Below are 72,089 nucleotides of genomic sequence, written 5' to 3'. Positions count from 1 at the left end.
ACCCTATACTACCATGATTTGTTTTTTTTTCTTCTTTTCTTTTATTTCTTTTTAATTTCATATATTATTTTTAAGATAATGAGTAAAATGCGGGAAAGAGTTTGGAGAAGACTTCCCTTTTGGAGTAGTTGCTGCAAAACTGTTTCTAGCCTTTGCGTAATTTCATTTTGGTTGCACCTGCTTCTTGCAAGGTTGCTTTTGGATTGCATCTATTTCCCTATTTTTTTCAAACAAAGAACAATTTGTCAGTTTGAAACGGTGGTTGGTTTTGTGGCCTTGATTGTTTCAGTCACTTGGTCTCGGTCCTTTTAGTTGCAACTGGTTGTTTCCTGAATATCGATTGCATTTCTAACCTCGGAGGACCTTTGGCTTTTCCGGACTTTTCCATGATGGTTAGTCACGTGGGACTTAACCTTTTCAACTTTTATTTTGCAATTGTGGGCATTTGACTTTGAATTTTCTCTTTCAATAGTTTTTGATTTTGAAACATCGGCCAACATGACTAGTTGGAGTCAACTTGATGCCCCTGCCGAGATTGGGTGCCTTTTCTTTAGCATATTGGCTTGTATCAAGTGAGAACCCTGTAAATCAGTCCTGCCTTCCCTTCTTTGTCTTAGTTTCGGAACAGAGTTAAACTGAAAAAGATTCAAAGAAAAGCAAATAATAGAATGAACAAATGAATTTAGACAAGAGGTATCCCTTTCGGGGAAAAGAAAGAAGGACTTATTTGGAGTGTATACAGACTTCAATGAACATGACATGCCTCTTGGACTAGATGCCTGATCTGTGTAAACCGTCCAACTCTCAGAAATTTATCACAACTCATGCTTTGAGACTGAGAAACTTTGCCCAGGACTGTGTCAATGCCAGTGACTGTGAGGATCCTCTTTTTGATCAGTGGCACCCTTTGCGGGTTTTCACCAGCTGGCCTCTCTCATTTCTCTTCTCACCATCGCCTTATAGTGCTCTTTGTGAGTTTTCACTAACAAGACTCTCTCATTTTCGAATTTCTCTACTTACCATCGCCTTATGGTGCACGTGAGGTTTTCACCAATAAAACTCTCATTTTATTTCTATCATTTTGTTGTATCAGATCCGAGTAACTGTATCCTCCCATTTTGAATCTCTTTGTCGATTGATCGGAAGGACTTGAAAAGGATTTGGGTAAAAAAGATTTGGATTGAATTACAACTTTGGAACCTTTCAGACAAAACCATTGCCAAACCAATATAACATCTGTCCTAGTTTCACTTTTGGGGGAATTTGGATTTTTGTTTTGGTGTGACTGAACCCGAGAGAGAGGCTGCCTACGTATCCTTTCGGAATCAAGTCGAACGTAGTTCAAGGACGAGAACTTTCTTTTTTGATTCTCTTTTGTTTTGATTTTCTTTTCTGTTTTGGTTTCTTCTCTTTCTTTTTCCTTTCCTTTTTCTTTTTTTTTTTCATTTTTCATTTCATTTTCTTTGTCTTTTCTTCCTTTTTTTTATATTTCTTTTTTTCTTCTCTTTTCAATTTTTTTTTCATTTTTTATTCATTTTATTTTTCAATAATGACTTCCGAGTTCCAATGAGGGTAATCAAAGAATGGGAGCCGGCTCAAAAGGGTTTGCAAAGGGTTAAATGTTTGGATAGTGAGAAGAAAAGCCTTCTTCATCCCAACCAGAGAACATTAATGCTATATAAAGGATCCAACATAGTACCTTTTGACTGCACCTGCGTTGATAGTTGTTTCAGCGATATTTTTTTCGATGTGTCCCAAGTACAACGCTCTCTTTTGGCAGTACTCAAATGCAATGTATGGACCTTTCCAATCTGAAGCCAATTTTCCTTTAGATGTTTCCACTATATTGCCGCAACACGGAAAGTTCCAGCATAATATACTAGAGATTGGTGCACCTATGTATGAACTTCCAGCATATTATGCTGGAACTCCAGCACACGGAAAGTTCTAGCATAATATACTACTCCAGTATATTATGCTAGAATATTTTCCGGATTTTGAACAGTGTTATCGTTCAGATTTATCTTTACATGAAAAATGGCTAAATTTCGATTACTTTTGAAATTTAACTTTATTTCCTTAAATCTATCTTCATTGCATTTTGATTCTTGATTCATTATTTCGAAGTTTGACAGTGTTTTAGGATCAGGGCATGAAGTCCGCAAGCATGCCATGTTATTGAAATCTGCATTTAACAGAACTGAAAAAAGAATAAGAGAAGTGACAAAATTAAGAAAAGATACATTCCTAGACAATGAAATATTAATTTCATTTGATTTTGTTCTTCTTCTTTTTTTTTGATTTCGATTGATTGTTTTTTTATTTCTTTTGAATTTTAAAGATAGATGGGTTTACACAGAAAAGTAAGACAATAAAGTAAAATATCCGAATCACACCCTGAGATAATCCGGATGAAGAAAGGATAGCAAGACTGGCTACTGAGACTCCCGTCTGATAGGGAACTTTCAGGCTTGACGACCATTTTTGGCTTTTCCTCTGTCTCGGCAAGGGCTATAAGGGCCTTCAATGCCGTATCAAATTCCTCATCCCTCTAATTTCTGTTCATCAAACCCTCCGAACCACTCTGAACGGCCTGTGATATGGCCTTAAAGGCAGCATGACTCAAAATTTGGCCCGTTTTAAACTATTTTCGACCATCTCCCCAATTTTGATAGTCTCGGAGAATGGATTACCCATAGCAGACATCATGTTCTGGAAGTAGTTCGCCTCTTGGGCCTGTAGGAAGACCGTAACCATTTATGTTTCGTCCATTGGAGGCTTTCCCCTGGCGGCTTGCTCACGCCATATGACAACATATTCATAAAAATATTCTGCGATTTTCATTGTCAATCTGGACACAGAGTTCTCTTTTTGGATTTTTCACTCTTGCTTTTTTTTTTTTTTTTTTTTTGCTCTTTGTTTTTTTTTTTCACTCAGTTTATTTGATGTCAATGATCGAATCCGATGGAGATTGCATACGTATCATGATCGCCGCATGAATCAGATCTTGCGTAGTTCGGGAAGATAAGAAATAAAATATAAAAACTAACTCTTTTTTTTTTTTACTGATATACAAATAATCCGACAAAATCTCATAGCAACGAAAATATTTTTAATTTATCTTTCTTTCCATTTTGATTTTTTATTTTTTTATTTTATTTTTGGAAATTGGTGAAAGAAAGACTTCCAAATAAGAAATAAAATATTTTTAGATTTTGATTTTTTTTTTGAATTTTGGGAGAAAGACTTATAAAAGAAAAGGTAGAAAATATTTTTTTTGATTTTGATTTGATTTGTTTTCTTTTTTCAAATGAAAGACTTCTACAAAGAAAAATATTTTTGGGTTTAAAGTTTTTTTTTTTTAATTTGTTTGGATTTTTCTAAGAAAAGACTTCTAAAGAATGAATTAAAGGAATATTTGTTTTGGATTTTTAAAAATTGGGACCGGAACAGTTGAGGTTTGCCTACGTATCTCACATCCGGTGAGAATCAGACCCGCGTAGTTCGTTCAGTTTTGACGGAACACAAGAAGAAGCATGACTTTTGAAAATATTGGCTTATTTTCTCTCTTTTTTTTTCAAACTTTCGGCAGAGTTTCGAAATTTTTCAAATACCTACCTTTCACTCTTGTTTTTTTTTTAAAATTTTCTTTCCCTATTCTAGAAACCGGTCAACATGCAAAACGAAACAAATATATGCACAAGTAGCATGTAAAAATGCATCAGGATGGTCTTTTATATTGAGTACACCTGTCCTAGACGGACACGACCCTTGTGTTGAGTCCCCAAATTCAAATGCACGTGATGCAAATAAATATTCCTACTAGGGATCCAACATGAGGCTATGTTATTCTAGGTTTAAATTCTGGGTGTGTTGTTCTAGACTTGGCTTACCCGAGCGGACAACTCGAGCCGGGGGAGCAACGTACCGGGAATACAGAAGTTTCACCGGCTTTGCAACTTGTCCGATCCTCGTTCTAAAATTAGGGGTATGACGCTTCTCAAAAGATTGAGATAACTTAGAGAGAAGAAGGGTGTCGTAACAATTTTATATACAATTTACGGCAATATCAAAGCGGTAAAAAGCGGCATTTAGCACATTAGGCTCAAACACATAAAAATCATATAATAAACAAAAGCCAAGTATAACAGTTATTCTAAGCTCGAATTCTAAACCCTGAACCAGAGATTCTGGGTTCTTGTCCCCAGCAGAGTCGCCAAAACTGTCACTCCTCATTTTTTCCGGGGGATAGGGGAGTTTTTCTAATTTAAGTGACATTATTCGAAATGAGATTATTTATTTAATTTTTTCAGAGTCGCCACTTGGAATAATTTATGATGTCCCAAGTCACCGGTTTATTTTAAATCCAAAATTGATGAAATTTGACTCTATTTATGGTCTGCGAACACAGAAGACCGGGAAAGGAATTCTGTTAACCCGGGAGAAGGTGCGAGGCACTTCCGGATTCCGTAATTTTAGCACGGTCGCTTAACAATTAATACTTGGCCTAATTATCTGATTCATTAAATGTTTAAAACCTATTATGCATTTTACCTTTTGATCACTTTTAATTATTTGTTTAGCCGCTTTTAGTATTTATGAAATTTATTTGAACAAGTTACGATGTCGTACACTTATCGTTTTAGTACACATTGCAAACCGCGCCACATAAAACGCACCCGCGATTTACAACATATTTATTTTTATCATTATTTGAAGTTATGGTCAAGTCGCGTGAAACGCACACTTGAATTGGGCTTTACATATCATGACTATGCCACGGGAACCGTACCCACAGTCACGATGATTTACAATTAATCGCGCCTAAAGCAAGTTACGATGTTCGAATATTATTTAATTACTAATTTTGAGATTATTGTAAGGTCATGAGGTATGAATATTGTTGTGGAGGAAATGAAGTAACTTAATTATGAAAAAATTGGCTAGCTTGTGTCTGTTTATTTATTTTTGGTCCTGGACAATAATTAGCCCATAAATACGCCGGAAAAGTCCAATTAAAGTCTTACACCAATCATGGCCCAACCTAATCTCTTATAATTTTACTGCTAATCAATATTTGAAACTAGACTAAATTTATGGTAGAAATAGATAGATACGGGCAAAAGCAATTTATCGATCAAAATGAAACTAAAGCATGCTAAAATGGAAAGTCATTGCTTCATTGAATAAACAAGAAAAGTAATAAATTACTACATATTCATCAATAAGATTAACCATATGAACTACCAAAAAAGGACAATAAATTAATCTCAATAAATACTCAACATGAGAACAAATTAATCTTAGCACACTCGGATGCAAACTCGACCATATCATACTCAAAGTTAAATTAAAACAGAGTGACCCAGAACATTAATGAAAAAAATAAAAAGAGAAGTGAACCTTTGTATTAATGATTATGGATTTAAATTACAACCACTCAATGATCAGATAACTCTCAACTGGACCCTTCGGACCGCGAAAAACTTGAGCGAAAAATCTCAACTTTTAACCTCAATCGACCTTGCAAAACCGACGATTTAGAGGCTATATTTGGAGCTTTTATTTTGGGTTAATGATGGTTCAAAAGTGGTCAAGGGTTGGTGGCTTTGGGGTGGTGAAACTGATGGCTTTGTTTCAAAAGAATGACATGAATAAAAATTTTCTTAGCGTAGAAGAAGCAAAAATATGTTTTCTCCAAATCCCTCCCCTCTCTTTTTTCTTCTTCTCTCCTCTTTTTTTCCTCACATTTCGCTTTATTTATAGAAAAAGTTTCGGAATTTTCAGATTATTATTATTTTTTTTAATTAAAAAAAATTTTCACTTCCCATTTTTCTTTTTAAAAAAAAAAAATAATTTTCCACTTTCCTTTACTTTTATTTTTTAATTTCTTACTTTTTTTACTTTTATTATAATTAAATTCCCACTTTTATACTTTTCTTTTTTTATTTCTCACTTATTTTACTTTTCTTTTTTTTATTTCCCACTTATTTTACTTTTTTTTTAAATTTTCAGCTACCCTTACTTTTATTTTTTTAATTTCAATTTTTTTTTACTTTTCATTTTTTTAAATTTTCACATTCTTTTACTTTTATTTTTTAAAAATTTTCACTTTCTTTTACTTTTTTATTAAATAATTTTCACCTACTTTTACTTTTACTTTTTAATTTTATATTTTTACTTTTCCTATTTTTTAATTCCCATCCAAAATTTTGGTTTAAAAAAAATTAATTTTTATTTATTTTCGTTTTTTAATTCATTTTATTTAAAAATAAAGATAAAAATAATAATAAAAATAATACTAATAGTAATAATTGACCTTTTAAATTATTATTAATTTTTACCCTATATATATAAGTGTAACAAAGCTAAAAATATATATATTAAAATTTTAAAAATATTTATATATATATAAGTGTAACAAAGCTAAAAAATATATATTGAATTTCTGAAGATATTTACATAGTAGAAGGTGATAAAAATTCAAATATAGTCAAAAATTAGGTGCTCACATGTATAGCCAATGCATAGCAAACAATGGTATTAGCAATATCAAGGCTATTAATGCATGCATTAGCATGAGTAAAGATAAAATTATCCTTAAAATCCTTTAAAGCTAAAGAATATGGAGGGCATTTTTGTAAACTACTATTTTTCTTAAAATTATGCATTGCATTTTAGTTTTTAATACACTACACCAAACAATGGATAAGAAATAATAACTGCATAACTAATGCTTGCATTACTAACCCATGCATTACTAATCCTTGCATTACTAATATATCTTATTCAGCACTATTCTTATACACTCTACCAAACGACCCCTAAGTGCATATTACATACTAATTTCTGAACACATATATTACATAGGTATCTCGTGTTAATAGACCCTTGCATTTGCAGAAATACAGGATAAGACTGCGTACAATAGACCATTGTGGTTCAGCCCTTCCCCGAACCCCGCAAATAGCGGAGCTTAGTGTACCAGATTGCTCTTTTTTATACATGACATAGGTGTCTCGTGTTAATAAGTACTCCTATTAACTTTTGTAATATCCAAAATTAACGGATATGGCACATTAATTTGTACATTAACTAATATCATAGGTCTTTTTAATTCGATCGCATATAACTTAGTGTTAAATAATGCCCATAGTAGCTAAGAATAAAACTAAAAAGGTAGGGAAAGTATTTTATTAGACACATTTCGAAATTTGACAATAAAAATCAGAGAATTAAAATTTGCTTTTGTGCAAATGTATGCGTCACCAATGACTGCATGGTTGATATAAAGTGGAGTAAATGTATGTACTTAAAATGAATCTTATTTAATTTTTTTTAAAAAAACTTCCTTTCTCTTTAAATAATAAATTAGTTAAAGAGTACTGAATGCTGGGTGACATCTAGAAACCTGCCTGTCGTGCTTCCCTTTACACTGACTTTTGACTAATGTTCATTAATTTTAAATAATCATGCCGGCAATTGGTTAGGATTGGAGAAAATCTCAAAATCCATATATGTGTATACTGTAAAATTGGTTCGTAATAAATGGTCGAATGATATCGTGCCACGTGAAATCGAAGACAGGTGAAAGGCGAAGTCAAGTAACTATTAGTACCGAAAATAACAAGTTGCAGTTAGTATCGAATAAACTCAGAAGGGAGCTTGGTCAACGAGAGCAGTTTGAATGTTTGTCATGAGACAGTATTCAATGAAGAATATTCTCTAACATTAAATGGGCAGCCATTGCAAAGAATATTTGCTTTCATGGCCTGCCGTTACATATTCACCAATGGCCCCTTTGCTGCAATATAAGAAGGGTTTGATCCTACGATCTTGTTTCCCTAGATATAGCTATAAATAGTAGGCTCAATAGCCATTGTAAGGACAAGAAATTCTGGGCAAAACTTATGTTGTATTCTACTTTCAATATGTTCTCGGAGCCAGACTTCTCATTTTCTTCGATCTTAATCGCTAAAGACTTATTTTTAATCTTGTTTATTTAACGTTTTTGGATCAAATCAGTTCGCTTGTCTATAAACCATATAACAAATTCAACAGTACCGTTTTACGGGTAAACAATGTGAATTATTATACTCTATGTTAGTCATAAAAACATATATAACGAGAGGGTTATATATGTTAATCTTAAATTGATAAATAGTTTCACTATTTTTCATATAAAACATATTAAACATAAATATACTAGAATTTTGCATAATATGAAATTAAGGATACAAAATTTTATCTGTATTAACGAGGGAATTCAAAAGAGAGATGGAATGAAAAGATCTTGAAGCCTTTTTAATATATATATATATATATATATATATATATATATATATATATATATATATATATATACACACCCTATTTACTGCATATTCTTTTTCACTATTGCATAAAGTACCTTTAGAAAACAAAAAATAAAGAAAAGAAGGAATATATCCCAATTGGGAGGATATTTCAAATCAAAGGTAAGTGTCTCCCACAGCTGTGGAAATGTGGACATTCTACCTAATTTCCAGTGATAAATGAAGAATAATAATTTTAAACCAGTTCATCCATTTTTCTAAATGAAAAAAAGAGAAACTGATAGGTTCGTTTCCCCCGTGTATCAACGATCCAATTTTGTAGTCTTCTTCTTTTATTGACTAGCTCTACACAGGTATCTTTTAACGTTCAAGAACATGAAAATACGGATTCAGAATTTAAATTTAAACAACTTCAACATTTGCGATCTTTAGCATGAGTATATAGTATTTCTAAAATTACGAGTCCAAAGTTTAACATTTTCTCATTTTTGGTGGTTTTCTACATACAGTCAAACGTCTCTATAATATTCTCGTCTACAACAATAAAATCATATATTATAATATAACATGAAATTTTGATTCCAAAAAAGAAATAATTAAGTCAAAAGAAATACATGTATATCTCTTCTTCTTTTTTGGGGGAAAAATATATAATTGTGAGAGTCTAATTTCTATTAATTCAATCTTGAGTATGAACTCCTAATTAAGTCTCCAAATTCATCGTTAACTTTATTTGAAGATATATAAAAGGGACCCTCCAAATATTCCAACCATCCGACCAATATAAGCTGTGATTACAATGCACACGCATGGGTACTAAGGTCCACAATCCCCTAACAGACAATACTATAAAAACACAAATTGGAATTCATTTTTTCTATCCTTTGACTATCCTTAAATTATTAATTGAACCTCTTCACATGACTATCACATATATCTATCATCCTTGTTTGGCCTTTTTCTTCTTGTCCTTTACTCACTTTCTTCTTCCAACTTTGCTTCTTTATGATAAAAGAATTGACGGTAGAGGCTGTAGGAATAGAAAAAGGGATAGGGTTGAACATGTCTAGGAAAGTTTACGCCATCAATTTCGCATATTTTTGTGTACTTCTATCAATTAAAAGTCTTATTCATCGAGATTACAATGTTTAGATTACAACCGAATAATTTTGAAATTAAACAAATTAATATACAAGTTAAAATGTTCAAAATGGGGACAGTTTAATAGCCAAGAGTTGATATTACAAGTATAAATTTAGACGGGGTGTAGTAGGATTGTTGTTATCGGGCGAAATACAACAATAGTTACTTTTAAATCCACTATTTAAAATATATTCACAATAGGAATTCAGGACTTAGTATCCTGAATTTTTGAGATACTAATTTGAAATTCAGGACTAAGTGTCCTGAATTTCTGAACTACTAATTTAAAATTCAAGATATAAGATTCGAATTTCGGGACACAATTTTTGAACTTTAGGACACGATGTCCTAAAATTTAAACTTTGAGGTTTAAACTCTAGGACGTCGTGTCCTGAAATTTGAGCAAAATTGACTAATCTTTAAATATATTGTAAACTTTGAATATATTTTAAATAACATACTTAAAAGTGGCTACCTGGTGTCATTTCCACGTTATTATCCCTCCACTCTTAACTAGTAGAAGTTTTAAATAGCGCTTTACCAATCTTAATGGGCCTACCGACGTAAGCCTGAATTAGTCGAGCCCAATTATGGAGGCATAATCACGGCCCATTTCTTTGCCATTCCAGCTGGTCACATGGGTGGATTACATCAGGTCATCCGGGTATCTAAAGCCCGACACCTCCGATAATAAGAAAAGGGTTTTTTTCGTTCCTATACAATATTTGAAACTTATTTACCATAACTGTCCTAATTTTGTATATTACCCGTCCTAAATAAGGATTACTTATAAATTATATACATTGCACCTTAAAAGGCTCCCAATCTATTATTAGTGCCTTCAATCAAGAAATTTAGTTATACCCTTTTCCTTTTTTCTCTCCCCTCTCTCCGGATTGAACTTATATTTAAAGAAACTGAATCTTATCCCAGAACTAAAAAGGGAGAAAAAAAGTGAAGAGTAAGTATAATAAAGAAATGTACGCCGTCTTTATTGCTCTGCCATTTGTTGTAATTTAAGTTTAGTTTTAGTTCTGATAACTTTTAGTATAACAAGAATAAAATACGTACCAATTAAGAACAACAATTGATCTCCCAATCATTGACAATATTATCGAGCCAAACACTATAGGTCACCACGTATCGATACACTAGAGAAAAAGATCATCTCATCAATGAGCAAGAACCAAGCACTGAAATTTTCGGACAACCAGGAGAAGGTAATGTCTCCAAAGCATGGGACGAAAAATCTACATCGAATGTTACAGCTGAACAAAATTTAGTATCTCCTCAGACTTCAGAGAAGATAAAATCAACTAAGAAAAGAATAATATATGGTACATCAACATATAAATTAAAAATAAATTTCGTACAAATTTAATACATATTTGAATATCTACAACAACATATATAGTAAAAATAAATTTCATACAACTAATTATATATTATACAACTTATCTACAACTTTCATACATTATTTCTACCCAGTTAAATACAACTACAATATCATACAACTTAAATATAATTTTTATACAAATTTTATATAATATATCTTTTGTATATATTTTGTATATATTTTATTTGTGGTGTGTGCTTCTTTCTCTCTAAAATTCCAATGTAAACGTACTCTCTTAATACAATTTTGATACATATCACCAACTTAATGTAAAAAGATTGTATTGATAACTTAAATACAAATTTTATACAACGATTCATACATTATACAACTATTTTTCAACTATCATACAACATTCAAATAAAAAAATATATATAACTACAACAGAATACAATTTACATACAACTTTACTACAATTTCGTAAGTATATTGTATGTCATGTGTTCTTCTTCTTCTTATTCGAATTTCAATCTGAAATTCAGCCAAAATCAAGTCTAATCTTCACCAAAATCCCTCAAAATTGAGATATAAACTCCAAACAATATTCTCAATTATTTGCAACAACGCCCAATCCAAATAAATAATAATTTTTGAAAATCCAACTTCGATTTTAAAACTTCAAAACTTTTTAATAGCTGTCATTGGTGGAGAGTCAAACATCTTCAAAATTTATTGATTGAATAATTTCAATTTGAACACCAATTGTGCAATATGAAAGGAAATTGCTAAGTTAAAACGATTGAAATCCATTGATGAATTCCATTAAAACTCTATACAACAAGAAAGCATAAAAAAATAGAGAACATCAAATGAAGAAATATTGAGGAGAAAAACAGAGAAGGGGAGTAGAGAGACAAAGAGAGAGAGACAGAGACATAGAGAGATGGAGAGTGGGCAAGTATAAAGGGATAAGGAAATAACTGATATTTCTTATTCAATTCCTAATATAAAGGGATAATCATTTAAAACTTATTTGTATATAATTGGTAAATTATATATGACTATGTAATTAAATTGAAACTAGAGTAGGGAGGGTAATAAGGTTTCAAATAGTGTAAGGGATCTTTACACAAATAGCCGTCCACATTCACCGTTTACTTTCTCTAATCATATACATAGATTATATATAGGTTATACATGATTATATACAAATAATACATAAGTTATATATATATTATACCTCTATCAGCTATTTTAGTTTAAGCAGTTGGGTACAAAGCCCAGTCCAGCTTTTTTGTAGGCCTAATGATTGTTCTGGCCCAGATTACAAAATATACAAGCACAATTGTCATATAGTAGTTATTTCCAACTACAATTTCAAACATCAGCATATGCCAATTTTCAATCCAAGGTACTATAATACCTCGTACTTGCTCAATAAATCAAACCTTGTATCACGACCCAAAATTCATCTAGTCGTGATGGCACCTAACCTAACCAGCTAGGTAAGTCAATTAACAACTATCCAATTTCAATGATATTTAATAAGACAATTAACTAAAAGAAAAATATATGAAACTCATACATTTCCCCAAGAATTTGTAGTACAAATCATGAGCTTCTAAGAATTGAGTTTACAAAGCTAGTATAAAGTAAATACATCATCTGTTTGAAAAGTACATAAACATAGTTTTATAAATCTAAGGCTACCATGAACAAGAGACAGCTACAACCGGGACGCAGGTACATCTTCAATCCAGCTCCCATCGAACACAGCAACATCAACAGCCAACATCTGCATGCAAGGTGCAGAAGTGTAGTATGAGTACAACCGACCCCATGTACTCAGTAAGTAATAAACCTAACCTAAGGTTGAAAGTAGTGACGAGCTAACACAAAGGTCGGGTCCAACACCAATATTCCACACCAGTTCATAACAACATAAAGCAAGTAATAAAAGAAGTAACTCAAAGAGTAAATGCTCAGATAAATTATGATTTCTGAAAATAGTTCTGCTCTTTCAAGTGTGCCAGTGAAAGTCCCAAGTCGTTTACTGAAGTTTCCGAAAATATAAGTCTGAAAACAGTAATTCTCCCAAAAAAATCCTTTCAACAATGAATAAGATAACATTTTCTTTCCAGATAGCCAGTGGGAAAAAATGCATCACTATGCCCATATGCCAATATGTGTGAGAAGTTATGAATGACGTGATACCGTACAACATGAGGATATGGCCAATTCGGCCCAGGGAAGATACATCCCGAAATATACACATCAACTGATCATCAGTCACTCAGTACCAAGTAGGGCCAATCCAGCCTGTGGGGAAGATCCATCCCCAGGTATAAATGCTTCGGATAAGATCCATGTCCAGGGAAGATCCATCCCTCAATATAAATCAATCGCGCTCACTGGGGGTGTGTACAGACTCCGGAGGGGCTCCTTCAGCCCAAGCACTATAAACTGCACGAATAACTCACTTGATGTCCGGACAACTCACGTGTTATAGTATCAATATCTATCCGCACGGACAACTCACGTGCCATAGTATCAATATCCTCACAATCAGGCCCTCTCCTCACTCAGTCATCAATCTCTCTAGTCTCTCTCTCGCGGGCTCACAATGTCATGAAACTATCCCAAAAATGATGATATGATGTATCAATTAATAGCAACAGAGATTGAGATATGATATGCATATGAATGCGTATGACTGAGTATGTAATGCAATGAAAGTAGATAACTCAATAGCAGAGATGACCTCAGTGGGTCCCAACAGGATAAGCATATAGCCTAAACATGGTTTCTAACATGGATCACAGCTCAATAGCTCAAAAACGTAGAAATTTTATGGTTACAGTTGAGATCAGGTAACTAAACAGTATCACAGAATAACAGAGTCACAATTTATACGGTGCACGATCACACGCTCATCACCTAACACATAACACGTATAGTCAGGGTTCATACCCTCATCTCCAAGATTGGAAAAGTTAATTACCTCAAACAAGATAAATTCAAATACCGAGCAAGCCATGCGATACTCTAAAAATGCCATCACGCGCGTAGCGACCTCCGAACGGCTCAAAACTAGCCACAAGCAACTTAAATACATCAAATAAATCCCAAAGAAACAAACCCAATCGAAAAAGGTCAAATCTTTAATTAAAAGCCCAAAATCGGCCAAAACGTCCAACCCGGGACCGTACCCCAGAACCCGATAAAACTCACAAAATCTGACAACCCATTCAATTACGAGTCCAACCATACTAGTTTCACTCAAATCCAACTCCAATTCGATGTTCAAAACTCAAAAATTCATATTTTGAAACTTTAGGCCAAACCCCTAATTTTCTCTTTAAAATTCACAATCCAATTCATGAAATATAACCAAAACAGAGTAGAGAACACTTACCCAAATCCTTGTGATGAAAATTGCTCCAAAAATGGCCTCAATTCGAGCTCCATAGCTCCAAAAATGTAAAAATGGCTCAAACCCTCAAAATGTAGTTCTTATAATCTACTGAGACGTCTCTCTTTCGCGAACGCGGAAAACCCATCGCGTTCGCGATGAACAAGATATCAGTCACCCAAAAATACTCTACGCGTTCGCGGCACAAGCCTCGCAAACGCGATACACACCGGGGACAGAACTACGCGAACGCGATGAAAAAAGGCCTCCAGCTCCAGCTCCCACCTCAACCCTATGCGTACACGATCCCTCATACGCGAACACGAAGAAGACTTGCCCCAACTCTACACGAACACTCACCAATATTCGCAAACGCGATGAAGAAATGCCACTTCCAACAAAATACACTACGCGTTCGCGATACATGCCACGCGAACGCGATGAAGTGCTGAGACACCAGAAACCATCATAACACAATAGTGCCAAAAATGAAGGAGAATAGCCCGAAATCAATCTGAAACACGCCCGAGCTCCTCGGAACCCTATCCAAACATACTAACAAGTCCCATAACATAACACGAACCTACTCGAGACCTCAAAACACACATAACAATATCGAAACGATGAATCACACCTCAATTTGAAATCAATAAATTTCAAACTTCAAACTTTCACAACTGATCCTGAAACCTATCAAATCACGTTCGATTGACCTCAAATTTTGCACACAAGTCCCAATTGACATAAAGAAGTTATTCCAATTCCCGGGATAACAATCTGAATCCTATCTCAAAAAGTCCACTCTTAGTCAAACTTTCTAAAAATCCAACTTCCGTCATTTCAAGCCAAATTTCACTACGGACCTCCAAATCACAATCCGGACGCGCTCCAAAGTCCAAAATCACCCAACGGACCTACCAGAACCATCAAAACTCCGTTGCGGGTTCAAATTCACAAAAAGTCAAACTTGATCAACTCTCCTAATTTGAAGCTTCAACAATGAAATCCAGTATTCCAATTCGATTCCGAATAACCTGAAAACCAAAACCGACGATTCACATAAGTCATAATACATCATACATAGCTACTCATGCCCGTAAACTACCGAGCGAAGTGCAAATGCTCAAAATGACCGATTGGGTCGTTATATTCTCCCCCACTTAAACATACGTTCGTCCTCGAACGTGTCCAGAGTTGTTCTCAAAGTTATCAAACCGCTGTATAACCTTACCATGCACATTCCTGGGGGTGATCCCACGTCACCATATCCCATACAGGTCTGATAACACAACATAACTGAAATTTCTCAATTCAACCTAGACCACAAGCCTTAGAATCCAATTTCCAACATCCAGAATTTCTTATAAGATCTGAATATCGCAACCTACACCCTGTATAAGTCTGAACAAATGATACCAAGCTGCAACCGTAACCCAAGATACAATCGCATGATACATCACATAACACAGATACTCATAGCAATGATTTCTAATCACAGTAGCTGCTCAAAACAACCCAATGCCGGTAATAAACCCCATATCAAACAAGACTCCACTCTAAAACCTTCGTACACTACCGATGATGAAAAAAACACACAGAAACGCGTAACCGTTCATCAGATCCACTAGCCATGGAGCCCCCTCTCCTTCGACAAGAACTATAGCAAATTTCTAGGCCGACTTTCGATATTATCCTTCCAGTCATGCTTTAATCTATTCTGATAGTATCCATTCTAGGTCCAATGACCTCATCTCATCCAACACGACCACTCTAGTGACATGACACACCCATATAATCTAAAGTCACAAACCGTGCAATCCGTGCACCAATAAGCAACATTCTAAATGTACTCAATCATGGAAAAATGACTCAGACGAGAGAACTGTCTTGTAAGCTCAACAAGTACCACCACAATGCAATGCTAAGAACCTATCACACACCGTAGAACCAAAATACACGAATCTAACACAAAGGATCATATCTCAACATAACTCTGTTGCAATGCGTGACCCCATCCAAACACTGATCCATATGAAATACCTCAACCACCATGCTTAAAATCAATAACCACGCACAATCTGACATCAAGTACTCAAAGTGCATTACCATAATCACGGAGAAGCCAATGACACAATGATATCCAAAACTCGAAAGGACATAACCAATACGCAATTAATCATGCAATACCCAAATACTCATCTCGCTCAAATTCCGCTATAAGGCCCCAATATAACTGCACCATGTGTGCATACAACCAATGAATCACAACCCATTGTAGCATAGAAGAGTAACTCACAAAACATATCAGAACACGAATAAGCTCAACACTAACCAAATGGCACTTCCCTCAACAATAGTAGTACGGAGTCGATTGGGCTTATCAATGAACCCAAAATCAACTCTGACCACCCACAATAGATAAATAACCCTCCAAAGGTCCACAATGACTGAATCATAACACTTACTATCATCTAGATAGCTTCGGCCACAACCTCACAGTCCACAACCATGAAACAATCTTCTCCTGAGAACTCTCAGCCTCCAAATCCATAAAACACACGAATCACCATATCTGATCCCAACTCCACCGCCCGAATGTCTAACACATCTCTTATACACGATCATCCCACGAGGAATACTTCTAAAATTCTTCCGTGCCACCTAGGAAAATTTGAATATCAGTAGTGGATCAACTAGGAGAGTGCCACAGTACCAGTGAAGTATCCATAAATCAAGACACATTGCCCCTTCTGAGGTATACTCTCATCAAGCCATACCGATTAGTAATATCATTTACCTAGTTATCTGAAACCGTCCATGATGCCTACGAATTTATGCCATTCCCTTCCAAACTGACATGTGACCTTGCACATGCAAATCTCAATCCCACACAACACACCGCATCTTCCATGCCATCCTGTGAAGAGTATAAGAATCTCGTAATAAACTCTGAGTCACAAGCAGAATACATATCCGATCAGTCAGAAACCTTTTATTTGATCTCATCCCGGAGAAAATCCCAATACGCAACATATTCCTCACGCCGGTAGGAAATATACTCCTCGAACCGTGGTAAAAACCATTGATAACTCTTCGAAACTCATTTGCACATAACCAAGCTATCAGAACTGAATCTCTCTAACTTAACCCAAGAGTATTTCCACGAAACACCTGTGGAGACTAGCCACATCATAAGTACCCAAAAAACGATTGTATCCATTATTGTGCTTATCCAACCTACTACCACGTTGTCCTATTTCTCCAAGTCCCTTCCAAATTGCCTTCAAATTGATACTTCTCCTTGCTGAAACACCACAATCCTTAACCAAAATTTATCACACAAGAGACCTTGGTATAAAACCACAAAGCCCTAAGGCCCATAAGCCGCTGACTTCCCTCTTAAGTACCCCCAAAGCACCACAACCGAGACACCCACTCTAAAGAGGCCTTATGTGAACCTAAAACTGCTTCCTTCACCTTCTTGATATTGAAATCCACAATGATATAAAAATGCCACAAGTCTCGACACTATCCAATGCAAATATCAGATCCTAGCCATATACCAATCTGAAATTCTCAATTGCTACATATAATTCTTGAATTTATTAGATCCATTCTCGAGAGTCATCCACTCTGCTCAAATCTCAATTGCATCACCCCAAACGGCCAAACGACTGGTGCCCATTGACACAACGACACCCAAATGAGCAACCCCACCTTAACGCGACCAAGCAAATTCCTACTCCATGCACACTACATCCTTCACGAATAACCACTCAATCATTTCATAATTCCCATATACCCATAGAGTGTAATACAACATGTATACAGAAATTCCCTTACTCGAGTCATCCTCAATCTCAACCCCTGCAGTCATAACTGATTCACCAATATACCTCAAACCGAAACCAATACAACACATAATCGTGCAATCAACTCGTCGATAGATGACTCCCCCACTTTGCTCAAAGCCATGGAATAAAATATATGATTACTTACAATAGCCATACCCCATTACTACAATAATACCACAGTGAGATTCCACTAAATCCTTCATTCGCTCATGCAACACAAACTATCTAGTACCTCAAGTCATCTGCAAATCTCGTGTTCATCCTCATGATGGTTAATCCAACTTTCACAAGCGATCCAAACTCAAATTGCAACATATATCATTCACTGGTAAAAGAGAACTCTCTACAAAATATCATAGGGATCACACAACCTCAAGACACCTCGCAGGAGATAACCCACTTTGCTTTGCCTCAAACTGACAGCATTCTATAACCTTCCACAGTCACGACTACTACAGAATCACTTAATCTTCTCAATTCTGAACTCATCAACAAGACATGAGAATCTACTTCACTCCACAACTAAACAACATGAGAGATCCCTCAATACACCCATAACTCGAGACCATACGCCAAATCAAGAGAGAGACCAAACACCTCATAGCCCTTGCTGTATCTCAAGTAAACTCTTCTCGTCACATTCGAACAATCTGAACATATCTCGCAGTCACATCATACTCACCACATAGTTATCCAATCACAAATTTCACTAATAGCGACACCAACAGACTTATAAGTCCTAAAAGCACGTGCTCACACAATCGAAATCTCTGTGCTCAAGCTACCGTCAAAACCCGGCCTCATGTCCTCCAGACTGGCCCATCATTAGCACGCCAAAATCACATCTCGCACCTCAACCATGGAATCACAAGTCGTCGGCGCACAGCCGATACCAAGCGCTCACATGCGCATACGAATGCGTGAAACGAATTCAAAGAGTTACGCTTCAAGATGAATCAATGACACACGATAAGGAAAGAAAGATGGGAAATATATCCTAAATGTCTTGTAGCCTCTCGAAGATAGGAATGGACGTCATCATACCGATCCGCAAGACTTTACTAAACACTTGCTTATGACTTGTAGAACCTATGAGCCTAGAGCTTTGATACCAACTTGTCATGACCCAAAATCCAGCTAGTCGTGATGGCACCTAAACCAACCTGCAAGGTAAGTCAATTAACAATTATCCAATTCCAATGATTTTTAATAAGATAGTTAACTAAAATAAAAATATATGAAACTGATATATTTCCCCAAAAATTGAAAGTACAAATCATGAGCTTCTAAGAATCGAGTTTAAAAAGCTGGTATGAAGTAAATATATCATCTATTTGAAAAGTACATAAATAGAGTTTTTTTAAATCTAAGGTTACCATGAATAAGAGGCAGCTACAACCGGGACGCAGGTACATCTTCAATCCAGCTCTTATCGAACACATCAACATCAACAACCAATATATGCACGCAAGGTGCAGAAGTGTAGTATGAGTACAACCGATCGCATGTACTCAGTAAGTAACAAACCTAACCTTAGGTTGAAAGTAGTGACGAGCTAACACAAAAGTCGGGTCCAACACCAATATTCCACAACAGTTCACAACAACATAAAACAAGTAATAAAAGAAGTAACTCAAAGAGTAAATGCTCAGCTAAATCATGATTGTTTTACAATAGTTCTGCCCTTTCAAGTGTGTCAGTGAAAATCCCAAGTCGTTTACCGAAGTTGCCAAAAATATAAGTAAGTTTGAAAATAATAATTCTCACAAAAAAATCCTTTCAACAATGAATAATATGTTTCATTTTCTTTCCATATAGCCAGTGGAAAAAAATGCATCAATAGGCCCACAGGCCAATATGTGTGAGAAGTCATGAATGACGTAATACCGTACAATATGAGGAAAATACATCTCTATGCATGTATGTCATATTTGCATGTACTCACACTATCAGAGTACTCAATCTCACTGTCTCACACGTTCCACTTATCATGCTCAATCACTCGGTACTGTATATGGCCAATCCGGCCCAGGGAAGATCCATCCCGGATTATATACATCAATTGATCATCAGTCACTCAGTACCAAGTTGGGCCAATCCAGCCCGTGTGGAAGATCCATCCCTAGGTATAAATGCTTCGGACAAGATCCATGTCGAGGGAAGATCCATCCCTTAATATAAATCAACCGCGCTCACTAGGGGTGTGCGCAGAATCCGGAAGGGCTCCTTCATCCCAAGTGCTATAAACTGCACAGATAAGTCACGTGTTACACGGACAACTCATGTGCTATACTATCAATATCTGGATCTGTACGTTCAACTCATGTGCCGCACTGACAATTCACAAGCCATAGTATCAATATCCTCACAATCAAGCCCTTTCCTCACTCAGTCATCAATCTTTCCAGTCTCTCTCTCTCTCTCTCTCGCGGGCTCACAATGTCATGAAAGTAGCCCGAAAATGATGCTATGATATATCAATTAATAGCAACAGAGATTGTGATATGATATGAAAATGAATGCGTATGACTGAGTATGTAATGCAATGAAAGCAAATAACTCAACAACAGAAATGATCTCAGTGGGTCCCAACAGGATAAGCATGTAGCCTAAACATGGTTTCTAACATGGATCACAGCTCAATAGCTCAAGAACGTAGAAATTTCATGGTTACTACACAGTACCACAGAATAACAGAGTCATAATTAACACGGTGCATGCCCACACGCCCATCACCTAACATGTGCGTCATCTCAACACCAAATACATAACACGTATAGTCAGGGTTCATACCCTCAGCTCCAAGATTGAAAGAGTTATTTACCTTGAACAAGACGAATCCAAATAGCGAGCAAGCTAAGCGATGCTCCAAAAATACCATCACGTGCGTAGCGACTTCCGAACAACTCAAAACTAGCCAAATTACATCAAATAAAGCCCAAGTAAACTAACCCAATCGAAAAAGATCGAATCTTTAATCAAAAGCTCAAAATTGGCCAACACGTCCAACCCGGGACCGCACCCCGGAGCCCGACAAAACTCATAAAATCCGACAACCCATTCAATTACGAGTCCAGCCATACTAGTTTCACTCAAATACAACTCTAATTCGATGTTCAAAACTCAAAAAATCATATTTTGTAATTTTAGGCCAAAATCCCCAATTTCCTCTTTAAAATTCATAATCCAATTACCAAAAACGAAGGTAGATTCATGAAATATATCCAAAACCGAGTAGAGAACACTTACCCCAATCCTTGTGATGAAAATTGCTCCAAAAAGTGCCTCAATCCGAACTTCATAGATCCAAAAAGTTAAAAATGGCTGAAACCCTCGAAATAGAGTTCTTATAATCTGCCCAAACATCCCTCTTTCGCGAACGCCGAAAAACCTTCGCGTTCGCGATGAACAAGATATCAGTCACCCAAAAATACTCTACGCGTTTGCAGCACAAGCCTCGCGAACGTGATACACACCGGGACAGAAATACACTAACGTAATTCCAACTACGCGAACGCGATGAAGAAAGGCCTCCAGCTCCCAACTCAACCCTACGCCCCAACTCTACGCGAACGCGGACCAATATTCGCGAACGCGATGAAGAAATTCCATTGCCATAAAAATACACTATGCGTCCGTTATACATGCCACGCGAACACGATAAAGGGCTGAGACACGAGAAACCAGTAGAACACAGTTGTGCCAAAAATGAAGGAGAACCCTGTCCACCCCCGAGCCTTTCAAAACCCTGTCCAAACATACCAACAAGTCCCATAACATAACACGGACCTACTAGAGGCCTCAAAACACGCATAACAACATCGAAATGATGAATCACACCTCAATTCGAAATCAATGAACTTGAAACTTCAAACTTCCACAACCGATGCCGAAACCTATCAAATCACGTCCGATTGACCTCAAATTTTGCACACAAGTCCCAAATTACATAACTAAGCTATTCTAATTCCCAGGATCACAATCCGAATCCGATATCAAAAAGTCCACTCCCGGTCAAACTTTCCAAAAATCCAACTTCCGTCATTTCAAGCCAAATTTCACTTCGGACCTCCAAATCACAATCCGGATGCGCTCCTAAGTCCAAAATCATCCAATGAAGCTACCGTAACCATCAAAACTCTGTTCCGGGTTCAAATTCACAAAAAGTCAAACTTGGTCAACTCTCCCAATTTAAAGCTTCAACAATGAAATCCATTCTTCCAATTCGATTCCAAATAACCTGAAAACCAAAACCGACGATTCACATATGTCATAGTACATCATATGGAGTTACTCATGCCCGTAAACTACCAAGCGAAGTGCAAATGCTCAAAACGACCGGTTGGGTCGTTACACCTTTTGTGAACTAGCGAAAGAGAAATACACTAATTCCAATCAAAACAGATAAGCCAAAGAACAAGAAATTCGGAAATATTGAAGTAAGGCACACAGTCCTCCTTGGTCACGAGTCCAAGCCCTAGCCTGCTGAAAAATCGAAAATCGTCCTGAATTCCCATTTTATGACCTTAAAAAATACCAAAAAATAAAGAATGGTCATGGCGAAGCAATGACTATTATTCATAAAATTATTTCTGATAGGTCCACAAAATTTTAAGTGATTTGGAGACTGTCACCCAAATTCATGAAGATGGCATGGACATTAGTACACAAAAAAGCAAAAATCATCTTGAATTCCTATTTAATGGCCCTAAAATGCCAAAAAAAAAAAAAGGAATAGTCATGGCGAAGAGATGACTATTATTCATTAGATCGTTTCTGATGGTCCTACAAAATTTCAGGCGATTCGAAGCCCGTTGTTCGAATTCATGAAGATAGCGTAGACATTAGCACCCGAAAAATTAGAAATCGTCCTGAATTCCTTTTTTATAGCCCTAAAACCAAAAACCAAGAAACTATTATGGCAAAACGATGAGTATTGTTTATTAAGTTATTTCTGATGTGCCCACAAAATTTTAAGTAAGTTGGAGCCCGTCACCCTACAAAAAATCATAAATCGTCATGAATTTCTATTTTAGGGCCCTACAACACCAAAAAAGAGGAACATTCAAGACGAAGAGATGCTTATAGTTCATTAGGTCAATTATGATGGACCCATAATTTTTTATCTGATTCGAAGCTTGTCGCACGAATTCATAAAGATGGCATGGACATTAGCACCCGAAAAATTAAAAATCGTCCTGAATTCATATATTATGGTCCTAAAAGACTAAAAACGAGAAATAATCATGGCGAAGCGATAACTATTATTTATTAGGTCGATTTTGATGAGCCCACAAAAATTTAAGTTATTCGGAGCACGTCGCCCGAATCCCAAAAATGTCACAGACATTAGCACATGAAAAATTAAAAATCGACATGAATTCTTGTTTGTGGCCCTCAAATACCAAAAATGAGAAACGATCATGAAAAAGTAATGACAATTATTTATTAGGTCATTTCTGATGGGCCTATAAAATTTTATGCGAATCGGAACCTGCCTAAATTCATAAAGATAGTGTGGACATTAGCACATGTAATTCTTATTTTATGGACCTAAAATGCCCAAAAATGAGCAACGGTCATGCCGAAGCCATGACAATTGTTCATTAGATCATTTTTTATGGCCCTGCAAAATTTTAGGCGATTTGAATCCGGTAGCACGGACTCATGCAGATGGCGTGGGCTAGCACACGAAAAATTGGAAATCAACATAAATTTCAATTTCTCTACCCTAAAATACCAAAACAATAAGTAACGGTCATGCCGAACCCATGACTATTATTTATTAGATCATTTTTATGGTCTCGTCTAGTTTTACGGCCCTAAAATTCCAAAAAATGAGGAATGGTCTTGCCGAAGCGAGTACTATTGTTCATTAGGTCATTTTTTATGGCCCCGTAAAATTTTAGAATTTTCGATTCCGGTAGCCCGGATTTCTATTGCAGATGGCATGGACTATGGCATATAAAAATTTAGAAATCGACCCGAATTTTAATTTTTTTTCTTTACCCTAAAATGCCAAAAAATAAGGAATGGTCATGCCGAAGCCATGAGTATTGTTCATTATGTCATTTTTATGGCCTCGCCAAATTTTAGGTGATTCGGATCCGGTAGCTCGAAGTCATGCAAATAGCGTGGACTATTACACGAAAATTTGAAAATCGGCCTAAATTTCAATTTTTGGGCTCTAAAATACCAAACAACGATGAACGGTCATGCATATGCCATGACTATTGTTCATTAGGTTATTTTTTATGACCACGCAAAATTTTAGGTGATTCAGATCTGATATCTCGGATTCATGCAGATGGCTTGAAATTTAGCACATGAAAATTTAGAAATCGGCCCGAATTTCAATTATTTTACCCTAAAATACCAAAAAATCAATGTACGATAATGCCGAAGCCATTACTATTGTTCATAGGTCATTTTTATGGCCCCGCAAAATTTTAGGCGATTCGGATCCGGTAGTCCGGAATCATGTCGATGTCGTGGACTATATATATATAGCACGAAAATTTAGAAATTGGCCGAATTTTTGTTTTTGGGCCTAAAATTCTAAAAAACGAGGAGCGATCATGCCGAAACCATGACCATTGTTCATTAGGTCATTTTTTATTGCCCCGCAAAATTTTAGGCGATTTGAATCCCGTAGCTCGGATTCATACAAATGGTGTGGATAGCACACGAAAATTTAAAAATCGACATGAATTTTAGTTTTTCTATCATAAAATGCCAATAAATGAGGAACGGGCATGCTGAAGCCATGACTATTGTTTGTTAGATCATTTTTTATGGCTCCGCAAAATTTTAGGCGATTCGGATTCGGAAGCTCGGATTAATTGAAATGTCGTGGACATAGCACACAATAATTTAGAAATTGGCCTAAATTCTAGTTTTTTGGCAATAAAATGCCCAAAAAAAACAATCATGTCGAAGTTGTGACTATTATTTATTTTGTCATTTTTTATGGTCCCGCAAACTTTTAGGCGATTTGGACCCGGTAGCCCGTATTCATACAGATGGCGTGGAATATATAGCACACAAAAATTTGAAAATCGATCAGAATTCTGATTTTTTTTGCCCTAAATTACCAAACAATGAGGTACGGTCATGCTGAAACCATGACTATTGTCCATTAGGTCATTTTTTATGGCCCCAAAAAATTTACTGTGATTCAAATCCGGTAGCTCGGATTCATGTAGATGGGTGGATTATAGCTCACAAAAATTTAAAAATCGACCCGAATTCTATTTTTTTGCGCTAAAATGCCAAAAAATGAGAAACGGTCATGACGAAGCCACAAAACTATTATTCATTAGGTCATTATTTATGGCCCTACAAAATTTTAGGCGAAACAAATTTGGTAGTCCGGATTCATCCAGATGGCGTGGACTACACAAATTTAGAAATCGACCCAAATTTTAATTTTTAAACCCTAAAATGCCAAAATACGAGGAATGACTATGCCGAAGACATGACTATTGTTCCTTCAGTTATTTTTATTGCCTTATAAAATTTTAGGTAATTCGAATCTGGTAGTCCGATTTCATGCAGATGGCGTGGCCTATAGCGCACTTAAATTGGAAAATTGTTTGAATTTATATTTTTTGGCCCTAAATTCTAAAAAATGAGGAACGGTCATGCCGAAACCATGACTATTGTTAATTAGGTCATTTTTTATGGCTCCGTAAAATTTTAAGCGATTCTGCTCCGGTAGTCCGGATTCATGAAGATTGCGTGAACTACAACACACAAATTTAAAAATCGGCCCGAATTTTAATTTTTGGCCATAAAATGCCAAAAATTGAGGAATGGCCATGTTGAAGCCATTACTATTATTCACTAGGTCATTTTTATGGCCCAGCAAAATTTTAGTCGATTCGAATCCTATAACCCGTATCATTTATTAGGATTAGGACTAAGAAAAATTATCGCTTATTTCAGACAGCCCAGACCATCGCTTTTATCATCAAACCTTTTTACCTTGATTGATGTTGCATATCACCCGCTTGTTGTATAAAAAACTAAGTGCCTATCAATTAGTTCCAAGAAAGTTGTCGGGGTCTAACTTGAATTTCATTCCAATCTCGATATTGTTGGAATTGGTCTCGAAGAAGCGATTGCCCGTTTGATTCACACTCCATGTTCTGAGAAAGAGCTTTCATCCGAAAAGAGGAAAAACGGAGTCTTTGTCTAAAGAAATGTGTTGAGAAAGGGCAGTTGTATAGAACCTTTCAACGAGATAGTGCTTTTTCAGCTCTCTTAAAATGGAATCTATCCAAACATATATGTCACGGTTCCTTACTTCGATAGGGTACAAATATCTAAATTTGATATTTTTAGATACGAAGAATTTCATGACTTCGTTGACCTGACCAAGAAAAAAGAAGTTTTTATGGAGATGGCGCACGAAAATTGAAAAATCGGCCTGAGTTTTTGTTTTGGCTCTAAAATACCAAAACATTAGGTACGGTCATATCGAAACCATGATTATTGTTCATTAGGTCATTTTGATGGCCCCGTAAAATTTTTAGGTGATTCAGATTTGGTAGCCCGGATTCATGTAGATGGGTGGACTATAGCACACAAATTTGAAAATCGGCCCAAATTCTAGTTTTTTGGCCTAAAATGCCAAAAAATGAGGAATGGTCCCGAAGCCCTCACTATTGTTCAATTGGTTATTCTTATGGCCCTATAAAATTTTAGGTGATTTGGATACGGTAGCTCAAATTCATGCAGATGGCGTAGACTCTAGCACACGAAAATTTAAAAATGAGCCCGAATTCTACTTTTTTGGCTAAAATTCGAAAAAGGGAGGAACAGTCATGCCGAAGCCATGACTATTGTTCATTAGATTATTGTTTATGGCCTTGCAAATTTTAGGCGATTCGGATCTTGTAACCTGAATTCATACAAATGGCGTGAACTATTAGAACACGAAAATTCGGCAATAGGCCCGAATTTTAATTTTTGGGCCCTAAAATGGCAAAAATGAGGAACAATCATGTTGAAACCATGACTGTTGTTCATTAGGTCATTCTTATGGCACCCCACAAAATTTTGGCTATTCGGTTCCGGCAGCCCAGATTCATGCAAATGGTGTGGACTATGCACAAAATACTTTTAAAATCGGCCCGAATTCCAAATGTTTATCCCAAAAATATCAAAAAAAAAAAAAAAGAGGAACGATCATGCCGAAGCCCTCACTATTTTTTAATAGGTCATTTTTATGACCCTGTAAAATATTAGGTGATTCGGATACAGTAGCCCGGATTCATGCAGATGGCGTGGACTAGCACACGAAAATTAAAAATCTGCATGAATTCTTATTTTTGACCTAAAATTCCAAGAAAGAGGAATGATAATGAGGTAGCCATGACTATTGTTCATTAGGTGATTTTTTATGCCATATCAAAATTTTACGCGATTCGACTTTCGTAACCCGGATTCATGCAGATGGACTAGACTATAACACACGAAAATTTGAAATTGAATTACATCTTTTAGGAACGATCGTGCTGAAGTCATGACTATTGTTCATTAGGTCATTTTTTATGGCCCCGCAAAATTTTAGGTGATTTGGATTTGATAGCCCGGATTCATACACACAAATTTAGAAATTGTCCCGGATTCTATTTTTTGGCTCTAAAATGCCAAAGAAAAGAGGAACGGTCATCCTAAAGCCAGGTTTAATGTTCATTAGGTTATTTTTGATGGCCTCGTAAAATTTTAAGCGATTTGTATCTGGTAGTTCGGATTCATGCAGATGACGTGGACTATAGCTAGGAATGTACATAGGTCGGGTTGGTTCGAATTTTTTAATTATCAAACAAAACCAATGGCATCGGGTTTTTAAATTTATAAACCAAACCAACACAATCGGGTTTTTCAATCTCGATTTTTATCTGATTTTCGAATTTTTTCGGGTTTTCGGGGTTTTTTCAGTAAAGTCTTCATAGCATAAAATATGTAACTTGTGCTCCTAATATTTCTTAAGTCCTAGTAAAATATAAGTATATAATATATTTTCCAAGAAATTAACACAATAATATGAGATAAGTCATAGCATTATACTAAAATATTCAATAACAAAGATAAAATAATAAAATTACATAAAACAACATTGCTAATTAATAAACTATAATGAAAATTAACATAATCTAAAAATACTATATAGGTCATGCCAAAATAAGTATAGCAAATAAGTACTAATATTAATTACATAACTAAGCACTAAAAAAAGATAAACTAAGTTATATATTTTCATTATAAACCAATGTAAAACTAAAATGATTATCTAACACTATCGTCATTCCTAGTGTTGAATTGAATTTCTTTTGTTAGCATTAGTATTGATTTGAACTTTGTTTGAGTTACTACATTTATGGGTTTTAAAATTTATTTACCACTCAAGAATGTTAAGTCTAAACTTGAAATAATACGTTAAAAGATAAAACTATAAAAGTTTAAGAAATATTTATAAATTACATTACAATAAATATTTATACGTATAAAATATTTTTAAAAAATATATAAATGTACTATCGGGTTGGTTTGATTTCGATTTGAATTTTTTTAATTTGAAACCAAATCAAACCAATTATGGTCGGGTTTTATTTTTCAATACCAAACAAAATCAAACCAAACCACATCGGAATTTTTTCCGGTTTGACTCAAATTATCGATTTGGTGCGGTTTATCGATTTTCTTTGTACACCTCTAACTATAGCACACGAAAATTTAAAAATCAGCCTGAATTCCAGTTTTTACCCTAAAACGCCAAAAAAAGAGGAATGATCATGTCGAAGCCATAACTATTGTTCATTAGGTCATTTATTGGAGCCCCACAAAATTTAAGGCGATTCGGATCTTGTAGCCCTGATTCATGCATATGGCGTAGACTATACACATGAATATTTAGAAATCAGCCCGAATTCCAATTTATGGGCCCTAAAATACCAAAAAATAAGGAATGGTCATGCTGAAGTAATGATTATTGTTTATTCGATAATTACATATGAGCGCATAAACAATAATAATTGCTTCGTCATGATCGTTCCTCATTTTCTAGCGTTTTAGGGCCATAAAATAGGAATTAAAGACGATTTCTAATGTTTTGTGTTCCAATGTCCGCACCATCTTCATGAATTCGGTCTGAATCGCCTAACATTTTTCCGGGCCATCAAAAATAACCTAATAAATAATAGTCATAGCTTTGGCATGACCATTCCTCGATTTTTGGCATTTTAGGGCAAAAAGTTAAAAATTGGGTCGATTTTCAACTTTTTTGTGTGCTCCATGCTATCTGCATAAATCCGGCAACCGGATCCGAATCACCTAAAATTTTGTAAAGCCGTTAAAAAATACCTAATGAACAATAGTTATGGGTTTGGCATGACTGTTCCTCCTTGTGGGCATTTTGGCCCAAAAAGACCGGAATTCGGTCCGATTTTTAAATTTCTGTATGCTATAGTTTACGCCATTTGTATAGATCTGGCTACCATATCTGAATCGCCTAAAATTTTGCGGGGTCATCAAAATTGACCTACTAAACATTAGTCATGGTTTCAGCATGACCGCTCCTCATTTTTAGGCATTTTAGGGCAAAAAAACTTAAATTCGGACCGATTTCTAAATTTTCGTGAGATAGAGTTCACGTCATCCGCTACCGGATCCAATTTGCCTAAAATTTAGCGGGTCCATAAAAAATCACATAATGAACAATAGTCATGATTTCGGCAAGACCGTTCCTCGCTTTTTGGCATTTTAGGGCCAAAAGTTGGAATTCGGTTGATTTTTAATTTTTCGTGTGCTATATAGTCCACGCCATTTGCATGAATCCGGACTACCGGATCTTAATCGCCTAAAATTTTTCGGGGACATAAAAATGACCTAATGAATAATAGGCATGGTTTCGGTATGACCGTTCCTCGTTTTTGGAATTTTAGGGTCAAAAAACTAGAATTCATGTCGATTTTAAATTTTGTGCGCTATAGTCTACGCCATGTGCATGAATCTGTGCTACCGGATCCGAATTGCCTAAAATTTGGGGGGGAGGGGCATCAAATTTTACCTAATGAACAATAGTATGGCTTCTACATGATCGTTCCTCTGTTTTGGCATTTTAGGGCCAAAATATGAAATTCTGGCTGATTTTTAAATTTTTATGTGCTTTAGTCCACACCATATGCATGAATCCGGGCTACCGGATCCGAATCGCCTAAAATTTTGCGGAACCATAAAAAATGACCTAATGAACCTAGTCGTGACTTCGGCATAACTGTTCCTCGTGTTTTAGCATTTTAGGGTAAAAACTGGAATTCGAGCCGATTTCTAAATTTTTGTGTGATATATAGTCCATGCCATCTGCATGAATCCAGATTACCGGATCCAAATCGGCTAAAAATTTACGGGGCCGTAAAAATGACCTAATGAACAATAGCCATGGCTTCAGCAAGACCGTTTCTTGTTTTTTGACATTTTAGTGCCAAAAATTAAGAATTCTAACCGATTTCAAAATTTTCTTGTGCTATAATCCACACTATCTTCATGAATCTGGGCTACCGGATCGGAATCGCCTAAAATTTTGCACGACCATCAACAATGACCTAATGAACAATATTCATAGCTTCGGCATAATCGTTCCTCTTCTTTGATATTTTAGGGCCAAAAAACTGAAATTCTACCCGATTTTCAAATTTGTGTATTTTCCACGGCCATAAGAAATGACCTAATGAACAATAGTCATGGTTTCAGCATGATCATTCCTCGTTTTTTGGCATTTCTGGCCAAAAAATAAAATTCGGGTCGATTTTCAAATTTTCGTTTGCTATAGTTCATGCCATCTGTATTAATCCTCAATAGCTCTTTTTGAATGGACATTTGAGATAGCATCAAGCCGAGCACAAAACAGATCTAGGCTGCTAATAAGGAGGACTGTTAAACCTTCTATCATAGGTGATGCCTTCCCAAGGTCTGGTCTCTTCGATATAGGTACTTCGCTTGCTTGCACGACTTCCTCTTTGCTACGGGCTACCGATATGAATCGCCTAAAATTTTGCGGGTCCATCAAAAAGACCTAATGAACAATAGTCATGGTTTCACCATGGCCGTTCCTCATTTTTTGTCAATTTAGGGGGGAAATGAAATTCGTACGCCATTTGCATGACTCCGGACTACCGGACCGAGTCGCCTAATATTTTGCGGGGACATATTAAATAATCTAATGAATAATTTTCGTGTGTTATACCACGCCATCTGCATGAATCCAGGCTAACGGATCCGAATAGTCTAAAATTTTGCGATGCCATAAAAATGACCTTATGAACGATAGTCATGGTTCAGGCATGACCGTTCCTAGTTTTTTGGTATTTTAGGGCCAACAATTTGAAATTCAAGCCGATTTTAAATTTTCATGTGCTATAGTAGCCTATCAGATCTGAATCGCCTAAAATTTTGTGGGGCCATAAAAATGACCTAATAAACAAATAGTCATGGCTTCGATATGACCGTTTCTCATTTTTGTATTTTAGTGCCAAAAAATTGAAATTCAAGCTGATTTCCAAATTTCCGTGTGATATATAGCCAACGCTATTTGCATGAATTAGGGCTGCCAGATCTAAATCGCCTAAAATTTTATGGGGTTATCAAAAATGTCCTAATGAACAATAGCCATGATTTCTGCATTACCATTCCTTATTTTTTGGCATTTTAGGGCCAAAAAAATGAAATTCGGGCTGATATCCAAATTTTCTAATGCTATAGTTCACACTATCAGAATGAATTCGAGCTACCGAATCAGAATCGCCTAAAATTTTGCGGGGCCATAAAAAATAAGCTTATGAACAATAATCATGGCTTCGACATAATAGTTCCTCTATTTTTGGGCCAAAAGACTGAAATTGTGGCTGATTTTCCAAATTTTCGATGCATAGGAAAGAATATTATATCAGAGTTTCTCTGAATAAACCAAAATAGAAAGGACATTACAAATAAAGCTCAAAGGTCATGAGAAAATTACATCACCTTTATTCATCTAACATTGACCTTTATGGAATACAATGTAATTTTTCAAATAAATGAAGCTCAACTACATCTAATATTGGAAGGAAGAGAAGAATACCAGTAAAGTTCTGTGCTAGAGATCTATATTGTACAACAATACCATGATGACAAGCACCAGAAAGTCGCCTGAACTTACACATTGACACTGCATTTTCTTTCTTGTTCATCTACATGCTTCCGAAAGTATATTGTCTGAAAATTACCCATTACTTGCAAGTTTCTCCCTTCTTTGCAGCAGTGACTTTTCTGTCCTGTGTCGACTTAGCTAAGATGATGACACCTTTAACGGTTATGACCTGAAGATGGGGGCCTTCTATCTCTTCCTCTTCCCAACGCCGAGAAGTGATTACTGGAAGGACGTGGATTACTATACCCTCGAGCAACATTTTGGCTACCTTGAGGGGTCCATCCACCACCCAGTTGGTTATAGCTTCCTGCCACATAAGGTTGATAACTCGTGTAATTGTCATATCCACTCTGCTGCTGGTGAAAATGAGCAACGGGTGGTATTGGTGTTTGGCTGACATACTGCGCACGAGTGGCATGAGAGGAATAACCATATCCAACATTTTGCGTCACCACAGCACTGTGATGTCCATGTCTATGATAATCCCCGCTGGGAGGGACAGGTCGGCCACCCCTCTCATACAGAGGAGGCGGCCTACTATAAGGATCAACAGCAGCTGGGACATAAGATTGGTTATAGCTATGATCATAGTGATACGGCGCAGCTGTGTCATCTCGAGCGGAATACCCAAAACTAGCCCGAACATGTTCCTGACCATTGTATCTGTGAGAGGAAGGAAAAGGACCATGTGTAGCAGGATATGCTGCAGGTTGAGCACGTGCATAATCACCATGACCGCTCCTCATCTGCAAACTATTAGCCACCAGCCTGTGTGCTGCCTCTCCAACGTGACGACCAGAGTTTCCGCCAGGGTGTTGGTTCCTGAAACGAAGTACACAGCAACATAAAATCGAATGGACAAGATAGACATACTAACTGATTGCATCATTCGACATCTTCATCCAATCAACATATAGCAACATACCTTCCATTTTCCCAAGGTTTCCTCCCAGAATCCTCATGCCACAACACGGGATCAGGTTTTATATCACCGAATGTGACCAACTGCATGGTAACAAAGCAGCATTAGTGAGAAAACGAAAGGGCAACTTATACGCTCGGGAGGAGGCGTTTTTTACTTCAACAGGCTGAACAACGGGCACATAAAAAACAACTGTTTTTTTTAAAATTCAATACAAGTCACATATGATTAGGAACATTAGGATACTTACAACAACCATTGTCTACCCCTACATAATGAAATGAGATTCTCTTTCATGAAGAAAAAAAAAGCACAGGAATACGCATCTTTAGGTTGTCCTCAACATACCAGTCCTTTATTAAATTATGCTTCAGGAAAATCACTTTCATGGACTCCTTCTGCCCATAAATTTTATTTCGTAGTATGTAAGAAAATTGAGTCCTAAAATGACTTTGACTAAATCCTAGTGTGATCGTTGAAACTCAAATCTGGGATTATAATAAATATATCAAAAAAGCAGTTTGACCAATAGCTGGTTTGATTATTGAAAAATTAACAAGGAAAAAAAGAATATGGGACAGAGGAAGCATTCACAAAGAAAATCTTAGGATATCCTTCTAGTCAAGGGCACGGTATGGTCTTCCACCATCCGCTCCCCCAAAAATGAAGGGATAAAGTGTGGTTCTCTCGTATCGGATTACCTTCTTTGGGAAAATAACCCCTTTAGGTGGCCGTGTGATATGCTTATGGGGGTCCGGGAGTCTGTATATTGCACATCTGAAAATGCAAGAACGAGAAAGCTGATCAGAAATTATTATTTCTTAAAAACACTAACAGCTGGTCAGTTTGGTCAATTGGTATACAAATGCTGCAGTCAATAGCTAGGTTTCTTACATGACTTGATTGTCCATAATATCTTCCAGCCCATCAATAGGTGATCTAAATATTGGAGGACAAGGATCTCCCATGCAAAGGGATATATAGCCATTCATCCCACCACTGCATGCACCGCTAGAATAAATCAGAAGAGTCCACCAAGGACTTTAACAATTGAGAATCGAACTAGGTTTTATCACAATAGACAATATTGATTTAGTATGCAGAAAAAGACTACAAACAGAAGAATCATTTAGAAAACGGAAAAGGCAGGACCTAGATCAGAAATCGGAGACTTAGACTTCAAATTACGATAAAAGGGGTCCGGGATGATTAACTAGTAAAAACTTGGATAACAAATGACAAACATAACAAGAAGCTCCATAGAGCTCTGAGAAAACTGGAGATACGACCATCTGTCTTCGACACGATCCCCCCCCCCCCCCCCCCAAAAAAAAAAAAAAAGCCGCTCCTATGCTCAGACTGATAAATATATCTACACCATTAGCAACAGCAATACATAGTTTCCATTTTTATATTCACATGCACCTGCATGTGTGATTTGAGCAAGATCAATTGTCTTCACATATACCAGTAGATGAAACAAAATTCACATATGCCAGTAGATGAAACAAGATTCAAGATTAAAAAAATTTAAGAATACCATAAGGAATAGATAGCTTCACATAATATCCAGATAAAGAGTTGAACAACAGCATAAAGGGTGAGTAACAACAACAACCCAGTGGAATCCAACAAGTGGGGTCTGGGGAGGGTAGCGTGTACTCAGATCTTACCCCTACTCCGGAGGAGTAGAGAGGCTGTTTCCGATAGACCCTCGGCTCAAGAAGATGAAAACATAAAGGGTGAGTAACATTTAAGGAATCATTCAATACATGTTCCTGTGTATGAGGGGAAGCAGCAATTGTTTCCAAATATCCTGGTAGACGATTTAAGATTCTAAATTCACAAATTTTATAAACACGGTAGAGTAAGGAACAGATGGGTTTCGTAGATAATCCAGATACTGGGATGAGCAGGACAAGATGAGCAGAATTTGGATATCAATACACCTCCACAGAAAATTGAAAAATGAGATGCCAAATTTAAAGATTTTCTTCTATTGGGCTAATTGCGGCCTTACAACCTAACATCCCTGTTTTCTTCACCAAGAAATGCTCTGAATTTTCATTTTCAGTAACATTTTCTTTTCAACTTCAGTTAATGTCCTTCAAAGTCCAAATTAATAGGCAGTTCATTTACACATAGGTCATGTAGCAAAACAAACCTTGATTTTGGGTCCAAGCGCTCCTTGACTTCAACACGTTCATAGTCTGTAAGCTGCTTACAACGATCATCAAGAGAAAAAATGTATGGAGATAAAGGGTGAGATAATGATACAAAAAGCATATCATTCATCACACTATTTCTTCGTGCTTCTTCCTCCGTCAAGGTATGTTCGACTTTTGCAACCTCTGCAAGGAGCCGGACTTCATCAATGAAAGGTAGCTTGGCAATACCCTTCACATGAAGAAAGATGTCAGTACAAAAATATGAGAATACTGTTCTTAAGAAAATTAATTTAACAAGTACCTGCCATGAAAAGCGCTTCCCATTCATGTCCACCTCAAAATCTGCCAACAACATTAAGGTATGAGATTTCAATTAGAGAGAGAACTTTAAGCAAGACACTATACCGGCAAATGAGATACATGTCATCCTATATAATTAAGTAATTTAACAGATTTACAATCATTACTTCAAAATGAAAAACAAAACGCCGTACCAGTAGGATAGAAATCAATAATGGGCGAGTTTGGGTCTGTCATCAATTGCCTGTACTGTACAGGAAGAGCATGTGCACTGCATATAAAACTAGTTAGCACCCTCAAGGAAGACATATAGTTTGAAAACACAAAAAGTGAGGTATAAACCTGGCAGCAGGAAAAACTCCTAACAGCTGATTGAATGGTTTGAATGGAGAACCTAGTTCAAAGGTGATATTCAACTCCCCAAGATCCTTGAGGTCAGAAGCAAAAGGAGCATAATGATAAGGATAAAACCTGCAGCGGAAAAACTTAAGCAATGAAACCGGGAACACAACAAGTGTTTTGCACAGCATGTTTGATCTTATCAATGTCCATATCATTTTTGATCTCTAGCACAATGATCGTTCCAGTGTTTAAAGCAGAAGAAGAATAAGAAAAAACATTCTCCATGGAAACATGAAGCACAAAACATAGCATGTTAAGTAAAAGATTAAACTGTCAACTATAACAAAATATGACCAGCAAATGTGGACAGAACTTAACATATTATGCAAAGACCTATGCACAATGATATTAGTTAGCACACCATTCATGTGATATCATAGATCCACATGCATGCACGAAAAAACTCCAGCATCACAAAGGGAGAATTTACCATTGCCAGGAACAAACGCCTTCATAATAATAGTGCATAACCCAGCACAGCCCTTCTGTGTATTTCAAGACCTAATAAGATGAAAACCAAGTTAAGATGAGACTGAAATCACCTTCTTATGGATGCAGATGTATAACAAAACTAAACCTTGCTCAATTGCCTAAGACAGCCAATAATTCTTTGAGAAAACAATCCATGGATTTTAGCCTCGAGAGCTGAAGCGTGCAGTCATTTTAGGCCCCGCTATCATTGTTGAGTCTAAATATAGCATCGGGGAATCTAGAAACTACCAGGCATTGATCTATTCAAGACCCATCTAATACTATAAAAGCCATCAGAGTGCGCCTCTCACGTGGAAAAATAGCTCAAAAGAATCGGATATTCTGATATCTAAAAGTAAATTGAGCTACATATGCACCATGTTTAACTCAGAATGCACCAGATTATCTAATCAAAGATGTCGAGTTCTAAAGTTCCAACCATCCAAATGTTTTACCTTCATCAGTAAAGATGCTACTCAAGTTTCAGATAACTTACAACGTCCTTTCGTACTTCTTCCATCTCCTCAGGTGTCTTCGCAGAAAATTTTTCCTCATAATACCTTTCCTTCCACCCTGGCACTCCCAGTTTGATCTGTAAAAACAAATCAGATAGCGGTTCAATATAAATCTGTAAATGACAACAATATCAAATTGCACCAATTGACTTGTAGTCATTTTAAAAAATATCAAGAATTATAAGTTCCCAAGATCTAAATTGAAAGGAAAAAAACAGCCTTAGTTGGGCTGTCTGGCATTGGGGCTCTTATTTAATAACCGTTAAAATGCCTTCCAAGCATTCCGTGATCAGAATCTCAGGTACTTAGGTGGAAGACATCTACTTTCATGTAATCTTGATAATCATCATACTCTCAGAGCATTTCGCAGCAGTGCTTTTAAATTTTTCAATAAGACAAAAGTGATTACCATCATGTATTCTTATGGAAATACGTATAGCTAGATCACTCTAGCATATCTTGCATTTTTGAGAGAGGTAACTATCTCATATATATGTTTTAGCACAAAGGGTGTGTAATAGCCATATTACAATTTCAAAAGACACAAGTATGCCCTTGTTCTTCTTACAAGGACCGCATGATGTCAAACAGTGAATCCAGCATATCTTGCATTTACCATATTAATTCACCAACACAGCCATTTTAACGATTTTCTACACTAAACTGATTCTAAGGCTTCTTCTGCATATCAACTTCCAGACAAACTTGAAAAGCACATCATGCTGACGCTTGTTAGCTTTGGTTTTTCGGGCCCTACATGCGCCAAATGCATCACTTTCTGACTTGTATATTATAGCTAAGAATTTGACAATTGGTATAGGCTTGACTGGAAATCTCATTAATAGACATGTAAAACTTGACTAAAAAGCCTTGACTAGTGAGACTCTGCAATTAAACCTGCTATTCCCTCTATGCTGCATTAACTTGATGTAGGTTAACTTTACAAATTCAGTATAAGAATGGAACAATGATTAACATCGTTCTCATAAAATCAAAATTATTGGTTTTGAATTACATCACATATGTAATACATTATCAACTCCAAAACTCAAAAAATCCAATTGTTTGACTACATAAATAGTAAGTGGATTTTAAAAATGACACATGGAGTAGCATTTTCCAAGAGCCATATATCTTATAATGCGACCAAAATAGCAGCTTTCAGTAAAATTTCTTTTCCTAAACTCTTGGCCGACGAAAGTGGGATTGGACGTTAGGCTTGAATCACATGTCATCCCCAAGAGGGACAGTTTCAAGTACCTTGGGTCGGTAATTCAGGGGAGATCGACGAGGATGTCACACACCGTATACTGTATAGGTGTGTGGTGGATGAAGTGGAGGTTAGCGTCTGGAGTCCTGTGTGACAAGAAAGTGCCACCGATCCTCAAAGGTAAATTTATAGAGCGGTGGTTAGACCGATCATGCTGTATGGGGCTGAGTGTTGGCCAGTTAAGAACTCACATATCCAGAAGATAAAAGTAGCTGAAATGAGGATGTTGAGGTAGATGTGCGGGCATACTAAGATGAATAAGATTAGGAATGAATATATCCGGGAAAAGTGGGCGTGGCCCCCATGGATGACAAGTTGCGGGAAGCAAGGCTCAGATGGTTAGGGCACGTTCAGAGGAGAAGCCCAGATGCGCCGGTGAGGAGGTGTGAGCGGCTGGCTTTGGTGGGTACGAGGAGAGGAAGAGGGCGGCCTAAGAAGTATTGGGGAGAGGTGATCAGGCAGGACATGGTGTGGCTTCATATTACCGAGGACATGATCCTAGACAGGAAGTTATGGAGGTCGAGTATTAAGGTTGTAGGGTAGGGTTCAGAGGAGAAGCCCAGATGCGCCGGTGAGGAGGTGTGAGCGGCTGGCTTTGGTAGGTACGAGGAGAGGAAGAGGGCAGCCTAAGAAGTATTGGGGAGAGATGATCAGGCAGGACACGGGGTGACTTCATATTACCGAGGACATGGCCCTAGACAGGAAGTTGTGGAGGTCGAGCATTAAGGTTGTAGGGTAGGAGGAAGTTGTGCATATTTCTACGGCGCACCAGAGTGAGGCTAGTCTGTTAGGATTTAGTCTTAGACCGTTAGTGGTTAATGTTGAGTCACACTACTCTTTCGTTCCCCTTACTGTCGGGCTTTATCTATTGGTTATTGTTTTGTTGTTCATCTATTTTCTAGTTCTGGTGATGTTATTCGTTTCATGGTTTCTATTGATGGTACTGATGTATTGTCTCTTTTCGTCTTCTTGGGCCGAGGGTCTTTCGAAAACAGCATCTCTACCCCCTCGGGGTAGGGGTAAGGTCTGCGTACACACTACCCTCCTCAGACCCCACTAGTGGGATCTCACCAGGTCGTTGTTGTTGGATCACTTCCAGCCCTAATGCTACTACCAACTTGACCTTAAAGTCCGTAAAAGCTTATGGGAAATATGTTATTTTCGCACCTTGTCTTCCTCGGGATGCTCTGAATTAAAAACGTCATTCTTCTCACGGATCAACTTGTTTAGTTTTGTTTTCAGCTCTTCTTTGTTTTCTAATACCTGATGTCACAACCAAAAGAATTATGTTAGATGATATTCAAAAATGTCAAAGGAATGAAAGCAATACATACAGAAAATCAAGACCAAAAGGTCAAATAACGGTATAACATTATACACTCCTATAAGACAGCTAAACAAAGCTAAGTCTATCAGATACTAGTTAGTCCTAAAGAATGGCTGGACTAAGAATTACATTAAAAATGCCTCTGCCTAAGAAGGAAAACATACTTCTATTTCAAGGCTATTCTCAGCTTCAACAATTGCAGCTCCTATCGTGGCCCCAGAACTCAAACGTGCAACTTTTTTGGCACTAACAACAGATCCTTTTTCATCAACAGTCCCAGAGTGCTCGCTCTGAATGTCAAGGATTGAAAGACTTGATGTGCCATGCCGAAGTTGGTCACGTCTTGAAGTTCCCCCCGGTTGATAGGGAGAAGGCGAAGGACCTGAAGCAAGCCGCGAACCACCAAACCGAGCAACTGGAACCAAAGATTCAGGTTCAGCTTGAGGAGCGGAGTCATCTCCTCTTTTTGACTGTGCCTTTTCACGCTTGATTCTCTCAGATTGTCTCTAGAAGAAATAAAACCACATAAAAGTGAACTGTAGGTCCCAGTTACATGCAATAGGAGGCCGGCACTCAAAAGTACCTATTTTAATAGATAATGTGACTAGCAAGCAATCAAAAGGACAAAGTCCTAGCTACAAGCGAGGATACTTTAGAGAGCTTGAGAACAAAAAATGATCGAAAGCATCATTTCAACGAAGATTGTGCACTAGAATAGAATAGAAAGGTTTAATTGTAGAATACCACTTTGAATAATGGTAATTCTGTATTGAAGCTAGTAGCAAAGTCGCCACTAAATTTACAACATTTTGAAAAATAAATTAGTGCCACTAACAATGCTACAAGGGTTTTTCACAGATCATGAATCCCAAGTCCCAAGAAATTCCACTCTCCTTTCCTCTTTTTTGTCCTCTTCTCGTTATCAATTTCTTAATTGATGAACGGAAACAGGACAGAGCAGCAAGTTAACCTTTTCATGTTAAGATACTACTCAAGTTCAAAATCAAAAGAAAATGTTCTGCAATGAACTGAAGGCAATGAAGGCAGGTTCTTTTTTTAAGTTCCGAAGAAAATGCAATGAATGGTCAGACAAGAGCAGACCTGATGTAAGCGAGCTCTTTTCTGGAATATCTTATCTTCATACGATCCCACAGCCTGAATAAAATGCTCCACCCTGCTAAGATTTGGCTGGAAAAGTAGCAAAAGAATCAAATCACATATATAAGTAAAAGTTCCAAGAATAACTTGGTACATGGATTTTAACCAGGAAATATTTAGATCTGTGAGCCTTTGGCAAACAATCAAATACCTGGCTACCATCGGTTAGATATAAGTAAAAGTTCCAAGAATAACTTGGTACATGGATTTTAACCAGGAAATATTTACATCTGTGAGCCTTTGGCAAACAATCAAATACCTGGCTACCATCGGTTAGATACCCTCCCATAGACTTAAACTCCTTCTTATAAACAGCCAGCAACAAGTTTATTGCACCCTGAACAGGAGGAATATAAACAAAAATGAAGAAAATCATAGCACAATTTTCCCAAAAAAAATTCAATAGACAATTCTAAGGATTCTAAGGGGATAGAGACCTTATTACTGCATTCCAGTAAGAATATACATCAAACAGATTCTCCAAAACAAAACATCAAGAAAAATTATAAGTTCATGTTATCTAGCTGAAGAGGGGAAACAGAAAGAGAAGTGATTAATCAGTGGCCTGCCATGAGCTAAAACAGGGGAGAAAAGATCTTTCCAAGCTGGCAAGTTAAAACCTCCAGATCATCATTAGTTGTTTTGATCTTTCTTACCTTTCAGCTGTTAGTTCTCTTTCGACTATACCCCCTTTCCCTGGGGGGGGCTCAAAGCAAAGCTATGTTTTGCCTATTCTAGAGGCATGTAGCACCATTTAATACATAAATGCTCCTAAGCTAGCTTTTCATCTAAATGAAAAGGTTAACACGTGTTCCTTTCATATAAATCAGTCACACACACGTGTGATGATAAATAATAATTTATGTCATCTATTATTCTTATCATTTTCACAGTTTCTCCTTCAAGGCCAATCAACATATCATTATCGCAACATTAGGCTATTAAGATCTACTAAGCAAAATGGAGGAATTCCTGTGACCATTTTTCCCCAAAATGTATTCACCACAGACCATCTCTTACCTATTGAAAGATCACTAGTTGATCTTTCCATCAAAGTTAGCACTCGGAATCTTTGAATCAAAATCTTAAGTTTAGTTTTCAAAATGAAACAAATCATTGGCTCAACAAAAGAGATAGACAACACCGCATGATACAAATCTTTTTTCGTGGCAAGTGTACAATATAAAGCTTGGTTTTATTTTACTTCTTTGTTTAGCTAGTCACAAGTACAGTTCGGGGGCAACGCACAACTATAAGATATAGAAAACAAGGGAAACCAAATCCAGAAAGTACAGACCTCACGGATCTCAAGTGTAGGCATATGTGGGAGAAAATCATTGCCAACAAAGAAACAAATAAATATGAAGTCATCAATGATCCGCTCGAGATCAATCTCAAATGGAGGATTCGGAATTCTCATATCATATTCTAAATACTCCCGCAAAGTCCATATGTTGAGGAACTGCAACAGATGCACAAGATTAGGAAAGCGAATTCCAGATATTACTAGTAAATAACAACTTAAAAATCTATTTTTCGTACACAGAAAACTCAAATGTTACCTGGAAAGGTTTTTTTGCCACAACCTCAGCATCGCCTTTCTCATCAAATTCTCCTGCTTTTCGTTTTGCCTTTCCTTCGCAATCTGCAGCTAAGTGACCCATTTGACCACAAAGGAAACACTTATCCTGCTGACCTGGAGTAAATACAACCTGACACGGAGATGCAAGATTCGTCAAATAAGAGGCAAAGTAAAATACAGAGCATACGACTTCTAAAAAGAGATTCGCAATATGACAAAATGTTATGCTGAAGAAGAACCAGAAACAACATCAACAATTTTAAGAACAATGAGGTTACGCGAGGGTTCTTTGTGAACCCTTATAAAAAATAGGGTTCTTTGTGAACATAAAAACTCCAGTTTTCTTTTCAAAATCATTTAAAACCAAAATGTTCACATGTGTAACTAGAGAACATAAACAAGTCGAACATTAAACCTCTCTGAGTATCGAGAAGTGAACTTCATGAGTAGCCAAACCCAACATGATTAGATCTGCATCCTGTCATGTGAAACCAGAATCAGATATGTAAGTTATCTAACATTAACTTCAAGAAATCATAGAGAAGAGTTCTGAATACAAATTGCAAGTAATTCAAAAGATAAGACATACCAAACCATAAAGACAATGGCGTGTATTTGGGTCATAACCAGGAAGATTTCTTTGAAGGCGAATATAGGACATAATTTTATGCTCCCCCTCACCAGGAACATTTGCATCAGACAGTATAACCTTCAAACAGTAGTTGAAATAATAAGCACGGAATAAGTTCAACATCATAGACAGGGTAAACACACAAGAGTATTCAGAGAAAACAGACAACGAAAACTAGAAACAGAAAGGATTTGCATCAAGGATACCTTAACGTTTTTCCATCCTGGATCATGGTTTAGTCTAAGATGAATGTAGTACTGAAGAGCAATTGATAATGTGCCCATGAATGGAGTCCCAGGAGTGATGACATTTGAATCAAAAACTTGTGATTCTTGTTTAGGGGGAAGTTTCCTGCCCTCTCTCTCGAATTCCTCCCGCAGCTTTGCCTCCTCGGCTGCCTAAAAAAGATTCCATGAGATAGAACCATAAAACATTTCGAAGTTGACAATATATCCCTAGAGAAATTCAATAGTGCATGTACCGCATCTGCTGCATCTTTTGCTGCTCTAAAACGTCTAGATCTCTGCTGATTCATTTTTGCCCTAGGTGCAACACCATCTACCACAGATATCAGTCAATAATTAGAACTGAAATAGAACAATCGACTTATAAATATGTTAAATACAACGATTAACTGTAAGGAATATCAAAATATTAGAAATGGAATGTGTGCACGTATGTATATACATGTCGAAACTATGAATATGAGACATAACTTGATGAATTTTTTTTATGATGAAAAATGAGACATAATTCAAACCTGTAGAGGGGTTATGATCTTAGAAGTAGGAAATCGGTTTTAAGAAGTGAATTAACATGCATGTTAAATCCCTTTTGCAATACCATTTTCCTTTATTTCCTATTTACAAAATTTTGAGAAGATTTTTCTTTTCCATCATCCAGCTTCCTGTTCTGAAATACATTTTAACCTAAATACATCATCCATACTATCATTAAAAGGCATTTCGACCTTATTACCCACCAATAGCCATATATAGCAGCTTTCGAGGACGCACCATAGAGAAAAGCCTGTCTATGTAGTCAAACATGCACTGAAAGACCTCCTCAAATGTCGTTGGAGAGGGCTGCATAAGAAATTATAGTAAGCTAGAAGACAATGCAGAAGAGATAAAAGTAACATACACATCAATCATCACACAGACATAAACCAAAAGGCCAGCATCGTCCAATAGTATCCAATATGATTCAAAATTGGCCATAAACTAGCACAACTTTCCCACCCTCTTTTTATATTTCCCCTTTAATTAAAACAGGATAGAGGGATGGATATTAGGACAAATTCTGTAGTTCAACTACAACATCCAAAGGGGAACGAACCAATTGACGCAGGCAGTCCAGAAATTTATAATTATAAATATAGACAGAGTTTTGACAAAATAAAAGCCGTCGTGTTCCACAACAAAAGCTTCTATCAACTTCTATACGTCTAAAAGCTATTGTGAAAGTAGATAGGTTTCTCCCTAGAAAAGCTCTCACCAGCAACATTAAAGCAGTAGAAAACTAAGAAAGGCGTGCCCAAACTCATTTTCTATGAAAACATTTGTTTCTTTGAACAAAAACTGGCAAACTCTATTAGCCTCTGACTGGAAAAAAGAAGTCCAGAATGGACACATCCTTTTGCAACACCAGACTCTTTCTCTATATACATTCTTGCTACAAAAATTAATATGATCCATGCTAAAATGGATAGGAAAATAGCAGCAAAGCAGTGAGAAATCTCCATTTTGACATTTTTCATTTAAATAGAATCTTCTAGATTAATACACAGGCGTGTTTTTTCTATAATGTAATACACAAGCATGTTCTAAAGTAAAATGAAATTGATCCTTTCAAACAATCAATCAATATATGGCTCAATCCCAAATTATCTCGGGTCCACTATATAAATCTTGTTTTACTATTTTTACGGTGGCCTCAACCTACTGCCAGCAATGCATCTTTCCGCCACCAACAGGATATATCTACATAAACAGCTTATTTTATTTAAAAGGCATATATACATTGAGAAGACATTGCTCGTCCCAAAGTTCTTGACTCAGCTAAGAGGCACTTCTTTAGCATTTTATTACAGCAGAAAAAGTTGACAGACATCGTCATGGCTCCAAGTTAAAATAACAAAAAAGCAATCTCTCGCATTACCTACCAAAAAGCTTTAAATTTCCTTCTTGTTCCTTACACTCAGAAACTACAAATTTTGGCTTTTTTTTATGATGGTGGTTTCTGGGCCAGCTTGTGCTGTACCTCGACTACTCAACCGGGGACCTGCTATCTCCCACCAGCAGGTACCGGGGAAATGTCTACCAAGCATATGCAGATGGGAAGAAATTGCGTAGCGTTTTTGGCCTCCGCTGGGATCCAAACGTGAGTGTCCTCGTGGTTCTGCTCCCACTTCATAGATCACACCCTTAGGTGCACCTGGGAGCAAAATTCTTCCTGTTTTTAAATGAATTATTGAACAAAAAACAGGCCATACATAATGTACCCACATTGCTAGTCAATTGTACAAACATTCAAAAACAATTCGAAATCACAACAAGCAAACTATCAACTTTATTACCGAAATTTTAAACCCAAATAAACTAGCTATAGAATTTAACGAAAACTTAACTTAATAAAAATCAAGAGTTAAAAAACGTACTCTGTCTTCAGGGTGAAAACATGGATGGATGATACCATTCATATCAAGGTACAGATTATCATATTCAATTTTGTTCGGATTAGGTTTACTCGTATCCACTGGAATTTTCACGCCTTCAATAACAACGGCCTCTTCTTCTATCACATCCACAATAACCATTTGATACTTCTCAGCTAACCATCGGTAAAATGCTGGAACTCCCATTGCTATGGTAATCTCAAATTCCCCTCAATTTACTTTCACAATTACAAGTACTAAATTCAGTGAAACTAAAATCGAGAACTTGACCAAAGGAGAAGAAAATTTTAGAAACCAAGCCCTAACCCTAACCCTAACCCTAGATAGGAGTAGGAGAGACGTTAAGGGGGAAGAATATGCGAATAAAGATGGCGGGCTCCGATTTCTGATCCAGTAGAGTAAATGGATCTTTAGGGCACAGAAAGGAGGTATTAAGACAATAATACTCTTTATGGAAATAAGAGATTAGGAGAAAGAGTGGGGCTGTTTTTGTACTTGTACACGAGCGCGGGTCGTTAGTAAGTCGGTACTTGATTGTTCCGTTCCGGGTACGGACTGTGATTACTTGTTATACACTTATAGCCTCTTTGGTCAAGCTCCCAAAAGTATTTTTTTGGCCAAAAGTGATTACTTGTTATACACTTATAGCCTCTTTGGTTAAGCTTTTTTTTTGCCCAAAAATTGAGGTGTTTGGCCAAACTTTTAGATAGAAAAAAATATTTTTAAGAAGTAGAAACAACTTTTGAGAAGCAAAAAAAAGTAGTTTCTATCCAAAAGCACTTTTCTGAGAAGAACTTTTGAGAAAAATACACTTAAAAGCAATTTTCAAAAGCTTGACCAAACATTAATTACTGCTCAAAAGTACTTTTTAAATTAATTAGCAAAACACAAAATGTTTCTCACCAAAAGCACTTTTTTGAAAAGTACTTTTGAGAAAAACACTTCTCAAAATAAGTTGATTTTACAAGTTTAGCCAAACAACCTATTATGGGTCGTTTTGTAGAATGCATTTAGAGAAAATAATGTATGCATTAGCTTTTGGTGCAAACTGCTTCTCACCAAAGCACTTTTTTGAAAAGTGCTTTTGAGAAAAACACTTCTCAAAATAAGCTGATTTTAGAAATTTGGTCAAACAGGCTATTAGGGGTCGTTTTGTAAAATACATTTAGAAAAAATAATGCATGCATTAGCTTTTGGTATTACTAATTCCTTTTTCAACCTATGTATTACTAATGCGGGTATTAGTTATATAACCTATTTGGTATTATCCTAAGTATAATTATGGTATTAGCAATACCAAGGCTATTAATGCATGCATTCACATAGTTAAAGACAAAATTGTACTTAAAGTCCCTTAAAGCTAAAGAATATGGAGGGCATTTTTGTAAACAACTAATTTTCTTAAAAATTATGCAATGTATTTTAACTTTTAATACACCACGTCAAACAGTGGATAAGAAGTAATATGTGCATAACTAATGCTTGCATTACTAACTCATACATTACTAATACACTCATTACTAATACACCTTATTCAACATTATTTTTATACACCCTACCAAACGAGCCCGCGTAGCTTGCTAGTCCAATATATCTTCGTGCAGCTTTAGTACAAAAGATATACATTCATATTCCTTACTTAAAATGGAAACGTACTTGACTAGAAGTCTAGAATATAAGCCCTTTTATTAATAGTTAAAGGAGTTTTAACTCTTGTGAGTGTGTAAAAGATCCATCATTTCTTTCATTATTTGTTAAGTGTAATACCGACAACTATATGATATTGTCTTGTGTTCCGTTGTGGTGTGTAATTATGTAATTTGTTAGTCGAGTTGCACTTGATTTAAACGAAAGAAGAAATCTTTCTAGCGATTCAGATGGAATATTGTATCAAAAATTTTCATGATTTTATTTGTCCAAATAAATGGACGAAGATTGGTCATAAATAAAATATACCGATCAAAACAATGCACAAAACTCCATTGTTCTATATATATATTTAATTATGATAATTACAAGCGACACTCAATATGGGTTTATATACTCTTCAAGTCTATCTTGTGCAAAATTTTCTAAAAGCAAAGCGTTACATAATTTGGGATGAGAGATAGTATGCTTCTTATATAGGTTAATGCTCAACTATCTTTGCATATGTTCTTCTAGGTTATTTGGTTGATTTGTTGTTTTATGAAATAACTTATTACTCATTTTACAAGTGGATGTTCTATATCAATTATGTCATTTTTCTGCATATATAGCTTGTACCTCTGTTATTCAGAAGAAGACTGAAACCTAAATTTGAAGTTCAAGAATAAAAACTAACGTCAAAAGTCAAAACCACGGTTAAATGGTTTGTGTAGCAATCTTGAGACCTTCATATAGATCGAAGAATTAACCTAAATAGTTGTCTACTCAGCCGCAAAAATTAAAAATAGCTAGTGAATAACAGTGAAAGCCATTCTATATATAATTCATGTATATATATATATATATATATATATATATATATATATATATATATATATATATATATTATAATGTGCATATCGACTAGAAAAATAAACAGTAAATCCAGCTGGTTATTTATGTAAGGGGTTTTTACACGCTTGATCCTTTTTTTAACTATAATTTTAAAAAATAGCATCATTTATTATTTATTACATAAAGAGCACTTTTTCATTATTAGCATATTATAGAAATTAAGCTCAACATTTAATAAGTAAACTGACCCACTGATCACATGAAGTACTTTTTTTGTCCATCTCCATTCTCTCTTTCCAACATTCATCTTCTTCACTCCATTTTTGAAAATCTAATGCATATGTGAATGTCACATAAATTCAAGATGTATTGATTTATACGTCTTTTATACTTTTCATATCAAGTATTACTTTAATTCAAAATGTATTTTTATGTATATAATTTTTGTATATTTATTTGTAAAGTGCCATCTTATTTTGAGATGTATTTTTAATGTATATTTCAAATATATTTTACATGTCAAGTGCCATTTAAATTCATGATGTATTTTTATGTATATTTATATGTGATCTTAATTAAATTTAAGATATTTTTTTTTATGTATATCTCACATGTCTAAGTGTCATCTTAATTGAAGATGTATTTGTTATGTATATTTTTATATATTTTATATGTATTAATTTAATGTATATTTTTTATATATACGTTTTGTATATATTAACATATATTATTATCAAAGTAAGATCTTTATGTTAAAAACGGAAGAAAGAAGAAAGAGAAAAAACTTAAGAAAGATAATTAAAAAGAAAACGAATAGAACAAATTTAGAAAATATATTGGCTTCGATAGAAAATAAAATTAAGAAGATGAAGAAAAATAAGGAAAGCTAATAGATAAAGAGAAAAAAAAAAAGGCATGATTTTTGTATAAAGAATTATTGACTTTCCATTCAAATTGCTTATGTTTAAGGATTAATAGTTAATATTCCTATTTTAATGAAACTGTGTGCTACAAATATAAATATTTTCCTGCCACGGCTGTAATATTGAGTTTCATGCTAAGAATTTGTTATATTTCTTTTTAACTGTGATAGTTAGTTCCCTAAGATTTTTGGGGGGATTTGCATTTATACCCAGTTTTTTGGGTCATATTTTAACATATACCCACTTTGCAAATAAAATTGCAAGCGTACCCACTTTTCGGGTAACTTCAGGCATACGTGCCTGAAGTAGTAAAAATTTATGTCTGAAGTTTGAACTTCATAATTTTTTGTCTGAAGTGTAGCCTTGTCAAAGCAAAACTTGAGATATTTTTGCTTGAAGTTTGGCCCAACTTGCAAAGGCAATCACACAAACTTCAGTTCATAGTGCAAGGGAAAACTTTAGTTTCCCCTCACTTCATAGTGCAAACTTCAGACAAATTAGTCTGAAGTCTTCAATTTATAGTGCAAACTTCAGGAACTTCAGTTCATAGTGCAAGGGCAAACTTTAGTTTCCCCTCACTTCATAGTGCAAACTTCAAACAAATTAGTCTGAAGTTCTTCAGTTTGTAGTGCAAACTTCAGGAACTTCAGTTCATAGTGCAAGGGCAAACTTCAGTTTTCCCTCACTTCATAGTGCAAACTTCAGACAAATTAGTCTGAAATTTTTCAATTTGTAGTGCAAACTTCAGGAACTTCAGTTCATAGTGCAAGAGCAAACTTCAGTTTTCCCTCACTTCATAGTACAAACTCCAGACAAATTAGTCTGAAGTTCTTCAATTTGTAGTGCAAACTTCAAGACAAATTAACTTTTCAGTGTAACTAAGAGTTGGTTTGGCATCACATCGGACTTTACCTCATGGGGAATTCTTTATGTTCTTCATACTAGATTTGGAACCTATGTATATTCAGTATGAGATAAACACATAACAAGATGAACTATAAAGTATCTATTGCACTCTAGATGCATTTGGATTTGTATCTTGAGCTTGCAAAATAAAGGATTGTAAAATTTACAGAAACCCACGTTTTATCTCGATGCACAGGGTTTCTGAATTAAAATAGAGAACAATAACAATAATCTATTTTGTCATTTTATGACAGTATTTGATCAAATGTAGGTTAAGTTGTTAATTTGACTTCACATTTTATTAGTGAATATATTAAAGATGTGGTCGAAAAGTTAATTTGATAGACAAGAAGAGGAGGAAGAAAGGAGCGCATAGGCCAGGAGGAAGAAGATGAGGCGTTTGAAGTTGTTAAAATTAGGGTATAGGTTAAATAGTTTTAAAAATATGGGTATATGTTAAATGGGGGCGACCAAATAGAACGCCCGTGTAATTTTTACAAATTTTTGCTACTGAGGGATCCATTAGCCTTTCGATGTTGGATCTCACGAGGGCCCATCAACAATTTGGATGTTTGATGGGCTTCAAGTTAGTCTGTTCCACCATCATAAACATCACTTAAAATGGAGTTCTTTAGAAGCTTCTATTAAGTTCGAAGAATTAACTCAAATAGCCGTCCACCTAATCTCTTAAACTAAAAATATATGGCGGATGTATAATATATATGTAATTCATGTATAATATATGCATAATATGTATAATCAATATAAAATCTATGTATATCGGCTAGAGAAAGTAAACAGTGAATCTGTCCGGCTATTTGTATAAAAAACTTTAAGTTTCCAGCACAAGAAACTATAAATCTTGGGCGATCTATATCTCGTAACTTTACATAACTATCACAGTTTAAAAGAAATATAACAAATTCTTAGCATGAAACTTAATATTACATTTGTGGTAGGAAAATATTTATATTTGTAGCACAGAATTTCATTAAAATAGGAATATTAATTGTTAATCTTCAAACATAAGCAATTTGGATGGAAAGCCAATAATTCTTTGTATAAAAATCATGCCTTTTTTCTCTTTATCTATTAGCTTTACTTTTTTCTTCATCTTCTTAATTTTGTTTTCTGCCGAAGCCAATATATTTTCTAAATTTGTTCCATTCGTTTTTTTTTTAATTATCTTTCTTAATTTTTTCTCTTCCTTTTTCTTTCTTTCTTAACATAAAGATCTCACTTCGATAATAATATATGTTAATATATACAAAACATATAATAAAAAATATACATTGAATTAACACATTGAAATTTATAATATATATATATATATATATATATATATATATATATATATATTTGTTTAGCTTTAAGTTCGTCTGAACAGACTATTCGTTTGTTAAACAAACATGATGTAGATATTCATAAACACCAGTATAATTATTTGCATATTGGTATGGTTCAAATTGTTTTTAAGCCTTTAACCCTTAAAGGGTTACCAGAGACATTTTTGGCTGCTCTCAGAGATGCCAGAAATTTGAATTTTAGACAGTCTCTGATGGGTTCTATTGAATCTACTGTCGCCTATGGCCCAGTATATTTTAAAAATCAACCCAATTTGCAATTATCTTTATCTGATGTTAATATACTTGATGCATTAACATTAAATGTGAAAACGCATGGTTATAACTATGCGCCTGGTTCTGAACTGATATGTTTATCGTATAGAATATATTTTAAATTACTATCTACGTTAAACCCCAGATGTAAATTATATGATACATCTGATCAGACTATTCTAGTGGAAACGAATTTTGCAAAGTCTAAGGTCACCACGAGAAGACCTATTAAGTGGGAAGAAATTAATTTTCCAACCACATGGACTTTGGATTCGGTTATATCCCCCAGTCAGATAACTGATACTGTTAGTAATACTGAGTATTCTCATATTACTCAAAATCCGGATGGTAGGATTTGCATTCAGTTTGACGATAATAGTTCCACTTATAGTAGACAGTCATTTTCTAATAATAGAATGTTGCCTACTATTAATTCTAGTTATAACAGACATTCCTTTACTAGTCGTAGACTGTTGCCTGATATTCAACACATTTCTCCTGTTGAACCAGTCTATGGACCAGCTAGAAATCGTGCTGCATCTTTACACACAATTTCTACTAAAGTAGGTGATAAACCTGTTGAAAGGGTTAAGATTAACCCCAAAACAAATATTGTTCAGGATAGTGATAATATTTCTGATAAGGATATTCCTTCTGCGTCCGAAATGGATTTTGACCCCAATGATTCTTAATGATTCCACACCAAATTGATTTTAGTCCAGGGTCACAAGCTAGAGGTTATATTCAAAAAGAATTTTTTACTGATAAATGGAACCAGTTTAAAACTTGGTTTTTTGATACTTATAGTAAGGAAGATTTAAACAATATTTCACAAGAGTTTTATGAAACTTGTGCTTTACATAATCAAATTATGTATTTTGTTCCTTGGTTTATAACCACATATTTACCACTTTTTATAAAAGTTTTGGAAAGATCTTATAAAGACGGGAGTGGCAATATTACTAAAGCCATTTACCCTCCTCAATCATCTTTTGTTTTACCTAATAATACAGGTATTACTTTTACTGCATTTCAAAAATTTATTGATGAAGATGTTGCTGCAGTCAGCATCGCAGAAATTAATAAATTAATTTCTCAAAATAATTATTTGAGTTTATATGTTAAAGTTTTGGGTGAAAACGTTAGTTTTCTTAATAAAAAACTTGATGATTTAACAGTCTTGATTAAGGAGATGAATACGAAAAAGACTTTGACTGATATTGCCTCTTCTTCAGGAAGCAAATCAGAACCTCAGATTGTTGTTACTCATATTCAAAGACCTCCTGATATTCAGGATTTTAAATTTAAATCTTTTGGAGACTTAGAAGAACTTCTTGATAAAAAGTTATCCGGTTTGAATATCAAACCCATTGATTTATCAAATGATTTTGCTGATAAATTAGATTATACTTTTGACTATAAAAAGGATGTTTTGTCAGAGTTTAATAAACTCAGAAGTTACCCCAAAAAGAATAGTAAGTTTGCAGATAGCAGATATGCTGATAAACCTAGAATGCAGACTTATTATTACAATCGTCCTACTCCTCAAGATGTTTTAATAGAGGAACGTGATTGGAATCAGACTAATACGTCTTACAGTGGTTCCGAAATTTATGAATGGAATCTTGATGGTTTGACTGATAGGCAGTTAACTATTCTAGTACATAGAATGCTTATGTATGCAACTATCTGTAAAAGTGTAAAAAATACAGATAGGAATATTTGCAGAATGATTGTTGCAGGTTTTACTGGCCAACTTCGTGGCTGGTGGGACAATTATTTGTCTGTCAACGAAAGGGCAATGGTTATTAACGCTAAAGCCGTTGACGAAGGACTTGATAACTTAGGCATGGCCCTAGTGGCAAATAGAGAAGATGCCGTTTATACCCTTATTCTTACTATATTAGAACACTTCAATGGTAGATTTACCAACCAAAATGAAACTGTTCGTACTCTCCTTAATAGCCTTAGATGTAAGACTTTAAGTGAGTTTAGGTGGTATAAAGACACCTTTATGAGTAGAGTGATGGAACTACCAGAAAATAAGTTTGAACATTGGAAGCTAAGTTCATAGATGGCCTTCCCTCTTTATTTGCCGAAAGAGTTAGAAAGGTTTTAAGAGGTAGTTATGGAGAAATTCCTTATGCAGACTATACCTATGGTAAATTAATAGGAATTTGCACACAGGAAGGATTAAACCTGTGCAATGAATTAAGATTGTCCAGACAACTTAAGATGGATAAGCTTAAAGAAAGAAACCAGTTAGGGGACTTTTGCGCCCAGTTCGGTTTACCCGAAACTTCTACTCATAGGAAAAAGAAACATAAGTATCATAGATACCCCAACCAAGACAGTCCTTATAGGAAAAAGAGATCTAGATATAGATCCAAAGAAGAACGAGAAGCCAAGAAAGCACATCGCAAGTCTACTAGATTTACCAAAAATAGGTCTAAGCGAGATCTTGCTGACATTAAGTGTTATAAGTGTGGTAAATTTGGCCATATAGCTCCAAATTGTAAGCTTCAAAAGCTGAAAACCTTAGGACTAGAAGATGAACTACGTGATAAGGTTTATAGTTTGTTATATACTTCTGGATCGGAATCTGATTATTATTCTGAATCAGAATCCGAAGCTGAAATTGATTTGCTTGATTTATCTGATAGTGATAAAAATATTGATAATACTTGTACAACTTGCAAAGGTGATACATGTACTTGTGATGATGAATTTTATAAATTACAATCACAGTTTCAAGACCTAAACATGAAAACTATTACTTCTGATAATATAATAGAACTTTTAAAAGAAGTTAATGATGAAAAACTTCGTGAAAAAATTATTAATTTGGCTGCTAGTTCAAGTTCTAATTCAAGTTCTAGTTTTGCAAAACCTTTTGAAAAAGAATTTGAATATTCCCCGCCTTATTCCTTACTAGAGGTTAATAACCGTTTGTTAAACAAAAATGCATCTCCAGCAAGAGATTCTTCTTTCGATGATTTAAAAATTGAAGTTGAAAACTTAAAACGAGAGATCAAATCTCTTAAACAAAATCAAATGATTTGTGATCATAGGATTACTCAGATTGAGAAAATCAATTCTCCAGCTGAGAAATCTAATGATAAAAACAAAGGTATTTTTGAAAATGATATTGAAGAAAAATCTATTAATTTTAATCCTAAACATGATATGTTTCTAGGAATGATGCAAATTATTACTGCTCATAAATGGTACATCAAATGTACTATTCTCATTGATAATAGTTTCTCAATTACAAACATTGCCATGATTGATAGTGGAGCAGATGTTAGCTGCATTCAAGAAGGTTTAGTACCTACGAAATATTTTCAAAAAACTACTCATATGGTTAGATCTGCATCCGGACATGCTTTAGATATAAAGTATAAACTTCCTAATACGGGTATTTGTCAGAATAAAGTCTGTATTCCTCACTTCTTTCTCTTGGTAAAAAACTAGTTATACCCTCCAATTATACTTGGAACACCGTTTATTAACGCCGTTTATCCTTTTACTAGCATAGACTCGAAAGGTTTTACTGCTACTTATAAGGATAAAGAGATAAGTTATACTTTTGTTACAGATCCAGTAACTAGAGATATTAATGCTTTAATTGATATGAAGCAAAAACATGTTGATTCTTTACAATTAGAAATGTTTAGTATGAATATATTTGATACTCTGAATTCTACTAAAGTACAGGAAAAAATCAAATTGATTTCCGAGCAGATTGCTATTGATATTTGTGCTGAGCATCCTAGTGCTTTTTGGAATCGAAAAAAGCATATTGTTACTCTTCCATATGAAGATAATTTCACTGAGGATGATATTCCTACTAAATCTCGACCTTGTCAGATGAATGCAGAATTGGTGGAATTTTGCAAAAAAGAGATTGATAGTCTGCTATCAAAGGGTTTGATAAAACCCTCAAAATCTCCTTGGTCTTGTACAGCTTTTTATGTTAATAACGCAGCTGAAAAGGAACGTGGTGTTCCTAGATTAGTCATTAATTATAAGCCCTTGAATAAATATTTGAAATGGGTTAGGTATCCTATTCCTAATAAAAGAGATTTATTGTCTAGATTATATGACGCCAATATATTTTTAAAATTTGATTTAAAATCTGGTTATTGGCAGATTCAAATATTTAAAGAGCATACTTATAGAACTGCTTTTAATATTCCATTTGGGCAATATGAATGGAATGTTATGCCTTTTGGTTTAAAAAATGCCCCTTCAGAATTCCAAAAAATTATGAATGATATTTTCAACCCTTATCTAGACTTCGTCATTGTATATATCGATGACATTTTGGTATTTTCCAAAACACTTGAAATGCATATTAAGCATTTAGATATTTTCAAAAGAATTGTTATACAAAATGGTTTGGTAATCTCAAAACAAAAAATGAGCTTATTTCAAACTAACATTAGATTCCTAGGACATTATATTTGTCAGGGGAAGATTACTCCTATTCAACGATCGATTGATTTTGCCTCAAAATTTCCCGATGTTATTACTGATAGAACTTAGTTACAAAGATTTTTGGGAAGTTTAAATTATATTTCACCTTTTTATAAAGATCTGTCACGTGATTTAGCCCCCTTATATGATAGGTTAAAAAAGAATTATAAAAGCCCTTGGACTGATAGTCACACTACTTTGGTAAAAAATATTAAACAACGTGTTAAATCTTTACCTTGCTTAACCCTTGCTAATCCTACATGGCAAAAAATTATAGAGACTGATGCGTCTAATATTGGTTATGGAGGGATATTAAAACAGATAAATCCCAATGATAAACATGAATATCTGATTAGATTTTATTCTGGTAAATGGTCTGAAGCCCAGAAAAAATACGCTACTGTGGCACATGAAATGTTAACCATAGTAAAATGTGTTTTAAAATTTCAGGACGACTTATACAATCAAAAGTTTTTGATAAAAACTGACGCACAATCTGTTAAATATATGTTTAATAAAGATTTTAAACATGATGCCTCAAAAATGATATTTGCAAGATGGCAAGCTCAATTAGCCCCTTTTGATTTTGAAATACAATATAAAAAGGGAATTGATAATTCTCTGCCAGATTTCTTATCTCGTGAATATTTACAGGATGGAACCCCCCTGGGGTAGGGGAAGAGGTAGAGGTTGGGGAAGATCATCCCCACAGTCCAAAGGAAGGTCATCACCTTCGGGATCGTCATACGGATCCTCTTCAAACTCCCCAGTTATACAAATGGGAAGAAGGAGTTTAGTCAATGAGAGGATATCTCTCAGAGAAGAATCATCGATTGGACCATCCGTCCATCTGGAAGATATTCCAGAAGATAGTCCGTTATACGCACATTTGCAGGCATATTTGACTGCTCAAAAACAGAAAGATACTTCTGTTAAGCAAAGTAATACTTTTGCTTCCATTACTAAAGATGACAATGATGATATCAAGTCATACGAGAAAGTGCCAAAAAGAGAAATGATATTTCTCTTAGAAAATTCTGACATTCAGAGAAAAGAAGAACCATGGAAGATATTCCAAAGGTATTTGATAAATGGGTTATATTATCCGGGTGAGTCATACAAAATCCGTTCCTACTATGAAACGATACTGACCAGTACTGGAAGTGCAGATTTTCAGCACTTTTCTGGGTATAGCACAGACGGGAACGTTTATAACTTCTCGAAGATTATAATTAAACAGATTATATCTGTTGAAGACTGGGGTATATCCACAATGAAGGAAAGGCAGATAAGCCTTAACAAAAATAAAATGAATTTTACTTATTGGGATTATATCCAAGCTTTTGATAAAGTATTATACTACAATAATGATAGACACAAACATACTTGGTTTATAAAAGTATGTGCAAAGATATTTGCAACAACTGTTCCTAATTGGTTTCTAAACTGGTGGTCATACCACGGTCCAACAATAAAGATTTTACCAGATCCATTTCTCATGTTATACAAAGAATGGATAAAAATTTCTCCTTTTATTAACGATTTATACCACGCAGATCATATCTGCTACCCAGAAAAAATTAACCAAATATATTTCTTTCTGGAATTTTCTATCCCTTGGATACACAAATGGAATCCAGAAGTCGGATTCACTGAAGAACAAGTCCCCTGCTTATATAGGACTTTTTACAATAATTTTTGGGACAAGTTAATGAAGAAGGATCCCAAAACAAAGACCTTATATGGTCAAGAGCTCTTGGATTCAATCGAGATGAAGATCCAAGAATATTCCAGTAAACCTCAGAAAGAGGTAATTGATGACAGTTCAGTGAGGCATATTGCCAGAAGGATCTCCTTTCAAGAAGGAGATAAAACAGAGATGATTAACAGTTACTTGGAAGAGGTTAAAAGAAATTTACTGTCTTCCATTAATCAATATGAAAAGTCAGATACGTCAATGCAAAGTGAAACAAGCAACGATGATATTGCTGAAGATTCTCAGCCCATTGAAGCAGAAAGGATATTATCTGAAGAAGACTTACATGATACAGAAGAATTCATCCGCAAATTGAAAAAAGCGGAAAAGAAACCAGCACAGTGAAACAGCTGGACCCCACTCAAACAGTGAAGCCGCCGGACCTACAGCATAGTGAAGCCGCCGGACCCACTCGAACAGTAGATACACTGTTCATCAACAGTAAATACACTGTTTCTACAGTAGAAACACTGTTACAGGGACCCACGGGGACCCACTTTTACTGTTCATAGATTCCTTTTCTTTTTCTATTTATAGAAGTCATTCGTTCATTCTTAAGAGGCAGACGTGAAGACTCCCTCTCTCTAGAACTCTCTCTCTCTCTCTAAGTGTAAGTAAAGAGTTAGTTTGAAGTTTGTAGATTGTAATAGAAGAACAAATAAATAAAAGTTTTCAGTTCTTCATCTTCAGGGCCTTGCTTCTTGGCCACAAGGTACATACTTCTGTCTTTCTTAGTTTAGATTTTCTTCTAGTCTCTCCTCTCTGGCCGTGACGATGTCCGGCTAAGAGACTTCATATCTATGTTGAGTATCTAACTTCTCTCCTATATACACTATGAAAGCGACGGCATCTATTAAAATATAAATGAGTTTTATATATAGAGTTTTGACTTGGTGTCAAGATGGTTGGTACAGTCTGATATAACACTACTCTTATTGGCTTTGCCTTAGTGGCTCCGTCTAGCCAGCCGTGAACCTCAGCCCGATAAAGGAGTTAAAAGGGCATCTTCTTTCACGGTTAGAACTGCTAGACACATGGGCTCAATAAAAGTATGTATTATATTATGACAGACCCCTTGCTTGAGTAAAGGTTTTTAACCTTCCATACAGTCATTAAACTATATATAAAATTCAAGTATATTTCAATTCTTATCCTTACTGATTGTGCGGATTACCGCCAGTCTTTAAATATAAGGGTACTGAATTAGCTAGATTAAGAATTCTCAAATATGTTAAAATAGAAATCTTTCAAATATGAAGAAGAGGCAATATCAGTCAAAGTCTTTTTCGTATTCATCTCCTTAATCAAGACTGTTAAATGGTATCAGAGCCTAGGTACTTTCATGGTATATATAAGATAGATATGAAATATTCGACATAGATATGTTTCTGAAATATGGATTTAGGAGAAACTAGTATGAAAAATACTAGATTGGAAGAGGTAGATATACCTCAAAACCTTGATTTGTTAAACAAATGGACTATTCCTAAAGTCCCTATTAGAACAATCTATGATTATGGATGGTTTGATAAACTCTCTTCTAAACAACTTATTAAAACAACTGAGCAATCTTTAGCTTTAAGTTCGTCTGAACAGACTATTCGTTTGTTAAACAAACATGATGTAGATATTCATAAACACCAGTATAATTATTTGCATATTGGTATGGTTCAAATTGCTTTTAAGCCTTTAACCCTTAAAGGGTTACCAGAGACATTTTTGGCTGCTCTCAGAGATGCCAGAAATTTGAATTTTAGACAGTCTCTGATGGGTTCTATTGAATCTACTGTCGCCTATGGCCCAGTATATTTTAATACTCAACCCAATTTGCAATTATCTTTATCTGATGTTAATATACTTGATGCATTAACATTAAATGTGAAAACGCATGGTTATAATTATGCGCCTGGTTCTGAACTGATATGTTTATCATATAGAATATATTTTAAATTACTATCTACGTTAAACCCCAGATGTAAATTATATGATACATCTGATCAGACTATTCTAGTGGAAACGAATTTTGCAAAGTCTAAGGTCACCACGAGAAGACCTATTAAGTGGGAAGAAATTAATTTTCCAACCACATGGACTTTGGATTCGGTTATATCCCCCAGTCAGATAACTGATACTGTTAGTAATACTGAGTATTCTCATATTACTCAAAATCCGGATGGTAGGATTTGCATTCAGTTTGACGATAATAGTTCCACTTATAGTAGACAGTCATTTTCTAATAATAGAATGTTGCCTACTATTAATTCTAGTTATAACAGACATTCCTTTACTAGTCGTAGACTGTTGCCTGATATTCAACACATTTCTCCTGTTGAACCAGTCTATGGACCAGCTAGAAATCGTGCTGCATCTTTACACACAATTTCTACTAAAGTAGGTGATAAACCTGTTGAAAGGGTTAAGATTAACCCCAAAACAAATATTGTTCAGGATAGTGATAATATTTCTGATAAGGATATTCCTTCTGCGTCCGAAATGGATTTTGACCCCAATGATTCTTAATGATTCCACACCAAATTGATTTTAGTCCAGGGTCACAAGCTAGAGGTTATATTCAAAAAGAATTTTTTACTGATAAATGGAACCAGTTTAAAACTTGGTTTTTTGATACTTATAGTAAGGAAGATTTAAACAATATTTCACAAGAGTTTTATGAAACTTGTGCTTTACATAATCAAATTATGTATTTTGTTCCTTGGTTTATAACCACATATTTACCACTTTTTATAAAAGTTTTGGAAAGATCTTATAAAGACGGGAGTGGCAATATTACTAAAGCCATTTACCCTCCTCAATCATCTTTTGTTTTACCTAATAATACAGGTATTACTTTTACTGCATTTCAAAAATTTATTGATGAAGATGTTGCTGCAGTCAGCATCGCAGAAATTAATAAATTAATTTCTCAAAATAATTATTTGAGTTTATATGTTAAAGTTTTGGGTGAAAACGTTAGTTTTCTTAATAAAAAACTTGATGATTTAACAGTCTTGATTAAGGAGATGAATACGAAAAAGACTTTGACTGATATTGCCTCTTCTTCAGGAAGCAAATCAGAACCTCAGATTGTTGTTACTCATATTCAAAGACCTCCTGATATTCAGGATTTTAAATTTAAATCTTTTGGAGACTTAGAAGAACTTCTTGATAAAAAGTTATCCGGTTTGAATATCAAACCCATTGATTTATCAAATGATTTTGCTGATAAATTAGATTATACTTTTGACTATAAAAAGGATGTTTTGTCAGAGTTTAATAAACTCAGAAGTTACCCCAAAAAGAATAGTAAGTTTGCAGATAGCAGATATGCTGATAAACCTAGAATGCAGACTTATTATTACAATCGTCCTACTCCTCAAGATGTTTTAATAGAGGAACGTGATTGGAATCAGACTAATACGTCTTACAGTGGTTCCGAAATTTATGAATGGAATCTTGATGGTTTGACTGATAGGCAGTTAACTATTCTAGTACATAGAATGCTTATGTATGCAACTATCTGTAAAAGTGTAAAAAATACAGATAGGAATATTTGCAGAATGATTGTTGCAGGTTTTACTGGCCAACTTCGTGGCTGGTGGGACAATTATTTGTCTGTCAACGAAAGGGCAATGGTTATTAACGCTAAAGCCGTTGACGAAGGACTTGATAACTTAGGCATGGCCCTAGTGGCAAATAGAGAAGATGCCGTTTATACCCTTATTCTTACTATATTAGAACACTTCAATGGTAGATTTACCAACCAAAATGAAACTGTTCGTACTCTCCTTAATAGCCTTAGATGTAAGACTTTAAGTGAGTTCAGGTGGTATAAAGACACCTTTATGAGTAGAGTGATGGAACTACCAGAAAATAAGTTTGAACATTGGAAAGCTAAGTTCATAGATGGCCTTCCCTCTTTATTTGCCGAAAGAGTTAGAAAGGTTTTAAGAGGTAGTTATGGAGAAATTCCTTATGCAGACTATACCTATGGTAAATTAATAGGAATTTGCACACAGGAAGGATTAAACCTGTGCAATGAATTAAGATTGTCCAGACAACTTAAGATGGATAAGCTTAAAGAAAGAAACCAGTTAGGGGACTTTTGCGCCCAGTTCGGTTTACCCGAGACTTCTACTCATAGGAAAAAGAAACATAAGTATCATAGATACCCCAACCAAGACAGTCCTTATAGGAAAAAGAGATCTAGATATAGATCCAAAGAAGAACGAGAAGCCAAGAAAGCACATCGCAAGTCTACTAGATTTACCAAAAATAGGTCTAAGCGAGATCTTGCTGACATTAAGTGTTATAAGTGTGGTAAATTTGGCCATATAGCTCCAAATTGTAAGCTTCAAAAGCTGAAAACCTTAGGACTAGAAGATGAACTACGTGATAAGGTTTATAGTTTGTTATATACTTCTGGATCGGAATCTGATTATTATTCTGAATCAGAATCCGAAGCTGAAATTGATTTGCTTGATTTATCTGATAGTGATAAAAATATTGATAATACTTGTACAACTTGCAAAGGTGATACATGTACTTGTGATGATGAATTTTGTAAATTACAATCACAGTTTCAAGACCTAAACATGAAAACTATTACTTCTGATAATATAATAGAATTTTAAAAGAAGTTAATGATGAAAAACTTCGTGAAAAAATTATTAATTTGGCTGCTAGTTCAAGTTCTAATTCAAGTTCTAGTTTTGCAAAACCTTTTGAAAAAGAATTTGAATATTCCCCGCCTTATTCCTTACTAGAGGTTAATAACCGTTTGTTAAACAAAAATGCATCTCCAGCAAGAGATTCTTCTTTCGATGATTTAAAAATTGAAGTTGAAAACTTAAAACGAGAGATCAAATCTCTTAAACAAAATCAAATGATTTGTGATCATAGGATTACTCAGATTGAGAAAATCAATTCTCCAGCTGAGAAATCTAATGATAAAAATAAAGGTATTTTTGAAAATGATATTGAAGAAAAACCTATTAATTTTAATCCTAAACATGATATGTTTCTAGGAATGATGCAAATTATTACTGCTCATAAATGGTACATCAAATGTACTATTCTCATTGATAATAGTTTCTCAATTACAAACATTGCCATGATTGATAGTGGAGCAGATGTTAGCTGCATTCAAGAAGGTTTAGTACCTACGAAATATTTTCAAAAAACTACTCATATGGTTAGATCTGCATCCGGACATGCTTTAGATATAAAGTATAAACTTCCTAATACGGGTATTTGTCAGAATAAAGTCTGTATTCCTCACTTCTTTTTCTTGGTAAAAAACTAGTTATACCCTCCAATTATACTTGGAACACCATTTATTAACGCCGTTTATCCTTTTACTAGCATAGACTCGAAAGGTTTTACTGCTACTTATAAGGATAAAGAGATAAGTTATACTTTTGTTACAAATCCAGTAACTAGAGATATTAATGCTTTAATTGATATGAAGCAAAAACATGTTGATTCTTTACAATTAGAAATGTTTAGTATGAATATATTTGATACTCTGAATTCTACTAAAGTACAGGAAAAAATCAAATTGATTTCCGAGCAGATTGCTATTGATATTTGTGCTGAGCATCCTAGTGCTTTTTGGAATCGAAAAAAGCATATTGTTACTCTTCCATATGAAGATAATTTCACTGAGGATGATATTCCTACTAAATCTCGACCTTGTCAGATTGAGAATTTTGCAAAAAAGAGATTGATAGTCTGCTATCAAAGGGTTTGATAAAACCCTCAAAATCTCCTTGGTCTTGTACAGCTTTTTATGTTAATAACGCAGCTGAAAAGGAACGTGGTGTTCCTAGATTAGTCATTAATTATAAGCCCTTGAATAAATATTTGAAATGGGTTAGGTATCCTATTCCTAATAAAAGAGATTTATTGTCTAGATTATATGACGCCAATATATTTTCAAAATTTGATTTAAAATCTGGTTATTGGCAGATTCAAATATTTAAAGAGCATACTTATAGAACTGCTTTTAATATTCCATTTGGGCAATATGAATGGAATGTTATGCCTTTTGGTTTAAAAAATGCCCCTTCAGAATTCCAAAAAATTATGAATGATATTTTCAACCCTTATCTAGACTTCGTCATTGTATATATCGATGACATTTTGGTATTTTCCAAAACACTTGAAATGCATATTAAGCATTTAGATATTTTCAAAAGAATTGTTATACAAAATGGTTTGGTAATCTCAAAACAAAAAATGAGCTTATTTCAAACTAACATTAGATTCCTAGGACATTATATTTGTCAGGGGAAGATTACTCCTATTCAACGATCGATTGATTTTGCCTCAAAATTTCCCGATGTTATTACTGATAGAACTCAGTTACAAAGATTTTTGGGAAGTTTAAATTATATTTCACCTTTTTATAAAGATCTGTCACGTGATTTAGCCCCCTTATATGATAGGTTAAAAAAGAATTATAAAAGCCCTTGGACTGATAGTCACACTACTTTGGTAAAAAATATTAAACAACGTGTTAAATCTTTACCTTGCTTAACCCTTGCTAATCCTACATGGCAAAAAATTATAGAGACTGATGCGTCTAATATTGGTTATGGAGGGATATTAAAACAGATAAATCCCAATGATAAACATGAATATCTGATTAGATTTTATTCTGGTAAATGGTCTGAAGCCCAGAAAAAATACGCTACTGTGGCACATGAAATGTTAACCATAGTAAAATGTGTTTTAAAATTTCAGGACGACTTATACAATCAAAAGTTTTTGATAAAAACTGACGCACAATCTGTTAAATATATGTTTAATAAAGATTTTAAACATGATGCCTCAAAAATGATATTTGCAAGATGGCAAGCTCAATTAGCCCCTTTTGATTTTGAAATACAATATAAAAAGGGAATTGATAATTCTCTGCCAGATTTCTTATCTCGTGAATATTTACAGGATGGAACCCCCCTGGGGTAGGGGAAGAGGTAGAGGTTGGGGAAGATCATCCCCACAGTCCAAAGGAAGGTCATCACCTTCGGGATCGTCATACGGATCCTCTTCAAACTCCCCAGTTATACAAATGGGAAGAAGGAGTTTAGTCAATGAGAGGATATCTCTCAGAGAAGAATCATCGATTGGACCATCCGTCCATCTGGAAGATATTCCAGAAGATAGTCCGTTATACGCACATTTGCAGGCATATTTGACTGCTCAAAAACAGAAAGATACTTCTGTTAAGCAAAGTAATACTTTTGCTTCCATTACTAAAGATGACAATGATGATATCAAGTCATACGAGAAAGTGCCAAAAAGAGAAATGATATTTCTCTTAGAAAATTCTGACATTCAGAGAAAAGAAGAACCATGGAAGATATTCCAAAGGTATTTGATAAATGGGTTATATTATCCGGGTGAGTCATACAAAACCCGTTCCTACTATGAAACGATACTGACCAGTACTGGAAGTGCAGATTTTCAGCACTTTTCTGGGTATAGCACAGACGAGAACGTTTATAACTTCTCGAAGATTATAATTAAACAGATTATATCTGTTGAAGACTGGGGTATATCCACAATGAAGGAAAGGCAGATAAGCCTTAACAAAAATAAAATGAATTTTACTTATTGGGATTATATCCAAGCTTTTGATAAAGTATTATACTACAATAATGATAGACACAAACATACTTGGTTTATAAAAGTATGTGCAAAGATATTTGCAACAACTGTTCCTAATTGGTTTCTAAACTGGTGGTCATACCACGGTCCAACAATAAAAATTTTACCAGATCCATTTCTCATGTTATACAAAGAATGGATAAAAATTTCTCCTTTTATTAACAATTTATATCACGCAGATAATATCTGCTACCCAGAAAAAATTAACCAAATATATTTCTTTCTGGAATTTTCTATCCCTTGGATACACAAATGGAATCCAGAAGTCGGATTCACTGAAGAACAAGTCCCCTGCTTATATAGGACTTTTTACAATAATTTTTGGGACAAGTTAATGAAGAAGGATCCCAAAACAAAGACCTTATATGGTCAAGAGCTCTTGGAATTCAATCGAGATGAAGATCCAAGAATATTCCAGTAAACCTCAGAAAGAGGTAATTGATGACAGTTCAGTGAGGCATATTGCCAGAAGGATCTCCTTTCAAGAAGGAGATAAAACAGAGATGATTAACAGTTACTTGGAAGAGGTTAAAAGAAATTTACTGTCTTCCATTAATCAATATGAAAAGTCAGATACGTCAATGCAAAGTGAAACAAGCAACGATGATATTGCTGAAGATTCTCAGCCCATTGAAGCAGAAAGGATATTATCTGAAGAAGACTTACATGATACAGAAGAATTCATCCGCAAATTGAAAAAAGCGGAAAAGAAACCAGCACAGTGAAACAGCTGGACCCCACTCAAACAGTGAAGCCGCCGGACCTACAGCATAGTGAAGCCGCCGGACCCACTCGAACAGTAGATACACTGTTCATCAACAGTAAATACACTGTTTCTACAGTAGAAACACTGTTACAGGGACCCACGGGGACCCACTTTTACTGTTCATAGATTCCTTTTCTTTTTCTATTTATAGAAGTCATTCGTTCATTCTTAAGAGGCAGACGTGAAGACTCCCTCTCTCTAGAACTCTCTCTCTCTCTCTCTAAGTGTAAGTAAAAAGTTAGTTTGAAGTTTGTAGATTGTAATAGAAGAACAAATAAATAAAAGTTTTCAGTTCTTCATCTTCAGGGCCTTGCTTCTTGTCCACAAGGTACATACTTCTGTCTTTCTTAGTTTAGATTTTCTTCTAGTCTCTCCTCTCTGGCCGTGACGATGTCCGGCTAAGAGACTTCATATCTATGTTGAGTATCTAACTTCTCTCCTATATACACTATGAAAGCGACGGCATCTATTAAAATATAAATGAGTTTTATATATAGAGTTTTGACTTGGTGTCAAGATGGTTGGTACAGTCTGATATAACACTACTCTTATTGGCTTTGCCTTAGTGGCTCCGTCTAGCCAGCCGTGAACCTCAGCCCGATAAAGGAGTTAAAAGGGCATCTTCTTTCACGGTTAGAACTGCTAGACACATGGGCTCAATAAAAGTATGTATTATATTATGACAGACCCCTTGCTTGAGTAAAGGTTTTTAACCTTCCATACAGTCATTAAACTATATATAAAATTCAAGTATATTTCAATTCTTATCCTTACTGATTGTGCGGATTACCGCCAGTCTTTAAATATAAGGGTACTGAATTAGCTAGATTAAGAATTCTCAAATATGTTAAAATAAAAATCTTTCAAATATGAAGAAGAGGCAATATCAGTCAAAGTCTTTTTCGTATTCATCTCCTTAATCAAGACTGTTAAATGGTATCAGAGCCTAGGTACTTTCATGGTATATATAAGATAGATATGAAATATTCGACATAGATATGTTTCTGAAATATGGATTTAGGAGAAACTAGTATGAAAAATACTAGATTGGAAGAGGTAGATATACCTCAAAACCTTGATTTGTTAAACAAATGGACTATTCCTAAAGTCCCTATTAGAACAATCTATGATTATGGATGGTTTGATAAACTCTCTTCTAAACAACTTATTAAAACAACTGAGCAATCTTTAGCTTTAAGTTCGTCTGAACAGACTATTCGTTTGTTAAACAAACATGATGTAGATATTCATAAACACCAGTATAATTATTTGCATATTGGTATGGTTCAAATTGCTTTTAAGCCTTTAACCCTTAAAGGGTTACCAGAGACATTTTTGGCTGCTCTCAGAGATGCCAGAAATTTGAATTTTAGACAGTCTCTGATGGGTTCTATTGAATCTACTGTCGCCTATGGCCCAGTATATTTTAATACTCAACCCAATTTGCAATTATCTTTATCTGATGTTAATATACTTGATGCATTAACATTAAATATGAAAACGCATGGTTATAACTATGCGCCTGGTTCTGAACTGATATGTTTATCGTATAGAATATATTTTAAATTACTATCTACGTTAAACCCCAGATGTAAATTATATGATACATCTGATCAGACTATTCTAGTGGAAACGAATTTTGCAAAGTCTAAGGTCACCACGAGAAGACCTATTAAGTGGGAAGAAATTAATTTTCCAACCACATGGACTTTGGATTCGGTTATATCCCCCAGTCAGATAACTGATACTGTTAGTAATACTGAGTATTCTCATATTACTCAAAATCCGGATGGTAGGATTTGCATTCAGTTTGACGATAATAGTTCCACTTATAGTAGACAGTCATTTTCTAATAATAGAATGTTGCCTACTATTAATTCTAGTTATAACAGACATTCCTTTACTAGTCGTAGACTGTTGCCTGATATTCAACACATTTCTCCTGTTGAACCAGTCTATGGACCAGCTAGAAATCGTGCTGCATCTTTACACACAATTTCTACTAAAGTAGGTGATAAACCTGTTGAAAGGGTTAAGATTAACCCCAAAACAAATATTGTTCAGGATAGTGATAATATTTCTGATAAGGATATTCCTTCTGCGTCCGAAATGGATTTTGACCCCAATGATTCTTAATGATTCCACACCAAATTGATTTTAGTCCAGGGTCACAAGCTAGAGGTTATATTCAAAAAGAATTTTTTACTGATAAATGGAACCAGTTTAAAACTTGGTTTTTTGATACTTATAGTAAGGAAGATTTAAACAATATTTCACAAGAGTTTTATGAAACTTGTGCTTTACATAATCAAATTATGTATTTTGTTCCTTGGTTTATAACCACATATTTACCACTTTTTATAAAAGTTTTGGAAAGATCTTATAAAGACGGGAGTGGCAATATTACTAAAGCCATTTACCCTCCTCAATCATCTTTTGTTTTACCTAATAATACAGGTATTACTTTTACTGCATTTCAAAAATTTATTGATGAAGATGTTGCTGCAGTCAGCATCGCAGAAATTAATAAATTAATTTCTCAAAATAATTATTTGAGTTTATATGTTAAAGTTTTGGGTGAAAACGTTAGTTTTCTTAATAAAAAACTTGATGATTTAACAGTCTTGATTAAGGAGATGAATACGAAAAAGACTTTGACTGATATTGCCTCTTCTTCAGGAAGCAAATCAGAACCTCAGATTGTTGTTACTCATATTCAAAGACCTCCTGATATTCAGGATTTTAAATTTAAATCTTTTGGAGACTTAGAAGAACTTCTTGATAAAAAGTTATCCGGTTTGAATATCAAACCCATTGATTTATCAAATGATTTTGCTGATAAATTAGATTATACTTTTGACTATAAAAAGGATGTTTTGTCAGAGTTTAATAAACTCAGAAGTTACCCCAAAAAGAATAGTAAGTTTGCAGATAGCAGATATGCTGATAAACCTAGAATGCAGACTTATTATTACAATCGTCCTACTCCTCAAGATGTTTTAATAGAGGAACGTGATTGGAATCAGACTAATACGTCTTACAGTGGTTCCGAAATTTATGAATGGAATCTTGATGGTTTGACTGATAGGCAGTTAACTATTCTAGTACATAGAATGCTTATGTATGCAACTATCTGTAAAAGTGTAAAAAATACAGATAGGAATATTTGCAGAATGATTGTTGCAGGTTTTACTGGCCAACTTCGTGGCTGGTGGGACAATTATTTGTCTGTCAACGAAAGGGCAATGGTTATTAACGCTAAAGCCGTTGACGAAGGACTTGATAACTTAGGCATGGCCCTAGTGGCAAATAGAGAAGATGCCGTTTATACCCTTATTCTTACTATATTAGAACACTTCAATGGTAGATTTACCAACCAAAATGAAACTGTTCGTACTCTCCTTAATAGCCTTAGATGTAAGACTTTAAGTGAGTTTAGGTGGTATAAAGACACCTTTATGAGTAGAGTGATGGAACTACCAGAAAATAAGTTTGAACATTGGAAGCTAAGTTCATAGATGGCCTTCCCTCTTTATTTGCCGAAAGAGTTAGAAAGGTTTTAAGAGGTAGTTATGGAGAAATTCCTTATGCAGACTATACCTATGGTAAATTAATAGGAATTTGCACACAGGAAGGATTAAACCTGTGCAATGAATTAAGATTGTCCAGACAACTTAAGATGGATAAGCTTAAAGAAAGAAACCAGTTAGGGGACTTTTGCGCCCAGTTCGGTTTACCCGAAACTTCTACTCATAGGAAAAAGAAACATAAGTATCATAGATACCCCAACCAAGACAGTCCTTATAGGAAAAAGAGATCTAGATATAGATCCAAAGAAGAACGAGAAGCCAAGAAAGCACATCGCAAGTCTACTAGATTTACCAAAAATAGGTCTAAGCGAGATCTTGCTGACATTAAGTGTTATAAGTGTGGTAAATTTGGCCATATAGCTCCAAATTGTAAGCTTCAAAAGCTGAAAACCTTAGGACTAGAAGATGAACTACGTGATAAGGTTTATAGTTTGTTATATACTTCTGGATCGGAATCTGATTATTATTCTGAATCAGAATCCGAAGCTGAAATTGATTTGCTTGATTTATCTGATAGTGATAAAAATATTGATAATACTTGTACAACTTGCAAAGGTGATACATGTACTTGTGATGATGAATTTTATAAATTACAATCACAGTTTCAAGACCTAAACATGAAAACTATTACTTCTGATAATATAATAGAACTTTTAAAAGAAGTTAATGATGAAAAACTTCGTGAAAAAATTATTAATTTGGCTGCTAGTTCAAGTTCTAATTCAAGTTCTAGTTTTGCAAAACCTTTTGAAAAAGAATTTGAATATTCCCCGCCTTATTCCTTACTAGAGGTTAATAACCGTTTGTTAAACAAAAATGCATCTCCAGCAAGAGATTCTTCTTTCGATGATTTAAAAATTGAAGTTGAAAACTTAAAACGAGAGATCAAATCTCTTAAACAAAATCAAATGATTTGTGATCATAGGATTACTCAGATTGAGAAAATCAATTCTCCAGCTGAGAAATCTAATGATAAAAACAAAGGTATTTTTGAAAATGATATTGAAGAAAAATCTATTAATTTTAATCCTAAACATGATATGTTTCTAGGAATGATGCAAATTATTACTGCTCATAAATGGTACATCAAATGTACTATTCTCATTGATAATAGTTTCTCAATTACAAACATTGCCATGATTGATAGTGGAGCAGATGTTAGCTGCATTCAAGAAGGTTTAGTACCTACGAAATATTTTCAAAAAACTACTCATATGGTTAGATCTGCATCCGGACATGCTTTAGATATAAAGTATAAACTTCCTAATACGGGTATTTGTCAGAATAAAGTCTGTATTCCTCACTTCTTTCTCTTGGTAAAAAACTAGTTATACCCTCCAATTATACTTGGAACACCGTTTATTAACGCCGTTTATCCTTTTACTAGCATAGACTCGAAAGGTTTTACTGCTACTTATAAGGATAAAGAGATAAGTTATACTTTTGTTACAGATCCAGTAACTAGAGATATTAATGCTTTAATTGATATGAAGCAAAAACATGTTGATTCTTTACAATTAGAAATGTTTAGTATGAATATATTTGATACTCTGAATTCTACTAAAGTACAGGAAAAAATCAAATTGATTTCCGAGCAGATTGCTATTGATATTTGTGCTGAGCATCCTAGTGCTTTTTGGAATCGAAAAAAGCATATTGTTACTCTTCCATATGAAGATAATTTCACTGAGGATGATATTCCTACTAAATCTCGACCTTGTCAGATGAATGCAGAATTGGTGGAATTTTGCAAAAAAGAGATTGATAGTCTGCTATCAAAGGGTTTGATAAAACCCTCAAAATCTCCTTGGTCTTGTACAGCTTTTTATGTTAATAACGCAGCTGAAAAGGAACGTGGTGTTCCTAGATTAGTCATTAATTATAAGCCCTTGAATAAATATTTGAAATGGGTTAGGTATCCTATTCCTAATAAAAGAGATTTATTGTCTAGATTATATGACGCCAATATATTTTTAAAATTTGATTTAAAATCTGGTTATTGGCAGATTCAAATATTTAAAGAGCATACTTATAGAACTGCTTTTAATATTCCATTTGGGCAATATGAATGGAATGTTATGCCTTTTGGTTTAAAAAATGCCCCTTCAGAATTCCAAAAAATTATGAATGATATTTTCAACCCTTATCTAGACTTCGTCATTGTATATATCGATGACATTTTGGTATTTTCCAAAACACTTGAAATGCATATTAAGCATTT

General features: G+C 35.0%; 1 protein-coding gene across 3 annotated transcripts; it reads right to left on the bottom strand.

Moving 5' to 3' along the window:
* Positions 1-32,068: 32,068 nt before the first annotated feature.
* Positions 32,069-46,129, bottom strand: LOC104118156 (5'-3' exoribonuclease 3). Of its 3 annotated transcripts, none has more exons than XM_009629345.4 (22): positions 45,660-46,129; positions 43,983-44,085; positions 43,482-43,558; positions 43,207-43,398; positions 42,959-43,078; positions 42,785-42,847; positions 42,350-42,499; positions 42,085-42,249; positions 41,047-41,124; positions 40,731-40,817; positions 39,794-40,135; positions 39,470-39,565; positions 37,014-37,109; positions 36,477-36,547; positions 35,987-36,115; positions 35,839-35,915; positions 35,646-35,686; positions 35,341-35,573; positions 34,071-34,175; positions 33,878-33,953; positions 33,180-33,259; positions 32,069-33,076 (listed from the first exon to the last, which is right to left on the bottom strand). In XM_009629345.4, exons 1-22 carry the CDS (start codon positions 45,861-45,863, stop codon positions 32,410-32,412), a joined length of 3,252 nt encoding a protein of 1,083 aa, XP_009627640.1. In that variant the 5' UTR covers positions 45,864-46,129; the 3' UTR covers positions 32,069-32,409. The 3 variants fall into 3 exon arrangements, with proteins under 3 accessions (XP_009627640.1, XP_009627641.1, XP_018633777.1); XM_009629346.4 differs by having other exon boundaries at positions 44,017-44,085; positions 45,660-45,678; XM_018778261.3 differs by lacking the exons at positions 43,983-44,085; positions 45,660-46,129 and having other exon boundaries at positions 43,207-43,394.
* Positions 46,130-72,089: the final 25,960 nt, after the last annotated feature.

This window comes from Nicotiana tomentosiformis, chromosome 4 (genome assembly GCF_000390325.3).
Source record: "Nicotiana tomentosiformis chromosome 4, ASM39032v3, whole genome shotgun sequence".
Lineage (NCBI taxonomy): Eukaryota > Viridiplantae > Streptophyta > Magnoliopsida > Solanales > Solanaceae > Nicotiana > Nicotiana tomentosiformis.
Note: the sequence above shows the minus strand (reverse complement) of the source record. Positions and strands in the feature narration are given on the sequence as shown.

Excerpts from the sequence above, each read along its gene's own strand:
- LOC104118156 (XM_009629345.4), bottom strand. The coding sequence starts at position 45,863 with ATGGGAGTTCCAGCATTTTACCGATGGTTAGCTGAGAAGTATCAAATG. Across the intron at positions 42,250-42,349 it reads TGGCAAAAAAACCTTTCCAG|TTCCTCAACATATGGACTTT; the intron begins GTAACATTTGAG and ends CATCTGTTGCAG. Across the intron at positions 36,116-36,476 it reads GGCGTTTGTTCCTGGCAATG|GTTTTATCCTTATCATTATG; the intron begins GTAAATTCTCCC and ends TTTCCGCTGCAG.